Raw genomic sequence first — 72,089 nt, 5'->3', positions numbered from 1 at the left:
TTCTTACTCTGATTGGGGAGAAGTTCTGGGCCTCACAAAGTTTCTAAATGATGATGATATTGGAGATCGTATAACCTATCTGCGCACCCATCAATAAAATAGTATTGATCATCATCATCACCATATTGTTGATACATGGCTGTTATTAATGGCACATGCTAATGTCCCTTAAAGGTTCTGGTCATATGCTTTTAGTAATGTTTTATCTCATAAATTGAACTCCTACCAAAATTCTAAATTATAAGTCCCCTTTAGAAGTATTTTTTAAAGAGACTCATGATTACAAGTTCATGAAAATTTTTGGTTGTGGGCACAAGTTGCAATCCAAATCTGATCAGTGCATATTTCTTGGTTATGCTTCTCAGCATTGAGGGTACTGCTGCATGACTCTAGAAACTAGTGTGTATATATCAAGAAATATTGTATTTGATAAATAGGCTTTCCCTTTTACAAACTCATCCAGAGAAACCCAAAAAGTGTCTCAAGTTGTTCTAATTCCATCGATTGCCTTAGTCCCAAGTGACCAGCATACTCACGGTCCCAGTGATCTGAATCATATAGATCAAGACTCCAACAATGAACATAATCCATCACCCTTTCCACCGACTTTGTCCAGTTCAGCCTAGTCCCAAACCTGACCTATTGTCCCGATTTGCACTCATCCCATGATAACTAGATTTCAGGATAGAACCCTGAAACCTGAAGTTTACATGACTACTAAGTATCATATTCTAAAGACTATTCTCAGCTAACAAGACAATGAATCTATTGCTCTCAAAGAAGCCCTAAGCAACCCAAATTGGAGGGAAGTTATCAAATAGAATATGATGCCTTGATGAAAAATCACATATGGTCCTTGGATTCACCTGAAAGAATTAGACATATAGTTGAATGTAAGTGGATCTTCAAAACTAAGGGACGTGAAGATGGTACTCTCAAGCATCATAAAGCATATCTTGTTGCCAAGGGATACCATCGACAAAAAAGGTTGGATTATTTTGAAGCCTTTAGTCTTGTTAAACTTACGACCATTAAACTTGTCTTGTCTATGGCCTTAAATAATTATTGGAATATAAAACAGTTGAATATTCAGAATGTTGATAACCATGGCCATGTTTCACGGAGAACCGCATCCATTAAAGAGAGAGGAGGGTCCACTCTCTCCTTAATGAGTGAAACCGCCCTGGTTGAGGGCCTTATCCAGAATGATCTCTTCATTCTGGATAAGCTCCAAGTGAAACAGTGTTTCTGATGGCTAGGGCAAACAGCTACCTAAAGAGAGGTAAATTTCCATCGGCCCTTCTATAAATAAGATGAGGGCTTACTCACATAATATGATTGTGCGTGAGATAAACCCCCTTTGAAGAAGGCCATATACAATCAAAACTATCTCAAAATCCTCTATCGACCCCACGATCACGATCCTTCACAGAATGCTTCTTTTGCATGGATACCTGTCAAAGAAGGTATATATGCAACAGTCTTAAGTTTTCAAGACCCAAGATTTCTAAATCATGTGCAAGCTTGAGAGGTCTCTTTATGGTTTGAAACATGCTCTATAAGCTTTGTTTTCTTGCTTGAGTTCATATCTCTTGTAGATGGATTTCTTAGGATCCAAAATAGACATATCCCTGTTTATATTAAAAAATGAAAGTTTATTGTCAATATCTTGATTTATGTGAATGACAATGTAGATATGTGAACTTATCTGTTTCAGGGTTGTTGTAATTGATCATCATAAAATCTGCTCTGTCCAAGGTGCCTCTTGGTGAAAATTGCCCAGAAAACTTACGGTTACATCTAGATACCAACCAGAGCAGTGATGTTGCTGCATATGACTACTTTACTCAGCAGCTTAATAGAGGTGATTCCACAGAGGTAAGTCTTGTATGTTCATGGATTCATCGTCAGTGATCTTTCTTCAGTTTACGTTAACATTTTCTATGACCATCAACAGTGATCAGTTCCTTTTTCCTGAAGCAGCAGGAGCAAACAACCTTGGTTAATGGAAAAGATGATGCTTGTGTTGCAATGCTTCTCAAGTACATTGAAGATGTTAATCTTTGTCAATGGGAACTACCAGACAGCCGTGCATTTGATGTTGGACTTGGAACAGAGCGTCCAAAGTTGAATTGCATCACTAATCCCTACATATTTGATCAGGTATAATTTTATGCAAAGTTGCAAGATATATTTTTATGACATCTTTTTTTTTCATTTGTCTTCTATCCTGATTTTGGCCAATTGGACTATAACTGTTCACACAGGATACACTTTTGCACTTGTGGTTTTTATTCCCCTCTAATGGTTGTGTTGCTTCAGTCTCATTTTGCATATCCCTTATGTTGACGGACTTACCTTCATCTACAGTTATTGGAATTGAATCCAGCTGAATTAATTGTAAAGGCAAATTCATTTATCAAATCTCGCCAGGATGCTGCAAATAGATTGTTGGAGAAACCTTTAAAGATTCAGTTGGGAAAGGGATTCCATGGAGAGTGTTTGGTACTCTCCGTTTCTCTGCCCATAGGTTCTATTTATTCTTATGAATCAACCATGTATTGTTATTTGCTGAGTAACTTCTATGCTTTGAGTCGTTAAGAGTGCACAACACTGTTACATCACAAATTTCGATTTTGGCAATGTCTCCTTAAGGCAATTTCCCAGGATATTGCAGGATGTTCTATAAATTTAAGAAAATTACCAGCATTTAAAATTTTAAGAATACATAATTATGAAAAGCATAGTCTTTTTTTCAAAGTATAAAGAAAATGCTGAAGATTTTTTAAAATATAAAAGAAATCATGTTTAAGATATGAATTAAATTTAAAACATTTTAAAATATAGTGATGATAGAAAACTTTTATGCTCATCATGGATCCTAATAGCATGATGATTCCAATGAGACACTAAACCAGAGTTGTCAGCCGAGGAAGAAGAAGTGGAAAGTGAGGTACTTCTAAAACTTTAGGAAGCGGAAAGTGCGGGATGACTTAATAGCGAACCGAGAATCATCTTAGAAGTGAACCTGAAGCGAAGAAGAAATGAAGAGGAAAGCGACGTAGGATTCAAGTGAGAAGCCAATAAGAATCAAGTTTTTCTGGTATTGGGCAAAACAAAATTGTTAAAGGCTCGCCCCCAAAAAAAGAAAACTCACTTTCTACTATTGGAAACCGAGCAGGAAGCAAAATGGGAAGTGTGCTTGCCCATAATGGAAAATGTGCGTCCCATTTAAAAGGGCTGCTTCCCCGTGCATTTTGCGCTTCCAAAATGCATTTTGGAGAAGCATGCTTCCCCGAGTCCTATAGCATTTTTGGTAACCCTACACTAAACCTCATTGTATAAAGCCATAAATCTTACCTACCCCTGTTTCTTTACTGTCTACTTTTGGGTGCATACAGAAGTTTTACAAATGTCACTGTCATAAGCTTTTCCATTGCTTTAACTTATAAAAGATCATATCATTCTTGATTTAAATGTTTTTAGGGTATCAGGGCTGATGGAAATTCTGACTTGTTTGGTGAATTTGGCAAAAAGGAGTGTTGCAGCTGATTTGAGGTACTTTTCTATTTTTTAGTGATTTCTTATTGATTGCTTAGGAAACGTTGTATTTGACTGGTAGATACATTTAAAATGATCTAGCTGTTAAGATTTTAAGTTTTGAATAGATCTATAATGAAACATGTAGTTTTGCATAATTTAGTGTTGTGGAAATACTGTAGAAAATAACAAAATTAATGAAGAACAATAAAAAAGGATAAAATACAGAAAGGGCATAAGCATGGACTTAACATTCGGTTAGGATGCCAATACTTAAACCCAAGGTTGTAAGTATCATTTTGTTACCCATATGAGTTAGGCCCAAAAGAAAGATATGTATTGTATCATAAAAAAACATAAATTTTTAATAAAAAATTTTAAATGATTTCAAAAAAATAAAAAAAATAGCAAAAATTCTAAAAAAAGCATAACACATGAAACAATGATGAATTGCATAAAATACAACCATAAAATCAATAAGATTTTATGCCCCATTGCCATGTCGCATCTTTTCTCAAAAAACTCAATAAGAAACAAAGAATACAATGTTTTTTACCTTAACCAGCTAACCCACTTTCTTGAGTGGAAAATTGGATGAAATGCAATCTTAATTAAGCAAACTGTAAAAGTCATCTCTCTTGTGCACGGATCAGCCCCAAATCACTCTTATGGCTCTTAGGGTGCGTGAATACCCCTCTAATGACCTCTACACAAATGAGGAAGTCGATCCTCAAGAGGTCTTTAAAACCCAAAAAATAAAAAATACAATTCAACCCTTTTTAAAGTGTGCTTAAGGTGTAGCGAATGATACATTATGATACAGCATTGCTTAAACAATCCATTCTTCAAATTCTATAGTGTTGATGATCAAAAGTTGGTAAAAATATGATAGTTTTTTTAAAAACGATGATCCTTTGAGTAGGTAGAGGAATGTGGTACATTAGTCTATGAAAAAGAATGTGATTATATAACAAAGATGTTGGAGAGAGTGGAGAAGACCTTAATGACTTCAAGTAATGTCATGCTTCATTTCTAGGGCTACTAAATTCTTGTTTTGTACTGGGTAAGTAGCATTACAGTTTCTCGTAGATCAATAAAAAAAGAAAAAGATAGGCATACAAAGTAGACAAGAGAAAGGAGGGGATAGAAATACTAAGCTACAATGTGGAATGTTCTAAGTCTCGTGGGCTTTTTGTTCTATTATCATTAGTGTGTTGAAGATAATTACATCAGGCTTATTATAGTTTCTTTTGTGACATGGATTGCATGGCTAATTTTATTTAACCTTTATTACTACAACATCATGCAAATATTGGGCATAGGTTTTTGTCATTTCCTATGCTTTTACATTTTTTTTCTTTTTTAGATCAGTTAATATTTCATGCATTCTATTACTTTTGTATGTTATAAAAGAAGGCTGATGATCTACCATTCAAGAAAATTAATGTAGTTTATTTTTATCTCTCAACTTGTCCTTTTTATTTTATGCAAATGTTCTACGGTGAATAAGCATGGTGATCATGAGCAGGCCCATAGGCGCAGTTGTCTATTTGTAACCAGAAAATCTAAAGATGTACTTGAGGACTATTGACAGTAATACGAACACCTCTGAAATTGCTAAGGTATGGATATTATTGAGGCAGTGGGTGCTTTTTGTATTTTGTGTTAAGCACTTATAATTGTTGATTAGTATCATTACTTGGCCTCATTCGAATGTATAGGCATATGGTGGTGGAGGCCACTCTTGTTCAAGTTCATTTATTATAAGAATAGATGAGTACAACAAGTGGGTTTCATAATTCTTCAAAATGGACAGATGGAGGTTAGGACAAGATCATGTATGCCTTTATTTGAGCTTATGCCATTGTATGAGAAGTGTTGCTCATATATTATTCATTTTAGGAAACATTATATATTTCATTGCTAGCTCAAATCATGTAATCCGGAAGTCTTTTCATATATTCATGCTCATCAGTTTGAAATGGCTTTTCTCTGGCATCTAGCACTGAAGCACAACATCATAATTAACTGCTTGTTCTCCAAGTATATGTGATTAATACACAACTCTTATATGACATGAATATTTTTTGCAATTAAGGGTTGCACAATATGTGTAAAACATATGCAGGCCAGGTAATTTGCTATGATTTGTAAGATTTGTTTTTTGATGCCCTATAAGCAGTTTATTTAGTGTTCAAAATTGGATTTGAATTCAGAAATAAATTTTATTACACTCATGTAGGTGAAAAGTTTTCATATTTTATTAAAGTATAATGTTTTGGTGATTCATTTTTTTTATGATCCGTGTGTCTAGGTTTTTTCCTGAATCTGGTTTTTTAGAATTTCTAAGATCTGCAAGCATTGATATTTGAAAGTGTAAAATGGTATAGGTTTTCAAAGATGTAAAATATAATAAAAAATAAAGTAGAGTAACGTAAAGCACTTTTTATACATTCCTTGTTTACAGTATAATGAATTTCTGTGTACACCTTTAAGTGTACTTGTCTAAAAACCCCATGCAAATGTGGCAGTGTGGCTAGGGTCATGTCTGATTTTTCTTCAGCATTTATAAATGCAGTGTTTAATTTCATACTGATTCTTTTGCAGCAATCAATTCCATCCACCTCTAGTGTAAAACCAAAATTTTTCATGAGGCTTCCTTCTGGTTGTTTTCACTGTACTCTGTTGAGAAAATGATAGTTTAGTTGTGTGTAATACCCCTTTTTTCTCTTTTTTTCATTTTGTGCATATTATTCTAGTATAAGGGTATTATTTATAAATTTGCATGTACCCTATTATTTTATTTTTGTAATTTGTCATGTAGTGGGCTCTATGGGGGTCGACACCCCCTTTTATTGTTATAACCCTCAGTGTATTCTCTCTTAATGAGGTAGGGTTTCATTGTGCCTCACTTTGTTCTCTCTCTATCTTCTCCTGTTCCTCTTGTACCATTAACATGGTATCAGAGCCACGAAGAAGAGAATGACATTGTTCTTTGGAGGCTTCTTGAATTCATTCTCAAAGCTGAGAAGGGTTTTATCTCAGTGTTCGTGCAAGGGTAGCACCATCGTACTCGACCGTATGAACATGTTAGGTCACATAATCTAAGGTAATCAGTGGGAAGCCTTTGATTTTAGAAGTCTTTGGAATTAAGAATTGGCTTCATCAGATTTATTCTTTATTTTTTGTGATTTTTTTAAGTATTTATGGATATTGGCATGAATAGTATCCATATTTGGGATTTTTGTTTGTTGTGTTCATATCGAAAGCTTTTACCTTGTGGCATTGTGATTTGTGCAACTTGATCTATAGTTTTGGGGTTGGTTTAAAAACTTAGATATCAAAACTATGAGAATGCAATCAAGAAGTGAAAAATGAACAATGCCAAGGTTAAGTCATGGATCATTGGCTCTAGGAGGCAAGAATTGCCATGAATATCTCAGAATTTGTAGAGTCTAAAGATGTTTGGGAGAAGCAATATCAATTGATGCAGGATCTGTGAGCTTTAAGGTAGGGAAGTAAGTTAGTGACAGAATATTATTATGAGATGCAACTGATTTAAGATTCATTAACCTTGATAGATAGTAACAATAAGTCTGAGAAGTGTAAGGATTGAAAGACATGTAATCTATAGAGATAGTAAGAGTAATTGAGTTTTTTATAGGGATTGTGTTTTGAATTTGATAATGTCATAAGTGTTATTATTCATAAAACATTTCTTCCTCAGTTTACTTAGGCCCTGTCAAAATTTATTGTTGAAGAGACTAAGATGTAATCGCTTTAGTCATACTCTTCTAATGACACAGTTATAATGGCAGCCAAACTGTTCAATAATTATGGAGAGGCAATGATGGGATTTTCTAAGTATGATATGAGTAGTGTACTTTGTCACTGTTGCAAGGAAATAAGGCATATGAAAAAATCATTTTCCATACTTAAGAAGAAGGGGATGAAGATAAAAGAAGTGCAGTAGTGTCAGGGGTTGCTGGGGAGAAAAGAGTGTTGGAAAGGATGCAAATTAAGTCACAATCGCAGCTTTCACCTCTACCTCATCTTCTGATGCTCAGGCCTTTGTCACCTCCAGACTTAATCTCCAACACATTCTCTCTTTATCTATCTCTAGCTTATTTTTTTTTATTGGTACAATTGGTTTTGCATATGCATGTATTCCTAGCTTAACTTCATGTTGGTTAATAGACTCAGGAGCATCATGCCATATGATTGCAAATAAGTCTATATTAACCAATTATAAACTATGTTATGGTGTCTTTCGCACTATAAATAGCTCTGCTTGATGACTATTTCAAAAGTTAGTTTTGTTACTTTTGGGTCCAATTCGTGTGTAAAACTCAATGTCCTAGAAGTATTTATTGTTCTTTCTTTTGCCATGAATTTACTTGTCATTGGTAAAATAACTCAGTATAACTATGATGTGATTTTTACTCCTAATGGTTGTTATATCTAGAATCGATCATTAGGGTGGAGGATTGAGATTGGGCATAGGTGAGGTCATCTTTACTTTCTGGATCAGTTGGATTAGAATCAATAAGATGTTGATGGTTGTAGAGCTGGTGCTATAGGTTTGGACTCTTCGATATTGTTGCATCAACGTTTGGGTCATGTGTCTAGTTCTAGGCTTCAGTTTATGTTATTATCTAGTTTACTCAAAAATACTTGTAAACATGGTGTCTCAAGTGATGTCAAGTATTGTGAGACATAGGTTATCTAAAAGGTATACTCATTTAGTTATACGAAAATTGAGTATGTTGGTCCTTTTGAGATAATTTACTCTAATACATGGGGTCCTTCTCCTGTAGTGTTCAAAGGAGGGTTTGTATATTTTGTGACATTTATTAATGATCTTACCAGATATACATAGATATATTTTCTAAAAAATCAAAGTGAATTGTTTGATATTTTTAAAAAAAATTGTGTATGTTGAGACCCAATTTGTAGCTACAATTAAAACCTTACATTTTGACTCAAGGGAGAATACATAAGTAAAGAGATGCTTGAGTTTGCATTTAAAAAAGGGATTGTGCATCAGATGTCTTGTCCTTACACTTCAGAGTAAAATGGAGTGGCAGAAAGGAAGAATAGACACATTGAAAATCACTAGAGCTTTGTTATGCAACAGTGAAATGCTTAAGGAGTTTTAGGCAGAAGCAGTAGGAACAACTGTGCACTTGATAAATTGAATACCCTTTAAGGTGTTTGGGTGGTACAAGAGGTGTGTATTCCTCAAAATAAGAAAGAAGGCAAAGAGAGAACCTAGCTAAAAAACCCAAGGCCTAGTGACCAAGTAAAACACCCAAAGCAAGAGCCAAAGAGAAGGGCAGATAAGGAAGATAGTGAAGGATAATAGGAGGAAGGAAGACATAGATGAGACAAATCACCATTTGGGGAACATGTTTTTTTCTTCATCATCTTCATGTTTATTTTCTTTTTCATGGTTCTGCTTCAGGTGAAAGGCAGAGGCAAAGAAAAAGGGCAGTGGTTTCTATGGTCATTCAGAGATAGAATAGGCAGCATTGCAGTTGTTGTGGTTTCGCAAAAGAGAGAGAGAGAGAGAGAGAGAGAGAGACGCCAAGAGTAGGGATGGTAGTGAACCAAGGCAAGTGCGAGGGACAAGGTCTTCACCCCTGCCCCATCTCAAAATTTTGCCTTCCATCCCCGTATCAAAATAGTTGTCCCCATCCCCATCCTCGTCGCGTCTTCCTCCTCGTCTCCATATTTGTTCCCCTCTCAAAATAACTTTATTCATATTTTAAAAAGAATAAGAATAAGGAGAAGAAGGGTTTAGAGTTATGAATATATGTATATATATATATAATAGTATATTAATTATAATAGCCGATAATTTTTAGTATTCCTCATTGATTATAATATCTATGTTTTGGACAATTTTTATGACTTATTTTATGATTTTAGAATGCACGGTTGTGTTCGCATTGAAATTTTAAAGAAAACAAAGATGATTGCATTGAAATCGAAGTTCGTACAAGCTCAAAACATGCTTGACAAGTTAAGGGTATATTGATAATTTTAATAGTTTTCAGGGTTCACGATGACCTGAGGGTCATGGTCATCCATACCCAGGTTGACCATGCCCAATCAAATACATATAAACATTTATGACTTGTACAAATATCATTTTTATAAATAAAATTATTGTTTTAAATTTAATTAAAAATTAACTAAAATATAGGGACCTAGTTTATAAAAACTACAAACCAGAACTAGGTCTGGTTGGATCCCTATATTGGTCCAAACCTGGGTCTCACTCTAGACCCATATCCAAATCTCCTCTTCCTACTGCCCATGGTTTTTACTCGTGGTTTTGCAAAGAATTAACAAGTGTAAAACAATTTAACACTTGTTTGGCTTGGTGTTGTTGGCAACACCAAAGCTTTTCTCCTCCTCTATAAATAGATGGCTTTCACTCCCTCATTTTAGCCTTCTTCCCTCTCTCTTAGTTGTACCATCATTTTTGTGGTTGCCATCCCCTCTAGCATAACCTGGTTCAGTCCCCTCTAGCCTAATTCAGACTAACCTGGTTCGGTCCCCTCTAGCCTAATCCAACCCAACCCGATTCGGTCTCCTCTAGCCTAGCCTGGTTCAACCGCATAGTTGACCTGTTTGGCTCTGCCTTGGTTCACATAAATCGAATTCACCTCCGTCGACGTACTTACATAGTTGTAAGGATTGCCAGAAATTTGCATTTATAGGAAAATTCCTCTGAGATATTTTGAGATTTTTTTGTCTCTTGTCGATATGCTACAGTATAGGTTCCTATACCAAATGCTCATAGTTCAACATTAAATTCATATTCTTCTTGCACTTGTACTCGCGTATGATTTGTTTATATTTCTATAACCTCACATGTGTTCGATATGCAATATAAAATAATATATGTTTTTACATGTAATATATATATATATATATATATATATATATATATATATATATGTGTGGATTTTATTGGAAAATACCTCATATGTTCATATTTTTCAAGAAAATATGCTATCATTCATTTTTGAAGAAATGTATTGGACGTATGCTTGTGTTCTTTCACTATACATAAAATAAATAAGTTATTCACATACTTTGGTTGACGTGTATTATCTCATATATTTCGCAACGTATAAAACGATAGATTATTTGCATAACTTGTATTACAAGCTTTCAAACCTTTATTACAGACTTTTAGCATATATTATGAGTTTTTAAACTTGTATTATGGGCTTTTAACCTGTATTATGGGCTTTCAACCTGTATTATGAGCTTTTAACTAATATTATGAGTTTTCAACTTGTACTATAAGCTTTCAACCTATATTATAAGCTTTCAACATATATTACGAGCTTTTGGCATGTGCTACAAGTTTTTACCTATGTGTATGAGCTTTTACGTATGTTTACGAGCTTTTATATAACACGTGTATGAATTATATATGTATAACTTAAAATGCTTAGAAATTACATATGCTCGAGGTTTAAATGATTCATATTATAGAATACATATGTTTTGAATTATATGGTATAATTGATGTATCGAATGTGCATGCATGAAATTATTGATTTTATATACGCATGCTTTGAGGTTCAATTTACGATCATGTGAAATGCAATGATAATTGATGTGATGCATGTGGATTGATGCATACATAAAATGATTGAATTACACCATGATAGAAATAAAATATGCAACAACTATTTTGAATATGTGATCCATTGAATATTCGAGCCCAGACAAGAAACTCATGACCTTGTGATTGATCGTCTGAATTGATATGTGTTGGTGCCCAAAGAGGTGACCAATAATCTTGTGTTAATTGAATTTGTACATACTTGTGCCTGAATAGTGGCCTTTGACCTCCTGAGCGGTCCACTGTGTTTATGCATGTAAGATACCAAAATTCACTCGATGAATTTTTTAAGATCAAGTAACTCATCGAAGAACAATTTCCTAGAGGATGATCTCTGTGAAGATAAGTCCAAAACCAGGTGATGCGGTCAGTCTGGTCACTATAAGGATATACACATCCAAGACTAGGAAATGTAGTCAGTACGACCTTTGCGAGGGTGTACATGTCCAAAACCAGGTAATCCAACGCGACACTTGTTTTGAGATGCATTAAAACCCTGTAAAGATGAATAAGTTAAATAAAATAGTTTTAATGGACTGTGTAAAATACATGAACTTGTTATGATAACTCATTTGGAGAAACTGTGGATTTGACTTTCTTTCTATTGTGGTAGCATGACTATATGCTGAATTTGGATCGACTATAGATCACAGTACGATTGGAATAAATATGTTGATGCATTAGGTAAATGACACTTCACGCCTACAAATGAATATGTAGACTTATTAGGTAAATTACACTTCACGCCTATAAATGAATATATGAACTTATTAGGTGAATGATATATTATGCCTACTTAGATGTGATTATTGTAAAGCATATATTTTTCTGTGAAATAAATCTATGTAAAATTGTTACTGTATTGTGACATATGAGTTGCAGAGATAGGTATAAATTATGGCACTTGAATATATTTTTTATATCTTGAGTTACTTGGAATTGGTATATATCTACTAGACTGTTGCATGCGAAGAAATATGATATAGTTGCTGAGCGGATGCGGGATGTTGCGGTGCTGTCAATGAGCCAATCATTTTTTTTTCTCGAGCAGTGAATTCAAACACATGATATTGTATTGGTTTTGTAATATTTTAAATGAGACATTATTTTTTTTTTAATAAAAGCATTTTATTTGTGTAATGTTATCCTTTTTTAATTCAATATAATCGTTTTTAGTGTAACATAACTCACTTGAGATTTGAACCCCTCTTTGAAAAGGTTTTCACTAATGATTTTAATAAAAAAAGTAAAGTTTTTAATTTTCATATATTTTTTTTTGGAAGGTTAAAAATCTTGGGGCATTACATTAATAATTTCATTGACAGGGATAAAGGATGGAATAAGGAGGGGGCAAGAGTAAGTCCATCCCCGCCCTCATCCCCGATCCATTCTTCATTTGATGTCCTCATCCCCGATCCATTCTTCATTTTCGGATGGATTCTTATTTTTCTCCTGTCCAGTGTCATCCCTGGCCAAGAGCTCTTTTCCGTCTTAAAAAAAGAGCTATACCGATATGTCGCAGGCTTCTCAAAATATAGCGACATTATCTGATTTTCAATAAAAAACGATTTTAACGCGAGATTTTGAATAATAAAACGTGAGATATAGTATTTTAAACGGCTATGCAATTTTTCGTCCTTTTTTTTTTAAAAAAAAGTCGGATTTGTCACGCCCTAAGTAGCCACATAAAGTGGTAACCGCGTGTCTGAGTAGCATGGAATTAGATAAAGGGATGGCCGCGTGTTTGAATCGCATGCAATCGGAAGCTTTCAGAAAAAATACCTTAGATCATCAAAATAGTCATGGTAAGTAATGAAAATTACGATTTGCCCACAGTGACTGGGAGTCCTGGTTCTTAAAAAAAAACCATGCACTCGCCTTTTGTCATTTTCAAAATAGTTTTCAAAAGCTTCGAAATACACCAACCAAAACCAGTCAAAGAGTAAGCATAAATTACAACATGCCACCCACGCTACACCCCTATGTTCTGAAGAAACTATACATTGTTGAAAATGACAAACCAACCACGAAAATTTAATGTGTCATTTTAAAAAAAAATCAAACTTCAACAAATTAACACCGAGCTGCCCTCGATCTATTCTTAAGAAGTATAGAGATTTGTTACGTAGGTTCAGACCATATCTGTATCTGAAAAGAATAACAAAATTACATAGCCAGAAACGTCTTTGTATTTGAGATAACCATGGTTAAAGCTCTAAGGTTAGACTAGGTGTTGTTTAATAATTATTTTTCAACTCAGGCAGCTATTTGTAAACTATTTAGGTCGGCATTTGAAAATAGATCAAAAGGGAGGTAGGAATTTGTAAAAAAAAGTTCATTCACAAATTTTTCATAGAAACCGCCATCTCTTTTCTTTTTTTTTATGACGAGGAACACTTGCCCTTACAGAGCCCACCAGTTAATGGGCCTGCCCTACTGCCAAGTAAACGCCGGGTAAAGTCACCAACACTTAAGCCCTTACAGAGCCCACCAGTTAAAGGCACCCGCACAATCAGTGAAAGTAAAACCTGGGACAAAGGGGTCAGCACCTTCTCCACAGGCCCGCTGCCACACGGGCAACCGGGGCGGGTGTGGAAGATGTTTTCATCTATTGAAACACTAGTTTTCATGAATTACCATGCCTAAACAGGAGCTATTAATAGGAGAGAAGCAAGCTTCTACTAAATTGTTCAATATTTCCCTGCCGTTTAATCACAAGTCAACAACACCCATGCACTATTGGCCTCCATTTCTGGACCTTGTTAGCCATGAATGCTAATATGCAACCTATATAATACAAGGTTGCAGTATTGCATGTATGATGTGATAGATCATTAACATTGGAACCATACAGACGGTTGGGTCCTCCAAAGGATTTAAGCCATGTAGATCTTCCTCAACCATCCATTCAATCAACAATGTCAGTTGTTAGAATTACAGAACCACTTCAGATTCACTGGATGCCTTCTCAAGTACAGAAAATGGAAAAGACGATTTCTTCTAAGATATACAAGCCTCAAGGCCATAGCAGTAGCAAAATTGAAAAATAATTCTGACACAAGTTCCACTGCCACCCCAAATCAATTCTCAGAAAAAAAATCATTCAATTCCATCATCTCACACCATGCCGCCAAAATCTCAACATGAACACTCGCCATTCCAAAATTGGTGAAGGCGTTTACCGTCCCGGACAATGATCTCCCTTTGGGTTATCTTTGAGAAGATCTTAATAGCACTATGGCAGTCATGGCACATGCGAAGGTTCTTTACGACACGAACTGAAGCACCATTCTGCGCATTGATCAGACCAAAAGCAACAGCTAGCATTTCACTGTGGTGAGAAGTAGAAGCTTTCACACAGCTCTCTTCATTTGTAAGCGTCTGTTTGTCCTCATCCTCTGCTGTTTCTGCGCTCTCCTCTGCAGTATACCCCATTTCTTTAGCTTTCTTAAGGAAATTCTCCAGGAATTCATGTATGTGTCCAATCTGAGAATGTAACCGATCATTAGCTCTGAAGGAATGCACATTATCTTTAATGCTTATCCAGCTCCAATCCTGCAGCTTCACTAACTTCTCGTCTTTCATGATCTTCCGCACCCGTGACAAATCTTTCCATCTTCCAGCCTGGAGATACGTATTTAACAGCATGAAGTATATTTCTGTATCTTTTGGCTTCAGTTCCAGTAAGCGCTCAGCAGCCAAGAAGCCCAATTCCATATTCCCATGGCTTCTACACCCAGCAAGCAAGATAGACCAAATAAACTCGTTTGGTTCAATTTCCATTTCCCTAACAAACTCAAATGCCTTATCTAGCTGCCCAATTCGAACAAACATATCTACAACACAAGCATAATGATCCATAACAGGCTTAATCCCATATTCTCTCTTCATCATCTCAAAGTATCGAAGACATTCATCTACCAAACCAGCATGGCTGCATGCAGAAAGAACACCAACAAAAGTGATCTTGTTTGGTCTAACACCAGCCAGCCTCATCTCTTCAAAGAGGTGCAGTGCCTCACTGCATCTGCCATGCTGAGCAAAGCCCGTGATCATCGATGTCCAGGAGATCAAAGTTCTTGTTGGCATTTCCACAAATGCTCTGCTGGCCTTTTCAATGCTTCCACATTTTGAGTACATGTTGACCAGTGAACTTCCAACTACGACATCCGCTGTGAACCCAGTTTTAATAGCTTGGGCATGAATTTGCTCTCCTTGTTCTAAGGCTACCAGCTTGCTGCAAACAGTTATCACACTTGAGAAGGTGAACAGATCAGGTTTGATTGTTGATCTATTCAGCTTGAGAAAGATTCTCAAAGCCTCGAGACCACTATGATGAGCAGAGAGATCATTCCCCATCCGATCCATCATCCGGGTATGGCCTGAAATTATTTTATTCCATGTAATTAGGCTCATTGTATCCATATTATTTAGTAATTTGTGTGAATCTTCAATCTCTCCACTCTTCAGATACATGTACATGATAGAATTCCTAACTGAGACATTTGACTCTAAACCAATTTTGATGATGAAACCATGCAATTGCTTCCCTGCATCTAAGACTTGCATGGCACAGCATGCACCCAGCACGCTGGTCAGAGTGAACTCATTAGGTTCTGCACCCTCTGATAGCATTTCCCCAAATCGTCGAAGACCCATCTCCGGTTCACCATTATCATCAGCAGCTGAGATTATTATAGTCCATGAGATCACATTCTTCTCAGGCATCCTCTGAAAAATTTGCATCCCAGATTCAATGTTCCCACATTTCGAATAGAAGCTACAGAGTGAATTTGCAACGCTGGTGTCATCTTCAATACCATATTTTACAACAAAACCATGTATTTGTTTGCCCAAATTCACATCATTCAGTGAAAAGCATGCACTCAAAACAGTTCCCACCGTATAGTTTGTAGGAAAAGCACCAGACTCCAGCAGTTCTCGAAAGACCTGAGCTGTGGACTTCGGCAGAGAATTGTGCGTATAACCAGTCATCAAGGCCGTCCATGTAACAACATTTCGTTGAGGCATTTTATCAAATACTCTGCGCGCGCATTCCATCCGACCACATTTTGCATAGACATTGATCATGAAAGTGGAAAGAAAGAGATTCTCATGAAAGCCTGTCTTAATCATGTGGGCCTGCAGAGCCTGAGCTTCAGATACAGACTTCCTCTCTAGACACTCTTGCAAGAGCGGAACGTAGACACCCGACTCTACTTCTTTGCCTTCCATTAACAAAGAGAATGCTTCCCTGAGCTCTAGCCGTTGGAAAGATGGAGTCTTTTGAATTGGACTAGCCGTTGCAGAACCTTTCTGATACTTGGCAGTATGTGCCTGTGATTGGTACCCGAAATTGAGCTAGAATTTAGTTCCACAGAACACATAATGCAAGAAAATCAAAAACCATGTTGGTGCTATCGAATTAACTCAACTAAATGGGAAGGAAGATACCTTATGGGCAGGAAGGAAATTGGCGGGTATGCTTTCGTATTCGTTGTAATTGTTAACTAAAGAGATAGCGGCAGCAGGAGATGGCAGAGAGGCCATGAGAGAGAGAGGAGGGTGGGATCAATAACGTAAGGCCAAGGTTTTGGGAGGACACTTTCTCTCTCTAATCTTCCTCGCTACTAACAGACCGTCTGTGTGTGTGTGTGGAATTTGAGGCCAAAAACCAGTCCTGGCGGGCAACATCTATCCATGGAATCAACGTAAGTGGGGGCACTTCTAACTTGAAAGCATGCCGACAAAAAACGGTTATTTTAATAAAGCTGCTTGACATTTCGATTATTACATTTAGCCGTCTTCTCTTACAATTAATGTTTCAGTCCTCACATCTTTTGGTTTTCCTTTGTTTAAGGAGAAAAACAACCCCGAGCGGGGTTGGCGTAGTGAGGTGGGGGCGTTGGCTGCTAGACGGGCAGTCAAGGTTCGATTTTCATGGGCTTCACCCCTCTGTGCAAGCCACTGCATAGCATAGGCCCTGGGGCAGGGGCCCTAACCTCGGAATTTTATGCTGCACCGTAGGTATGGCAGGCCAAGCCAGCACCACCAAGTCTTTGTGCCGTGTACGGTTTCTTTGGGTTGTAAATTCGAAAAAGGAGAAAAACTGCTTGCCTTACTGTTCTTCGAAAGTAGGGATGTAAATTGCTTGGATTCGGAACAGATGGTCAATACTATATTCTACTAATGGGATGTTGTTGGCTAAATGGGTTCTAATTGGGATTCAGATTCGGATGGTGAAAAGCTCATACTAGATCCGTCTTTTTATCTGTAAACAGATTAGGATATTTGTCAGATTTGATTGAAAAAATAAAAACAATATCCACATTCAATTATAATTGGATATGTTTTTCACTTACCAAATGCAACTAAACTGAATCTAATTCAGTCGGATATTGAATAAAATCCGATTCATTGACATCCCGATTGGCTTCTTCCTTCTTCAATGATCCAGGAGAACTTGATGGGGATAACTAAGCTGATAAGACGGAGTTGGCAGATAACACAACTTAGTGGCGCCATACCGCGTGCAGACACTGGCATTTGTTTCAGAAAGAGAATTAGATGACATAAGAAATTTTTGTTGTTATTTTATACCTCATGCAGGCATTTGAAATGCCTCAAGTAGGGCAAGTCGGCATTTTTTTTTTTTAATTACTGTAACAGTCGTGAAACTCTTTCAGGAATTTTTTTTATTTCTCAGGTTTTTACTGGCAAAATTTCGATAAACTAAGTAAAAAATTGTAAAAAATGTTTTAAACAGGTTAAAAAGTAAAATTTATGTAAAAGACTAAGAACACCTTTTTCCTGAGAAGTCGATAAAAATTCAAATATCATGACAAATCGTGATGCTTACACGAAAACACAATATTTTTGATAATTTCAAATTATATTTGGTCACACACGTTCAAAGGCGCTAATGCAGTCATGACCGGATGACTTGTTATGACTTTGTGAATCAAGGACAAGGACAATCCCCCAAAAAGCCTTCTTCCCGAGTTGCTTAGGTTGTGTTGTGCTTGGATGAAAAGTCACAGGAAGGATTTGGCCTCCCATTTCCGCTGTTTGGTTAGAGAGTATTGATTGGCACTTTCCCCAGGAACTAGTACTGCACAGTTCCACCGCTTTGTTGTTTCCAACTTTCAGCAGATCATGTGAAAAATCCACCCACTTGACAGAGCTCAGGTACCACTCACTATCGTTCCATGCAGAAACCGAGTTTGATCGAGATTGCTGTAAACTGGACCAAACATGCCTCTTTTGTAGGAATGAGCTGAATTACTTGTAGTCTGTCACATGGGTGCGGGAGCGGGAGTGCGGCACTTTCAAAAAACTTGGGTGCAGGGGTGCGGCAAAAGTATAAAATTTTATATATATATATATATATATATATATATATAAAGTCCAAAAGTTAGACATAAATGACCCTAGGTGGGTTGACTGCACCTAGGGTCAGGTTGACCGCATCGGGTGCGGGTGTGGGTGCGGCACCTAGTTGAAGAGTCCCTGTGACATAGCTTGTAGTAGTTGCCTGAGCTGTATCAGGGCTTGGTGAATTGGGGTCGTTGACCATACATTCACAATCAGACTTGGGTCCGGTCTGCCTGAACCAGTCAAATGCATGGTTATTTGCAGATTTAGACCAACCTATTCTAAAGAAGTGCTAGCTTCCATGTCAGTAGATGGAATTAAGTTTCCACACTCGGTTGACTTTGTATCTTCAATGATGCAAACCGAGTCATGTTATGATTGGGTGAAGACCGACACTGTTAAGAAGACATGGGTGCTGCAGAGAGACTTGATGAAGCCTTGGTCTTGGTCTTCTTGCATGACTATGATGAATGATCAATGCAGTAGAATGGTTGGGGACCATATGGTAGTAAAAGTATTTTGCTCTCTCTCTCTCTCTCTCCAATAAAAGGAAATTAGATAAGTAACCCAATGAGATACAAGAATATTTGGCAGACAACTATCAGCTTGTTGCTCCAAAAGCAAAGTTCAGTTTGCTTTTAACAAATATGCCAGTAGAACAAGTTGTCTCCCCAAATAAATTTCCCCATTAACATTGGAAACACTCACCATCCGCATGCTCTTATTCCTGTTACACATTAAATGAACATAAAATTTCGATAAGTCGAACCTAATAAAATAAGACATCGTAACCAGCTAATTAACAATTAGAAAGACATAACGGAAACGTGGGAAATAATCAAGAATAAAGTCCACTTATCAACAAATGATAGTAGTACTATTGCTTACACAAGTTGCCTTGTCATGAAAGATGACCATGGTGCAGGAATTCCTAAGAAACTGAGTGTGGACTTTTAAGTTGGGTTTTTATAGGAAATTCCAAAATCATGACCCAATTCTGGACCCAGATATTGAAGCCTAAGTTGTCTAGCAAGATATAGGTAGCAAAACAACTTAGCAGCAGCTAGAGTGACTCCAGCTCAGTCAATTAACATTGGGTCGACAGTTGATCCCAGGATAGTTCACCAAATCAACCAGCTTCTCCAATCGGTCTCACACCTCATCCAGCAATTGATTCAGATCTCTTCTCACCCTTATGCACTGTAAAGAATTTTATTAGGACTAAAAAAGTGCTACCTTTCAGAATTTTTCTTCCCAAGAAGTGAATTACACACTTCATTTCACTGGAAACCAATAACATACGTCTTACGTGCATCAAAAACTGAAGGATGGTCTCTAGATAAGGTTGGAAAGCTAAGCAGTCATTTAACGCATTCAAATCTCAAATGAGTATTATTCCAAAAGGAGGCACGTACCATACACAAGAAGGCTCTCAATTAATCCTTGTATTTCATCGTCCCTTTTTCAAATCCAATTGTTGGAAATTGCTTTGCATACTCCTCAACATCATGGCGAAGCTTTTGAATCTCTGTTTGGAAATATGCACTTGTCTGGATAGTGGCCAAAAAGTCCTTCAACTTTGTTCCTATAAAGAAACCACAGTAAGATAACTTGCAACACTCATCCTTCACACAAAGAAACAAAGTCAAGAATTGTATTGGAATTGCTTGAAATCAAAACTTTGCATTAAAAGGTTAAAATTTTAAAAAGGATAATGGCAAACTCAACAGAGACAAAAGTACTTAGATCTCAACTAAAAACATATGGAACGGTATAGTCAGACAAACTAGAGTAGACATCAAAAAAGAGGACAAAAGACATGACAAGAATGGCCTTTTTTATAAAAAGAAAAATAAAATCAGTCCTTTATTCAATACAACAACTACGCCTTCATCCCAAAACAATTGGGGTCAGCGATATGAACCAAAAAAGAAAATCATTCTGGGTCTTCCACATGAATCCTTCTCCTCCAATCATTTCTATCCAATGGCATGTCCTCGGTGAGGTTCAAAGCATTCATATCCTTTCCTATCATCTCCATCCATGTCTTCATAGGCCTACCCCGACCTCTTTTAACTAATATATTTTCTCATTTCTCCATCCTTCTAACTGGAGCATCATTAGGCCTTCGCCGAATATGCCCAAACCACCGTAAACGATTCTCTCTCATCTTATTTTCAATGGGTGCAACGCCTACCTTCTATCGTATCTCCTCGTTCCGAATCTTATCTTTTATTGTATTTCCACACATCCATCTAAGCATACGCATCTCAGCTACACTCATTTTTTGAATATGATGTCTCTTGGCAGCCCAACAGTCCTTTATTCAATGGAAGGAAAAAAATTTATAAAAAAAAAAAACAAATTGCAGTACGTGAGGGTTTCCAGTCATTATCTGCATACAAACAAAAGCGTCCATTACTAGGAAGTCACTCATTTTTCTTATGTAGAATTGTATAGAGGAGGCCATAATGAGCTCTTGTGAACAAGATGAAAACTTCAAAGAGGAGAAAATCTATTGACAATAAAGTATTACCATCACCCAAGGTTGGATGAAATTTTATAATGCATCTAAAGAAGGTTAATGTTAGTACCCATGCACGTTACCCACATATATACAAGATCACTTCCATATATTGTGTTTGTACTTTTAACTCGTGGATATATCAGAAGGGAATATAGAGTACAAACCTTTTGCTTCTGCTCTTTACCCACATATCTACAAGATCACTGCCATATATTGTGTTTGTACTTTATCTCATGGATATATCAGAAGGGAATATAAAGTGCAAACCTTTTGCTTCTGCCTTAATCTTTAGAGCTAAATTTACTGCAGCATCAAAAAAATCTGCTACTTTGGCAAAATCCTCCTCAGTGAACCCTCTGGATGTGAGGGCTGGGGTTCCTGCTCACAAAAGAGGAGATTGTGAAGGAAGGCAATCAGGCGTCCAAAGAAAAGATGAATGCTGAATTCTTACCCATCCGGATGCCACCAGGAACCATGGCTGACACATCACCAGGCACTGTGTTTTTGTTGGTTGCAATGTGAACTAGTTCCAACACCTTTTCCACTCTAGAGCCATCAATTCCCTGTAAAACCAGAAAAAGATCTATAAACCCTTGAAATTGAAGTTTTAGACATTTATTTCACGTAGACAGATCTAACCATTATTATGCCTATCAGAGATTTCCCATGTTCACAGACCCTGCCTGATTGAAGTATGTAATCAAGCAAGAACCATAGAAGGTCCAGAGTGGGAATCATAGTCTAAAGATAAATATCTTGAAAGTACTGACTACTGAGCTATGTCACACGGACTCGGCTAAGGAGGTGCCGCACCCGAGTCGACATGCCCCAACACGGGTGCGGACTCGGGTGCGGCTTCGGACTCGGCCCGGACTCGGTCAATGCAGAGTCGGACTCGGTCAATGCAGAGTCGGACTCGGTCAACGAGTCCAGGCCGAGTCCGTCCACATTTTGGACTCGGTCAACTTTGACCGAGTCCAAAAATATTCCTAAAAAACCAATTTTTTATATTTTTTATTTAAATATATATATATATATATATATATATATATATAAAGAGGCACAGTGCTGTGACAGTGTTGCAGTCACAGACTGTGACTGTGGACTGTGCACAGTCTGTGACTGTGTGACTGTGCACAGTCACAGTGTTGTGGACCGTGCCTGTGACTGTGCACAGTCACAGTCTGTGCTGTGGCATTTTAAAAATAAAATAAAATAAAATTATATATATATATATATATATTTTTTTGCTGAGTCCCCGTGCCCAAAAATTTTAAAATTGTGCCGCACCCGTGTCGCACCTGCACCAGCACCCGCACCCATGTGACATAGCTACTGAGTAATGAGTGCTGAAAAATTACGTCAGTTTCCAAACGGAACTCGTGAAGAACCAAGTAGGCCCTGTTTGGATGACAGGGCAAAATCAGGTCTCTGAGAAACCTGATTTTGGCTTAAAACCAGGTTTTACCAAATTTTTGGTCTCAAAGCTAAAAATATATATATAAAAAGAAGCCTTGCATTTTCCGGCCAGCCATCAGATAGGCTGGTGTTGCCTTCGCTGGCAACACCGCCTGGCAGCTGGCTAGAAAATGGCCAGCCAAATAAAAAACAAACAAAAAAACTTTAAAACCAAAAAAAGGGTGGCCGGCCAGCCACTGGCCAGGAAATGGTCAGGCTGGTGCAGCCTTCGCCGGGCCACCGACCGCTCCAAAATCTAACAGAAACAGGAAAAAAAAGGATAGCATGGCCGGCCATTTCCCGGCCACCCGCCAGCTGGAAATGGATGGAATGGTGTTGCCCACACCGGACGATGTCATCCCAGCCGGTGGGTGGCCGGGAAATGGCTGGCTGTGCCTTCAAATTAAAAAATAAATAAATAATACTAACAATTCCAGCCACCTGCCAAAAAATGGCCAGAAGGGTACCGCACTGACCAGGAGATACTAGTCCGATCATTTTCCGGAAATGATCGGAAGACAGTGAGGTGGGGAGGGGGACTATTCGGGGGTGGAAAATCCCTCCTCTGACAAACCAAGTTTTCAACCTGGGGAAGAGGGGGGGTTTCAATTAACTGGGTTTTGGCAAAAACTTGGTTTTCAAACTAGGTTTTGGTGTCACCCAAACACATCAAAACCCAATTTGCACCCAAAACCAAGTTTAAGACTGGGTTTTGGGTGTCATCCAAACGGTACCCTAGTTGGGGCAGTTAAAAAAGATGATACATAGAATGCATTCAAGTGCCTGTCTACATGGAAATTTATTAATTGTTAGGGTAAAAAGGACTTTGTGAACTTGTGAAATGCCCATGAAAGCCTGACAACATGAACTTGCAGTGGCAATGAGAGGAATGACAACTCCACCTTATTTTTTAGATTCACCAAGACAAGGTGATTATCTGTTCCACCAGAAACCAGCTCATATCCTTTGTTCTTTAGGCACTGTGAAAGCAACAAGCTTTAGAAGTTAAAATACCTCTAGCAAAACCAGTTTAAAGACTTTTACAGGTTACAACAATCACACAGAAAATACAGTAGAAAAGCACATTTCTATCTGTGAACCCAAGTTCAGATGCCAGGGACAGGAAAAAGAATCAATGAATCATGTATGTGATACCTGCGCAAATTTTGAGCAATTGCTGAGAACTTGCTCTTGGTAGGCTTTGTATTCTGGAGTGGTGGCCTGAAGTTACAAATAACAAGTGATGAGTCAGCATAGATCTCTTATTGACCATTGTGCATAGAGAACTTAAATAATTGAGACATGAAGCAACTTTCATCTTTTACAAGAAACAATCATTGTAATAGTTCCACACTTTTTAATTTTGAACCTCCTACTGCAAGTGTCAACATTTTAGCTCATTCTAAATGATGGAGAAATTGATGGAGATGTAAACCATAGGATAAAGGTGTTAAATTGTAATTTATAAGACAATGTATTTTCTATATATATTTTATATATATAAAATAAGATACATATACATATATATATATATATATCATATATGTATATGTATTCATCTACTTGTATATATAAAATATATATTTCTTTATTGTATTGGCTGTAGGGGTATTTTAGTCATTTCAACATTTTACGCATATTCATGTTTTTTAATATGATTGTAATTCCTCCTTTATATTTTTATTTTTTGTAATTTTTTTCATTTCTTATTTTTGTTTATTTTATATAATGTTTTTGTACACAGTCAGTGGCTGACTGTGTACAGTGTACAACAGTCAGCCATTGACTGTGTACACAGTTTTAAAAATATAGACATTGGGACTGATTCCCAACGTCTCTAATAAGAGCTGTTGGGAATAGCCCAACGTCTCTTAAGTTTGCCTATAAATAAGGGCTATGTGAGCCCATTGTATGCATGTATTAGAGTAACCTGTTGTCTCCTTAAGCTTATAAATACTGTGCATTTATTGCACTTTCTTTGGTGTAAAGCTTATAAACGCTGTGCAATTATTGCACTTCTTTTGTGGTGTAAAGCTTATAAACACTGTGCATTTATTTTGTGTATTGAGTATTTGAAGTATCAAGTTATTTGAAAACGTGATTGTTTGCAAGGATTCTTCACATGGTATCAGAGCAAGGTTGGAGAAAAAAAAAAGGATTGTGTGGATTCTCACTTTTTCGGGTGCCACGAAAAATGTGCCCTCAATTTTTTTGGTGATTGAAGTGGATTCACTTGTTCATCCAGTATTTTAGAAGACTCTTCTATCAAAAAAGGTCTAAAAATCCTTTGTGGTACGTATTCTTTTTCATCATCTCTCCTCTCTAATGGGTGAAAAAGACTCAGTTTTCTCTCGGTTTCAAACTCAATGAGTCCAACTATCACGTCTGGGCCGGAAATATGAAGGCTCATATTAAAGGAAAAGGGCTTTGGGGTTATGTTCAAGGCTCGATTCCCGAACCGGAGCCAAAGATAACCTTGACGGAGAAAGGAGAAATAAAAATCCTTGAAGGCGAAGAAAGAGCCAAGGCTCTTGAAGACTACACCAAAAAACATGAAGAATGGGAGATGAAGAATTTTAAAATCCTCTCATGGATTTTCTCATCCGTAGAAACAAGAATTAACACCAATATTATCAAGTTTAAGAAGGTTTCTCAAGCGTAGGAGTACCTTGAGAAGATGTACACCTCTAGGAACCTGTCTCATAAATATTACCTCTAAAAGAGAGGCTCTAACTCTTCGTCAAGGAGAGATGACTATAAGGGAGTATTTTGCCGAACTCTCTTCTATTTAGGATGAGCTTGCTATGCTCGAACCCAAGTGGAGTAGAGAAACCATAGAGCTTCGTTATAAACAATTGGAAGAAGATAGATTTTTTAATTTTTTGAATGGGCTTAAGTCTGAATTCGAACAAATCTGATCTTCTCTTTTATCCGCCTTCACTTCCCCCTCTCTTGAAGATGTAATTACTAAACTAAGTGGGGAAGAGACTCGTATGGGTATAAGCAAGAACAACCCAAGTGTTCTAGCTACACCTTCCTATAATGAAGAAAATAAAGGAGTTAATGTCGTCTCAAGACCGAGGAGCAACTTAAGAACCTACAAGCCTCCTCACATCAAGAATCAAAACTCAAGTGGTCAAGGAGGGAAGAAGGATTATAGCAAGCTTTTATGTTATTTTTGTAAGGAACCGGGGCATATCAAGCCTATTTGCCCAAAGTGGAAAAGGTTACTTGCCATGGCTACTACATCCCAACCTCAAAAGGAAGAGTGCTCGTCATCTTCAAATGGAGCTCTTTCATTGCAACAAATCGTGGATGCACTTCAACCTCTTTTAAAAGGGGTTGTTTCCGAAGCCGTCATGTCAACCTCTTCTCCTCCCGGTAAGACCTCTTGGCTTTTAGAGTCGGGTGCTTCTTTTCACATGACACCAAGTTTTAGTTCTTTTTCCGAATACTCAAAAAATCTCTCTCCACCTTTTGTTTCAACTGCGGATGGAACATCTCTTGAAGTAAAAGGAATAGGAAATTTTAAAAAACAAGGGTTCTTTATTCCAAAAATTAGATTTATACCCAAATTAAACTTAAATTTGCTTTCTATTTCTCAACTCTCGGATCATGGGTGTGATATAAAGTTCTCATCTAACAAATGTTGGATACAGGATCGTCGGTCCGGGAGATTGATTGGGGAAGGCTCTAGGAAGGGTGATCTATACTATGTCGATTCCCTTCAAATTCCAAAGAACCTGTTTTGTAATGTTGTCCAACAAAAGGATTTTAATGTGTGGCACAAGAGACTTGGACATCCAAATATTGCAAAAATTTCTCATTTACCTTTTGTTAAAAGTCTATGTAAAAGTGATTTAACTTGTAATGACTGTATTTTTTGGAAAATGAAAAAATTGCCTTTTTGTGAAAGATCTATGTTTACAACAAGACCTTTTGAAATTATCCATTCGGATGTATGGGAACCGGCACCCGTCCTATCAAAAGGAGGTTTTGCATATTATGTCATTTTTGTTGACGACTACACGAGATATTGTTGGATTTATTTTCTTAAACACAAATATGAAGTTTTCTCAATTTTTAAAACCTATCATATGATGATTAAAAATCAATTTAATGAGAATCTAAAAATTTTTAGAACTGACTCTGGTGGAGAATACCTTTCAAGTGAATTCAAAAATTATCTTGAAAGTCATGGTATTCTTCACCAAAGATCTTGTCCCAAAGCCCCTCAACAAAATGGATTAGCCGAAAGGAAGCATAGACATATAATAGAGACAACTCGAACATTACTTGTTTCTCAAAACATCCCAAAAGGTTTTTGGGCTGAAGCGGCTTTAACATCTGTCTATCTGATAAATCGGCTACCTTCTAAAAACTTGAACAATATCTCGCCTTTTGAAAAATTGTATACCAAAGAACCCGACTATAGTCAGTTGAGAATTTTTGGTTGCAAATGTTTTGTTCTTACTGACAAGAATGACAAGCTTTCGCCAAAAGTCATTGCCTGTGCTTTTCTTGGATATTCTGAAACCCAAAAAGGGTTTCGTTGTTATGATATTGAGAATGACAAGCTATATGTTTCCAGAAATGTGAGTTTTCTGGAAAATGTTAATGGTTTTGAAATGAGTGAACCCTTTGAAGAAAACATGGATTACTCCTCTTTATTTGAAATGTTAGCACATGATGATGATAGTGATGAAGATTTCATTCATAATGACGTCAATGATAAAGAAGATGGCTTTTCCCATCCACCTATCTCCCAACATAGAAGTGAAGGAGCATTGAGAGATCCTCTAACATATACTCATAGAGATAAAAACAGTTTTAGGAGTGCAATTGAAAAATTCAGTGAACCTAGTGGGTCCAATTCAACAAATGATGAAAACCTACGAAGAACTGAGAGAAGTAGAAAGATGTCTTCTAGGTTTATTTCATATGATTCATTTACTCCTAAACATAGAGTCTGCCTTAGCGTCATTCATTCCTATATAGAACCCAAAAACTTCGAAGAAGCCAAAAAGAACGATGAATGGTTGAAAGCAATGGAATGTGAGTTTTAAGCTCTCAACAGGGCAAAGACTTGGGAGTTCCAAGATCTTCCTAAGGGTAAGAAAGCAATAGGGTGTAGATGGGTATTTAAGGTAAAAACTAAGAGCGATGGATCTCTTGAGAGATATAAGGCTTGATTAGTTGCAAAGGGATATAGTCAAGAATACGGGATTGACTATGAAGAAACTTTTGCCCCTTTGGCCCGAATGGTCACTGTCCGATGTCTCATTATCGTTGTCTCAATCAACAAATGGAACATCTATCAAATGGATGTTAAAAACGCATTCTTAAATGGTGATCTGAATGAAGAGATATATATGAATGCTCCACCAGGAATGGAGACTCCCAAAGGGAAAGTGCTTCATCTTCGAAAAGCACTTTATGGTTTAAAACAAGCCCCTAAGGCTTGGTATGATAGATTTAACTCCGTAATGTTAGAAAATGGTTTTTCTTCCTGTTTCACTAACACTGCCTTATTTGTTAGAAAAACCAATGCAGGGATTGTCATTCTGCTCTTATATGTGGATGATATGCTTATAACCGGAAGTGATTCTAAAGGGGTTAAAAGCATAAAATCAATTTTGAAGGATAGGTTCGAAATGTCTGATTTGGGATTTCCAACTTATTTTTGGGGTATTGAAGTAGCTTACTCTCATAGAGGGTATTTTTTATTTCAAACTAAGCTTGCCTCTGAGATTATTGACCGGTCAGGTATTACAGATGATAAGGTTTGTGAAACTCCTGCTATAGTAGGAGCCAAAATGAAGATTGATGATGGTATTCCTCTCTCCGATCCCACCCCCTACAGACAGCTTGTGGGATCTTTGATCTATCTGAGTATTACTAGACCAGATATCTCTCATGCAGTTCATACTGCAAGTTAGTTCCAACATGCACCAACATCAGTTCATATGAGTGTCATCTTGCGGATTGTGAGATATATAAAATGCACACTAAACAAGGGAGTATTCTTATCCTCTTCTTCTGAATTAAAATTAATTGCTTATACTGACTCTGACTGGGGAGGTGACCCAAATAACCGTCGCTCTACCACTGGTTTTTGTGTGTTTTTAGGAGACTCGCTGATTTCATGGAGATGTAAGAAGCAGCAAAAAATGTCGCTATCCTCAACAGAAGTTGAATATCGTGTCATGGCGACTACTACCATGAAAATTGTATTGATTCATCAGCTATTAGAAGACATGGGGATCTCAATAGAAGGGCCCACCAAGCTATGCTGTGATAACAAGAGTACAATATACATTGTCAAAAATCATACTTTTCATGAGCGGACTAAACACATTAAGATAGACTATCACTATGTTCGAGAAGCGTATCTGAAAGGAGTTATAGATCTTCCATATGTAACTTCAGAATATCAGTTGGCAGATTTCTTCACCAAAGCTTTGTGTGCTTCGCGGTTCAATTTCCTCCTTGGCAAACTTTCGGTCATCTTGCCCTAAGTTTGAGGGGGGGTGTTAAATTGTAATTTATAAGACAATATATTTTCTATATATATTTTATATATATAAAAGAAGATACATATACATATATATATATATATTTCATATATGTATATGTATTCATCTACTTGTATATATAAAATATATATTTCTTTATTGTATTGGTTGTAGGGGTATTTTAGTCATTTCTACATTTTACGCATATTCATGTTTTTTAATATGATTGTAATTCCTTCTTTTTATTTTTATTTTTTTGTAATTTTTTTCATTTCTTATTTTTGTTTTTTTTTATATAATGTTTTTGTACACAGTCAGTGGCTGACTGTGTACAGTGTACAACAGTCAGCCATTGACTGTGTATACAGTTTTAAAAATATAGACGTTGGGTTGATTCCCAACGTCTCTAATAAGAGCTGTTGGGAATAGCCCAACGTCTCTTAAGTTTGCCTATAAATAAGGGCTATGTGAGCCCATTGTATGCATGTATTAGAGTAACCTGTTGTCTCCTTAAGCTTATAAATACTGTGCATTTATTGCACTTTCTTTGGTGTAAAGCTTATAAACGCTGTGCAATTATTGCACTTCTTTTGTGGTGTAAAGCTTATAAACACTGTGCATTTATTTTGTGTATTGAGTATTTGAAGTATCAAGTTATTTGAAAACTTGATTGTTTGCAAGGATTCTTCACAAAAGGTTGGGTGGATGAAATGGAAAAGTGCAACTGGAGTGTTATGCGATCATAGAATGCCATTGCGGTTGAAGGGAAAGTTTTATAGGGAGACAATTAGGCCCGCTTTATTATGTGGTACGGAATGTTGGGCTGCCAAGAGACATCATATTCAAAAAAGGAGTGTAGCTGAGATGTGTATGAGCTGAGATGTGTATGCTTCGATGGATGTGTGGAAATACAATAAAAAAGGAGATACGTAAGAAGGTAGGAATTGCATCCATTGAAAATAAGATGAGAGAAAATCGTTTACGGTGGTTTGGACATATTCGGCGAAGGCCTAATGATGCTCCAGTTAGAAGGATGGACAAATAAAAAAATATATTAGTCAAAAGAGGTCGAGGTAGGCCTAAGAAGACTTGGATGGAGATGATAGGAAAGGATATGAATGCTTTGAACCTCACCGAGGACATGGCATTGGATAGAAATGATTGGAGGAGAAGGATTCATGTGGAGGACCCAGAATGATTTTCTTTTTTGGTTCATATCGCCGACCCCAATTGTTTTGGGATGAAGGTGTAGTTGTTGTTGTTGTTGTTGCTCCAATGGACTTCCAAAAGTAGAAGGCCCAGCCCAGGATATCCAACTCTTTGACACATCAATATTTTAATTCAACCGAATGTTAGTTACTATTCAAAAGAGAATATGTGCATTTGTTTATGCAGGACCAGCTGCACCAGCCTTTTACACAATAACCATCTTTAGCATTATACTTATCAGGAAAACTCGAGAATTGAAATGCACTATTCCTAGATATACTTTTCTTTCATTAGTACCCAAAACAACCTTTATTTCTTGTCATCTACATAAACATACTTATAAAAAATACAATAAGACAGAGAATCTGTCCTTGAAATAGCTTCTTATTGTTTGTATCACACTATTTTACATGAAATTAGAGTTGTGACATTCAGATGATACTGCCTAGGATCCCACGTCTAAGAAACTCCTATAAAAAATAATAAGAGAAAAGGATACCAAAGGCAACATACTTCATCACTAATGGAAGTTATCTATCTGTTTGTAGTCCAAAGGATAAAAAATACATACACACCCCATAAAGATCAATTTGTCTAGACTTCTCAACATTCCATTGGACTAACCTCTCAAAGACCAAAAGTTCATCAACCTGATTGAATCCAAACTTTGTCTATATATCATATCTAAATGAACAATTGGTTGAAGAATAACACCACAAATATCTTAACAATAAAAATATTAATAAATCCATAGTTATCGGAAGCAGTGTTGTAAGTATACACTACGATACGTAATCATATCTAATAGGGTTTTCCAATATGATACACATTCGTATCTCGATACGGGTGTATATCTTACAATACACCTTTGTATCTTACGATAACCCTTGTATCTTACGATACACCCTTGTATCTTACGATACACTCTGATACAGGGTGTATCTTAAGATACGCTATAAATGCATTTTAAGCAAAGTTACCGAAAGCGCCTATGCCTTAGGGAAAGCGTGCTTCCCCAATACGCGCTTCGGAAGCACGAAACGCAGCGCTTCCGAAACGTACGAGGAAGCGCACATTTATACCAGGAAGCGCGTACCCCTTTAAAGGAGTACGCGTACCCCTTTAAAGGGGTACGATTTACTTGATGGACAAGTTTGCCCCTTTTGTTAACTTTTTTTACCAAAGAAATTAAAAGAAAGAGTTTTTTTAATAAGGGCAAAATGGAGATTTTGAAAAAACTCGTGAAAAACAAAACGCAAAAGAGGGCTTTAGGGTTTCTTTTTCAAGCTTCATCCGAGTCTCCTCCTCCCTCTTTCTCTCAAGATTTGGCCACCGACCGGCGACCTCCAGAACTTCCGGCGACTTTCACCAACGTCCGGCGACCTCCACCAACCGGCGATGAGGATGTTCAGGTACGTTCTCTCCTCTCTCCATCTCTTCTCTCCACCAACCGGCGATTCACGATTTTTTCTCATGACATTCTTACGAAAACAAGCATGAAAGCCGACACCCATCAAAGCCCACCGCTTCCCTTGTCTGATGCATCAAAACATTGTAGTTGCTTCAGTTCAGAGCTTCAGTGTTTTTCCATCAATCCTTAAGTCTAGTAACAACAACCTTCGACTCCATGCTCAAATGGGGTCAATGGAAATTGGTACATCAACGGGGTTGAACTTTGAAGTATATCAAGTAACAGCCAATGTGTGAGCAATGCCTTCCAAGAGCTCTGCGCATAATGCTCTTATCCTGTTATCTGCAACCAATGAAAGTGCACCAACTGCACATCAAAAGGCCACTTTGTAGACAATAACCCCAACCCAGCTCTTATCTTGTTATCGATTAAGATGTGGATTTGTTAGCCCTCATTTTTAGAAGATTTTCTAATAAAAAATGTTGGCAATCAGTTGAGTGGTTGATCTTTTATCGATTTTCTGGTGATTTTTGGATATTGAGGTTTCTTATGTCCAGATTTGGTTTTTTGTTTAATGTAATCCAATCGGTGAGTGTTTGGGTCTCGGATGGATAGTATTTTGGTCATTTTGATGTATACCATCAGTCAGACAGACGTGATATGGGTTGATATTATTCATGTTTGGCTGAGTTCTCGTGATGCTTATGAAGTGGTACTAGAGGCGATAACCTAGATTTGGCTTGATGCTCTTATCGGCATTGTGAGATAAGTTCATCTCATTGTATTGATGGCTTGGATATCATCATGTATGATATTTGTGGTAGTATGGATGTGATATAGTCAGTTTGGATGTGAACTTATTGTTAGTTCTCGCTTACTTTTGATGCCTATAGTTGAGTATTCGTATTCATATTCATATGAAGCTAGTTGTGTGATATTTTATTGGTGTTATCGTGCCGAGTTTTAGACATATTCTGCATATTTTTTCTTGGTGTTCTATTTGTGTGCAGGGACATTAACAACAAATACAATATCTCGAATCTCCAATGCTCAGTCAATTTTACAATGCTGAACACTAAATTCATGTATATGATCTGGCAATGCACATCAACATAAAATAAATAAAAAAACAATAAAAATTGGGAATCATATCCCAAAATTTCTTCCAAGCCCATGACAGACGATTTGGCAACAAAATTATGGATATCAATGCGTTAGCAAATTGCAACCTGTTACCAATATCACTTGCTTTTAGAAATTGGTTTACGTGCACTTAATTCTTAACATCAAAATTGTCCTTATGCAAATGGCCGAATTTATATTTATCTCATATATGCAATAATGCAAAAATATTGTTCAACTTTTCATTGATTCTTATACTTTTATGATGGATGTATATTTGTTTGTTCTTTGCTTTACTAATGACCATCACAAACTACGATCATGACAATTATGATGACGATGATGATTATTTTTGCAATTTGGAGCATGAATCGTCTAGTGGTGTTGGGAATGACAATGCAAGAAAAGGCAAGGGGTCTTCTGATTGTCCATATCAGTTTGAGGACAGAAAAGAAAATTGTTTTGATGAGGAAGATGAAGAAGAATATAACTTGGATGACTACTATTCCGAAGATGACCAAAATGATGAACCACCTAGCATGCATAAAACAACTGTCTTATGACGCCATGTATTGAAACAAAAGAAGAGTATGCAAGGAAAGCAAGGTGAAACCCAGATTTTTATGTGCAGGTACTGCAAAAATGTTTATCATGGGTCATATACTCGAGTTTTTGCACATCTCATGAGATCTTCAAAGGGACAAGGTGTTGGGATTGTCTTTTGTCCTGTAGTTGCAAAAAATGCAGAATTCGCAAGAAAAATTAAGAGGCAAGTTCGAGGAGTGCAGGTTCCATCAAGTGCATTTGAGTTGAGGAGATCAAAAATTGATAAACCGAAGAAGCCTATTAGTATGACTACGTCATCTAGTGGAAGCCGAAACACAGTTGATATTCGTGATACCTTTAAAAAGATAGAAAGATTATATAGATCATAAAATTATCAGATTTTTGTGTGCAAATAGCATACCTTTCAATGTGCTTCGAAAACCATATTGAGAAGAGATGATATCTGCAGTTAGTAAAGTGCCTAGATATAAACTAAAAACGCGAACAATGTTGCTTGATAGTGAAAAAGAGTGTGTGCACAAGGAGTTAAATGAATTTCGAGAAAAGTTTGAGTTTGGAGTTTCCATTGTCTCAGACAGTTGGACAAATTTCAAGAACAAACACTTGATAAATATACTTGCATCAAACTATTTTGGCTTGATGTTCTTATATGCAAGCGATTTTTCTAATGTGCAACAGTCAGCTACAAACATTGTCGAGTTTTTGAAGATGGGATTTAAACTTGTAGGGCCTTCTAATGCAGTGCAAGTGATTACAGACAATGCAACAAATTGCAAGTTAGCAGGTGAAAAATTAAAACAAACGTATAAGTATATTTTTTGGTCACCTTGTGTTGTGCACACACTTAATTTGATCTTTAAGGATTTGGCACATGAGTTTCATTGGTTGAGAAAAACATATTTGCAGAGTAAATAAATTGTGAAGTATATCACAAATCATTCAAAAGCACTAGCAATATTTAAAAGCAATGAAAAATTAGAGCTAATAAAGATTGCAAAAACAAGGTTTGCTTCACATTATACTACTTTGAAGCGCTTGCCTGATGTGAGGGAGAGCTTGAAGCTCACAATAATTTCAGATAGATGAAGCGAGTGAAAGCAATCATGCACGGATAAAACTATGAAAAAAAAGGGTTGTTACAACATAAACAATTGTTCTTGATGAAGAATATTAGGATTATGTACGTTTAGCATTATTGATTACAAAACCCATATATAAGATGATTAAATTTTGTTATCAGGAAGGCCCTATAATTGGTGAAGTGTATGAAAGCATGGACAACATGTTGGGGAAAATCAAAGACAATCTAAAAGAACAACCAAATTTGTATAAAAAAATTCATAAGATTGTCTCAAATAGATGGGATAGAATGAATGCACCTCTCCATAGTTTAGCCCACATGCTTACTCCAAAATATTACGAGTCAGAGTATCTCAAGATCCCAGTAGCAGGAGGGGTCAAACGAGTTTCTCCTGGTAAAAATTTTATTCTATCTATTTAATAAAGTTTAAAGTTTAATCATTTAATTATTTTATTATTTTATTTCATTTTTTTGTTATAGTTATTAAACATTTTTTTATAGAAAAAGATAATGATATCTTAAACGGTGCAATGCTCACGCTTGAAGTCATATCTGCTGGAAATGAAGAGCTCTCTACACTTTATAGGTCACAACTTGTGGTTTTTGCATCAAGAAGTGAAGGATTTAGCTGAAATGCAGCAAGAATAGATGCATTGAATCCTACAATGTTGGTGCTTAATTGGTGGCGTTTTTATGGTGGTGATACACCTGAGTTGAGAGCATTAGCCATTAAGATTTTATTTCAACCTATTAGCATATCTTCTGCAGAAAGAGTGTGGAGCACCTATAGTTATATTCACAATGTTAAAAGAAATAGGCTCAATGAAGATCATGTTGATACGTTGGTGTATATTCATTCCAATCTTCGATTGATTGACAGGTATAATTAAATTGTGTTGTACTTTTGTTTTGGTATTTTTTCTCTTTTTCTATCATTAATTGTTTATTAGCATTCATATTGTATATTCTTATTATAAAAAGGTACAACAATCGCTACAAAGGACATAGTCGAAAATGGGATATCAACCCAGAACTTCTTATTGTATAAGAAAATACGTTGAGATTAGAGGACATGTGTTGGAGAGATTTGGATGATAGTGCACAACAAGCACTATTTTCAAATCTAAACCCAAAGATGCACAACTAAGAGCTTCATTACCTCCAATAATCATACGTACAAATGAAGTTGAAGAGGATACAAATCAATCCAACAGATCTAGTAGAACTGCAAATATACAAGAATGATCATCAGTTCCTCAAGGCTGGATTGATTGTTTCTTTAGCAGGAGACCTAGACAAGGTATGTTGATATTGTATTTTTTATTTTTACTTTTTTCTATATAAATATTTTTTATATTTTAAATTAAGGTTTTTGAACATTTTTATTTTTTAACATATTCATTATAGGAAATGAAGGAAGGAGCAGAAGGCATGGTCGTGGAGGACAAGAAACACGTGATGATGCAAAAAGTTCTTGATTTATTGTTGACCTGAAGGGGAAGAGAAAGATGACAGATTAATGAACTCTTAAATTCTTAATTATTCTTTTGATGATGTAGTTGGAGTAGTCCAACTTAGAAACTTTTATGTTATTTTTTTGTCATGGTCTTCTAATATTTTGTTGGTTTAATATGTACTTTTATTTTAAACCTTGCATGATAAAGTGAAGTAGTGGATTATGTTAATTTTAAGTTTATAGTTTAGAACTTTATAGCTTATAATTTACAGTTTAAAACTTTATAGCTTAAAAATTTAACCATATCTCTATGTAATCTTTGAATTTATTGATTTCTCATTTTCTATATTGTAGAGATCACAAGATTTACAACAATCAAGTCATTTGATTCTTTCATTGAAAAAGATACGTTTTTTAAGCAAATTTATTAGTTTTCTTAATACATTATTTAGTGCTTGCATGCATTTGTTAAATGGTTGCAACATGAATGTGAATTATTATCTTCTCCTGATGTATTATTTTTTAAATGCTTGAAAGTTGCAAATGATGCATTTGTTAGATAATAGCAATTTATATTATTCATTGTCTTAGATACATGTTTTATTTTGTCAATGATGACATAAATCTTATTTTTTGATAAAATAAAAATATATAATTACATTTTTGTTTCTCTTTCGATTCTTATTTGCTTCTCTTTCGCTTCTCATTTGAATCCTATGTCGCTTCCTTTTTCGCTTCTTAGGTCGCTTTCGGTTTTCTTCTTAGGTCGCTTCCCGGTTCGCTCCTAAGTCGTCCTGCGCTTTTCGCTTCTTAAAATTTTAGAAGTGCCTCGCTTCCCGCTTCCCGTATCGCTTTCTGCTCCCACTTCCTCGATTGGCAACTCCGATTTTAAGTGCACTCATTTCAAAAAAAAATCAAAAACATATAAGACCCCTTCGGCCTAGTTCATATTCACCCCTAAAGAGCTTAAGAGTGATTTAGGAAGATTTTTTGAAAAAAAAATGAAGAGAATGATGATACTCATGATTGACGTTGTCTAATTCATTTTTGTTTGAATTTTGAATAAATTTGGCTATATAAAAATTTTAAATATTGAAAAAAACAATTTATGATTTTTTTTTGTTTATATAAACACAAATTATTATGAATATTGTGACTTATTAGCTTTGATTCAATATTTAATATGCATATTATTTCATGGTTTGGATTTTTCTTGTGAGATATGCATGCCATTTATAGCATATTATCTTACTCTTGTTCATTTCTTATTGTTTAAATGTATCATATAATAGTTGATTATATTGTTAGGCTTAGTTGAAGTTTCTTAGAATTGTAATACAGGTGATGAGTTATTGCTGCACAAATTTTTTATTATTTCAGTGCTTTGTATCCAAACTCCGAAATAAACTTATGAACTTGTAATTGTTAAAGGTTTTGCATTATTTATTGATTGTATGTGTTATTTAGTTATTCTATTAAATGATTTTAGGTAGTTTTTCTAATAAGATGATATAATTGTCAATTGTGGACGTTATTTCTTAATTATTCATTTTGACATCTTATTTTTTCTTCAAAGAACTTTATTCTTTAAAAGTTGTCTTCTTATATTATCATATAATGGTTGATTATATTGTTAGGCTTAGACAAAGTTTCTTAGAATTGTAATATGGGTGATGAGTTACACATCAATATCTGCACAAATTTTTTATTATTTCAATGCTTTGTATCCACACTCTAAAATAAACTTATGAACTTGGAAGTTTTTAAAGGTTTTGCATTTTTATTGATTGTATGTGCTATTTAGTTATTTTATTAAATGATCTTAGGTAGTTTTCTTAATAAGATGATATAATTATCAATTATGGACGTTATTTCCTAATTATTCATTTTGACATGCTTCTTTTTTCTTCAAAGAATTTCATTCTTTAAAAGTTGTCTTTTTACATCCATCATTTTATCGTTATTTCTCATAATTTCTTATACCGCTTCTTGAACTATTCCCCTTCCTGCTTCCCGCTTCCCGAATCTTCCAAAAATTTGGATTGAGCGCTTCTGATTCTGATTCCCGTATCGCTTTCCGTTTTTTATTCCCATTCTAGCAGCTATGAATAAAACTAATACTGGGATTCAAATCCGAGACAATCTGGTGAGGTAGTACAACTCAAACAGCTATATTATCCAATGTGAATCTTGAGGATTTACTTCTAGGAACCATGTTTGATAACTGTAAAACCTTATTCAAAGAAAGAACCAATTTGAAAGAACTCTGTAAATTATAAGGATATGTGCAAACAACCATGAAAAACAGGATACACAATCAGAAATCCAAGTTGTAGAATATATCTACATCAAATTAATGAATGCATGAAATTGAACTGTCTGATCAAGAAAAATGGTTTCCATGTTCCTTGTAGTAGCTGCAGCAGGATAAGAAAGTAAGATTCTTATGTTATAAGCCATAAAAGGAAATGGAGTTTGCCATTGAGCAATTATGTATATACCTGTTTGAGGGCAACCGCTAAGCCAGCAATAGTATGGTTATGTGGACCACCTTGAAGTCCAGGAAAGACTGCTGCATTAATTTTCTCTTCAAAATCGTACAACACCTTCATGAGGAGAATTGCATGAGAAAAGGGATTAATTTACAAGACATGATTAAACTATCAAGGCCATTTTTCAAAAGGTAGAAGGACAAAATTAATTGTTGAAACTAATAAAAGATGAAAAGTAGGGAAAACAATGTGTCATTCACCTCCTGTCCATGTTTGTTCACCTCTTTAACGCCCTTCCTGAAAAATATCATGGCACCACGTGGCCCACGAAGTGACTTGTGTGTAGTTGTGGTCACCACATCTGCATAATCAAAAGGAGATGGGATAACACCTGCAGCAACCAGCCCACTGATGTGTGCCATGTCAGCCAAGAGAACGGCCTTTTGCTTGTCACAAACCTGCAGATATGCATTAACTTTAGCTTTAAAATTTTACAAGAATATACTTAAGAATTTTGATGTTAAGGATGATCATGTTGATGAAGTCTAAGAAACAGGATGCAGTATCCTTACTTTCCGAATGTGTTCATAGTCGTAAAGGCGTGCATATGCACTTGCACCAGCAACTATAAGTTTTGGCCTAAAAAGTGTTGCACTTTTTTCTAGCTGCAAAAATAAAATCAAGGTTCAGGTATTCACACGCCAATGGTACAGCTATTCACATGACTTGGACAAAACTTCCAATAAGTGACTAAGCAATACAAATTATAAAAATGCTCCATTCAAATTAGATATGCATAATCAATCTGATGCCAAACATTTTAGGGAATAGGCAATGACCCAACTGCTAGGAAGCAACACTATAACTAACTAGAACTTCTGAAGGGAAAACCACAATTGGGTACCTGGTCATAATCAATGTAGCCAGTAGTCTCATTCAACCGATAGGGCATTGTCTCAAAAAATATGGACACAGCAGATATCTTCTTCGTGTCGGTCTGCCAACGTAATAGATATATTAGAATGTGCAACATAAATCACATTAAAATACACAACGAATTCAATATGAATGTACTTCCAAATTTTCAATATTCAAAGTAAAACAAATAACTAAAATTAAGATCACACTTTGTGTCATACATTCCATGCCACAATAACTCATCTTCCACTTATTCTATCCACCTTCAATAGAGAAAGCACAAAAAATAAACAGGAAAATCCATGTCTTATTACTAGCAGAATAAGCACAATATGCTGTACAGCACTCACGAAGTTATGTTTGAACTTCAGTTAATTAAAAACAAAACTGGTAGGTTGAATAATATGTAACAGATCCAGATGAATCACACACTGAATGCACTGGATCTATAAATTCAAGATTGGCCCCCCAGGTGGTAATTTTAAGTGAACCATAAACAGGGAAAGATCTTATAATTCCCTAGCTGCTAATTGATAGTTTAACCATATAACAGTTGCCAAAGCACAAAACAGCTTTGGGAATCGACATGTGAAGCATGGATCCTCAAAAAGAAAAGTTAAAGCAGAGAGCATAAATAGAAGGAAGTGTTTATGCAAAGAAGATAAAATTCAGTGAGGGATTTTCTGTTTCATTTTTTTCTCCTCTATCTAGCGGTCATATTCCAGATATTTGACATACGTGAATTTAGAAATTGTGTATCCCTAAAACACCAGACACAGTAAGCACTGGGATAAATATGACTAAAGGGAAGGATTTTGATACTTTTAGGCACATCTTATATATATTGATGAGTGCATTCCAAAGTTTAACATACATGTTATATACACTGAAATTTAAAAAAGAATGCTTGAAATCTAACAACTCACCATCTTGCAGTCTCAAACAGTAAACATTTGGGCCATGATGTAATTTTGGATAATAATAATTACCAATGCATCACAAATCAGATCGAAAGGATGGCAAAAAAAATTAAAAACTCTGAGCACCTGATAACCATGTGAAAGATGACCACCATGAGGAAGATCGAGTGACATAATTCTTTCATGGGGTTTAAGCAGTGCAGTGTAAACTTGAAAGTTGGCAGGAGATCCAGACAAAGACTGCACGTTTACTGCAAAATATACAGGAAAAGCGTTATGAAATTGAGGAGGTCACTAAATAAACCCAAGATTAGCTAGTTAGTTAATAAAGAAGACGGGAACCAAGAAATATTCTAGCAAAAGATTAGAAGCTAACGTTCAGTTCGAATGGAAAAGCTTCACAAAATCCTTCAGTGTAATTAAACAGAAGCCAAACAAATAACTTATCGCATAGGTTGCAGTCCATAGAATGAATGTATTGTTTCATGAACGTAATACATGTAAACTTCATCCCCAAAATAATTGCAAAAAACAAGCCTAAAGGATCCTTCAATGCTTTCACTGTTTCACATGAAAATTCTGAAAGAATAAATGAACACATCACATTCAGAAACAATCATCTGTTGTGTCTTGACATGTCACATGAAATGCTTAGGTCATCTCAACTGAAGCAATTTTTAAGCACAGTACTGGATGCCAATTTAAAAATTAATAACAATAGAGAGAAAGGGAGAGGGATCATAGGATTAACCTCCCCATTTTTGTGGATCCAACCGGAATGCTTCCAAAGCACGCTTTTGACATAACGATTCTGCCATATCAATATACCTATAAGGAAAAAAAATATGCAAAATATCAAAACCATCCTAAAAGGCACCATATTCTCCACATATACAGAAAAAATCATTAGATATTATTAGAGAACAAATAATAGGTATAAGAGAGGAACACAAGTCTTTGAAACATATCTCATTGCAAAACTTCATAAAAAGAGAAGAAATTTTTCAGGCTTCTTACTCATTGCCACCATAATAACGTGCACCAGGATAGCCTTCACTATACTTGTTGGTCATAACAGACCCTACTGCTTGCATGACTGATACCGAAGTGAAATTCTCAGAAGGAATAAGTTCAAGCCCCTGAAAAGACAGACAATATCAAGGATATAAATCACCAATGATGCAATATTATAGATTTATACTTTGTATTCTTACTATCTTCAGTTAACAATACAGAGTAAATTCGCATCACAATTAAGTCCTAACAGAATGAAAGAAAAAATTTAAAAGCACACACACAGCCAGGAATCCTTTGTATGTCCAAAGTAAAAATTTTCTTACATCAACTGCATATGAGCATCGCAAGTATGAAACGAACTTCCAAACAAAATTCTTATATAATGCACTGTCAAAATGGCATATGCACAAGCATGTCTTGATTACAAATTCAAAACATAGTATCATCAATAATATAATTTTTAAGAGCAATCTGACAGGTCTTCTCAAGAATATGCTTCCTGAAATTGCTGCACTCTTGGAATTTTTAATTAAAAATAAAAAGTTAACAGAAAAAAACTAATTAAACGCCAATAATATGAGTTATGAAGAGGGCCCTTCTCGTATTTGTAATGGAAAAACTGCATCGAAGAAGATGCTAAATTATCTGATATATAGGAAATATGAAAAAAGAAATTTAATAAGCAATAACAGCAAGAAGATAAACGGAAACGAGAACTAATCTCAAGAGTGTCCCAGTCGGAAAAGCAGAAACATACAAGGGAGGAGAAACTTTGATGACGATAATGGTGATAAAGAAAAATCTTCAGTAAAACCCAATCTTTAAATTTCAACTACTACTGCATCAAGACCAACAGAGATTTACAACAGCCAACGTCTACAGATCCACAGAGAGCAAGAGGCATCAATCATGCAGATGGAGGATTTATACCAACCAAATTAGCTAACGAGCGCACGTCGAGTAAAACGAAACAACACAGACGCTAGATCAACCAAACCAAACAACAAATTATCGAGGCTCACAGAATTCAAGTGCTCACAATGCATTGCGATTCAACAGCGAGAAGCAACAAAATTGGAATCAGATAACAAGCAGAACAGCAGCAAGACGGCAGGCACAATCACCTTCCATTGCCTTGCTTTCTCGAGCTCGATAATATCCGCAATCTCCGGATCCACCACCTCAAGCGGAGCATTGAGTTGCTTGGGCCACTGACATTCAATTCAAAAAAACGCAAAGATTAAAAAAGTTAAAACTGCAAGAGATTAAAAACAAACTTTCCGTGATGCAATCAACTTTCACGAATCAACGAAGGCCGCGTCGAAAAGTAACAGATTGAATGGAAATTAAATCATTCCGGATCTAAACAATCTTGAAGAAAGGAAAGCACGCTCACCGCGATACGAGATTTTTCCTTGTCACACACAGCCTCGTTCGGAAAAGATGACTGAAACAAACAGCAAACATTTACCGTAACCAAACATAAAAGATGGGAATCAAAATAACATAAATAAAATGAAGAGAGATCTTTATAACACGCATGGAACGAGTCAATCTACAAGTTTCAGGCTTCTCTGTTCCGAGGAAAATTCCGAAAAAAAACAGGATGGTGGGGATGAAACAAACATGATTTGACATGTAAAGAATCATAAGCAACAAACATCTTAATTTGGGTTCTCTTGTGACATTGAGTAAGAGAAAACCCCAACAAATTCAGATGGGTATGGTGGGGAGTGAGGAGGGATACCATATAGTAAACGGGCCCTCCGTTAAAGGGTGGTCGGCAGGACTTAACCGAAGTAGAGAACCTAAGGAGAGCGGCCATTGCCATCGCCATTCTCTCTCTCTCTCTCTCTCTCTCTCTCTCTCTCTCTCTCTCTCTCTCTCTCTCCTGTGTGTTATTTGTTTCTACTCAAATCTCAGATTCAATGGTGGGCCTCGGTGGGAAGAAAGGGACAATAAAACAAATAGAGGAAATTGTTTGGTCCCTCGGAGTTCCCAACGCCACCGAAAGGGTTGGGGTTTGTTTGTCTTGTGAAATTCGCATGCGAAAGAGTGTGAGCGAATTGCCCATAATGCCTTCCATTTTCTAACGTGATTTCATGTCCCCTCTTTTCGGAAGTGGCAATCGGAGAATTTGTCGATGTGGAAATGAAAGACAACACTCCGTAGATTTGGCAAGCTGCTGCCTTTAGATGGGATAGTTGACAATTCCAATTTTGAGTGCAAATACAAATGACGGAATGGATATCTCTCGCCTTGTTTATCAATTTCGTCGTCAACGAATTTCTCCCAAACAAACAAGCTCAGCTCAGCTGCTACCTTTATATATTTTACATGCATCTTTTTTGTAATATTATTTCTTCCAGCTCTAAACATTGTATTTTTTTAAGCAAACCAGGAGCTCGATTCCTTTAACTCTGGTTAATTATAATCTCGAACTCAGCTTGGCTGGCCACAAGAATAAACCAAGCTTGAACACTTCAATCTCAGCTCATTCAGCGTATTTACCAGCCTTACCCATGTCTCATGTTCAAACCCAACCATGAGTGTCTTTTGTGCACACACCTAAAAAGTAGCAGGCTCTTTGAGGCCAGAGAGGCGGCCTGGGAACTCTGCATTGTTGGCAGGGCAATTTTAACTCGGCAGCATCATGACAAATATCGTGAGATTTATGAAAATCTTGCAATAATTTCACAAGAAATTACTCGAAAGTTAAAAACAGAAATTTCTCATGATGTTTTCAAAATATCATGATTTTTTCATCAAAACATAAATATCGTTATTTAAAGGCTATTTATCATGAAAAATCATGTGGTTTTTATTTTTAAGTATTTTTATTTATATTTTTTATTTTAAATTTTATTTTTTTTACTGTCAATTTTTCCAAAAAAAATGCAAGAATTTCAAAAAAATAAATAAAATTCTCACGAGTTTTTTGACAGCCAATATTTTGCCATTTTAACTTTTGTCACTGCATGGCCCTAACAAGGCTGGTTTCCAAGATGGCCAAAAGGGTTGTCGATGAGTTGGGTTCTTGCCAGATACCAAACTCAACCCGTACTTAAATCAGACGAAAAAACATTTACAATCCGGTTTCCCCGGTATGTAGCCACCGTAGAAGTATGATATGGTGCATGTGCAGGTACTCTGCAATACAGGAACTCACACTATGGGCATTGGTTTTATGCCCGGCAAAGACCCCAATCACAGCCGTCTTGTCTTCTTTCTTTGTTGCGAAACTAATCTGCCTGCTAGCATGAGCATGACATACATTTTTTTACGCAAGCTTTACCCAAACGGTGAACGTTTATTATGCCAAGCTTTGTCAGCTTCTCAACATTCAAGCATGCCAAAGATTTCAGGACCAATGTTTTTTCCATCACCCAAGCAAAGACAGATACACAGACAAATTAGAATTCAGGTCTACTCGAACCTAACTCTAGTGACATGTGGGCTGGGTCTGTGGATATGTAACTAACCTGGGTAATAATTTTGTATTCTTATTTATTAAGTATAAATATATATTGTAAATACCCTTTTAAGTTACATGGGTCAGGTGTGTGATTCCATTTCTTAACCCCACAGAAGCCATATCAAATACCGGAACCGACTGGTTGTTATTTTGGTGAGTTCCCGTGAATATTGATGGGTCGTGTGTAGAGTAATGAAGATAACAAAAATATTCGCGGAAGCAATTATAGGATCTAACAAACTCACAATCAAAGCACAACACAAGGGTTTACGTGGTTCGGTAAACACAACCTACATCCATGGGAGCACGGAGAGAATAATTCACTATAATAAGAGTGGAGAGTACAAAGTCCAATAGCTTGCCAAAAGCTAAAGAGAACAACAAAAGAATCACAAGAAAAGAGAGATACAAGATTACCTCCCGGGTACACAACCCGGGTCAAAACCCACACCACAACCAACACCTCTCTCTGAGGATCAATGTGTGGTGATGAACCTTCTTCCCTCCTCTTTTTCTCTCCACTCTCTCTCTCTCTTACTTTTTTTCTCTCTGCACACTGTCACTCTGCTCACAGCACCCCTCCACTTGCTCATAGTCACTGCACCCTCTTTTATATATGGCATAAAGCCTTCTAGACTCATTCCAGAAATTGAAGGAATTTTGACCCTTCAACTTCTTCTACATTAATGGGAAGCAGTAGGTGGCTATTCCACTTCCTCACATCATTAATGGAGGGATAGGCTTGGCCCTTCAACTTCTCCTGAGTTAATAGGAAGCAGTGGGTAGCAATTTCACTTTCCCACATCATTAATAAGGGATAGGGCTGGACCCAACAATCTTCCCCTTCAGCCCAAGCGGATACTCCTATTCAACTAATCAACTGGAGTTCATGTCGGCCAGCTGTCGACATGTATTTTGTTTTTCCATCGATAAGGCCTTTGTCAGCATATCAGCACCATTATCATTTGTGAAGATCTTTGCAAGATGAAGTAAATTTTTCTCAAACACATCTCGAATCCAATGGTACCTGATATCTATATACTTTGACTTTGAGTGAAAACTCAGATTCTTGGCGAGATGAATGGCACTTTGACTATCGCAGTACACCAAGTACTTGTTTTGCTCTAAACCCAACTCCTTCAAGAATCTTTTCATCCATAACATCTCTTTTCAAGCTTCTGTAAGAGAAATGTACTATGCCTCAATAGTAGACAAAGCAATACACATTTGCAATTTTGACTGACATGATACAGCTCTCCCTGCAAAAGTGAGTACAAAACCTGGTGTGGACTTTTTTGTATCAATATCTCCAGCCATATATGCATCTGTGTAACCTGTCAAGACAGGTGGTCCACCCCCAAAGCTTAAACAAACTTTAGAGCTCCCTCTGAGATATCTAAAGAACCACTTTACTGCTGCCCAATGCTCTTTTTTTGGATTTGCAAGAAATCTGCTAGCAATACCTATTATATATGTGATGTCTGGTCTCGTACATACAATCGCGTACATCAAGCTTCCGACTGCTAAAGCATAAGAAACTTTCTTCATTTTCTCCTTCTCCTCATCATTTGATAGACTCTGCTTTGAGTTCAGCTTAAAGTGACCTACAAAAGAAGAATCAACTGGCTTTGCATTGTTCATACTGAACATGTCCAACACCTTCTTGATGTATTTCTCCTGTGATAACCATATCTTCTTGGTTTTTCTATCACAAGAGATCTGCATGTCCAATATTTTCTTTGTTGGCCCCATGTCCTTCATTGTAAAAGTCTTATTCAGTTCCTTCTCGAGTCTGACAATTATAGACATATTTTTTCCAAGGATAAAACATATCATCAACATATAACAAGAGAATAACAAAATTCTCACTGAACCATTTTATATAGACACAATGATCTGAAGTCGAACTTTTATATCCATTTTCAACCATAAATAAATCAAATTTCTTGTACCACTGTCTTGGAGCTTGCTTCAGCCCATACAAGCTCATTTTCAACTTGCAGACAAGGTTTTTTTATCTTTGACTTTGAAGCCTTATGGTTGCTCCATGTATATCTCCTCCTCCAAATCACCATAGAGGAAAGCAGTATTCACATCTAGTTGCTCAATCTCCAAGTCCAAGCTAGCAACAATACCTAGAGCAACACGAATAGAAGACATTTTAATAACAGGAGAGAAACTTTCTTCAACGTCAATACCTTTCTTTTGACCAAAGCCTTTCACAAGCAATCTAGCTTTGCACTTTGGTTGAGAACATTGTTCTTGAGTCTTCAACCTGAAAACCCACTTGTTCTTCAAGGCCTTTCTACCTTCTGGTAGTTCCATCAAGTCATAAGTGTGGTTCTTCTTCAAATTCATCTCATCATGCATAGTCATTAGTCGCTGCTCTTTCTGCTCACACTTCTGTACTTCCTAGTAACTCTCTGGTTCACCTGCATCAGTAAGCATCACATACTCATGTGGAGAATACCTTCTGGAAGGTTATGACTCTCTGAAGATCTTCTCAGTTGGGGTTCTGGAGGAGGTTGTTCTCCAACTTCTTCCTGCTCAACATGGCATGTAGGTAAATCAACACCAACATCTCCATCATCTTCCTGCACTGCTCTTCCTTCAACTTGTGTCACTGAAGGAGTAACTGGATCCAAATGGATAGATCCACCTGCAGAAGTCTGAATTGGTACCTCTTTCTTGATATCTTCAAGTGTCTGGTCTTCAAAGAATACCCCGCCTTTGGATCTGAATATCTTCTACTTCTCTAGATCTCATAGCCTGTAGCCGAATTTAGCATCACCATATCCCAAAAAAATGCATTGTCTCATCTTATCATCAAGTTTAGACCTTTTCTCCTTAGGGATATGTACAAATGTCTTGCATTCAAATTAATACCCTCAGGTGCTTGTAGGACACATTATTTCTTGACCACACCCTATTTGCAACATCATTTGTTAAGGCATGAGCAGGAGACAAGTTGATCATATCAATTGTTGTCCTTAAAGCCTCGCCCCAGAATTTCTTTGGTAGCTTGGATTGTGCAAGCATACACCTTATTCTTTCTGCAATTGTACGGTTCAGTCTTTCTGCAACTGCATTGTGTTGAGGGGTATCTGGAACTGTCAACTCATGGCAAATTCCATGAATTTTATAATATTCATGGAATGGACCTGTGTACTCACCACTATTATCTGACCTAATGCATTTCAGTTGTTTTCTTATTTTTCTCTCAACCATAGCATGGAATTGCTTGAATACATCAAGAACATGATCATTGGTTTTCAGAGGGTATGCCCAAACCTTCTTGGAGAAGTCATCTATAAAAGTAACAAAATAAAGTGCATCACTGAAAGTTTTCACATCAGTAAAATCATTAATAGTTTTTGTTCTCAGAGGACCACAAACATCAGTATAAACTCGCTCCAGAATAAGAGATTTTCTATGAAAGGCATTTTTAACAAAAGATACTCTATGTTGCTTACCAGCTAAGCAATAAACACACGAGTTTAGATGTGTACCTTTTAACTCTGTAAGTTGTTCCTCCTTAGCAAGAATCTGCAAGCCCTTCTCACTCATGTGGCCTAATCGACTGTGCCACAAATCAAAAGAAGAGTCTCTAGCTGTATTCAATTGTCCCTTGCATACCTTGTCTTGCATCTTGTAAAAAGTATAACACATATTTCCTCTGGCCTGAACCAATGACCCGCTACTGAGTTTTCACTGTCCTTGGCTGAAAATATTGCTTCTGCCCTCTTCATCAAGCTTTTTTCAACAACAACAACAACAACTACGCTTTCATCCCAAAACAATTGGGGTCAGCGATATGAACCAAAAAAGAAATTCATTTTGGGTCTTCCACATGAATCATTTTTCTCCAATCATTCCTATCCAATGCCATGTCCTCGGTGAGGTTCAAAGCATTCATATCCTTTCCTATCATCACCATCCAAGTCTTCCTAGGCCTACCCCGACCTCTTTTAACTAATATATTTTCCCATTTCTCCAACCTTCTAACTGGAGCATCATTAGGCCTTCGCCGAATATGTTCATCAAGCTTTTTTAATGAAAGCAAATTCAACCTTAAGTTTGGAACATGTCTGACATCCTTGAGCATCAACATGTACCCAAGACTGGTCTCGAGATGAATATCTCCAATCCCTATAATTTCTGATGTTCTTGTGTTTCTCATTCGAACAACACCAAAATTACTGGTCTTTTATGTATTGAAATACTCTCTTCGTGGTGTATCATGGTACGAGGCTCCTGTGTCTATGACCCAATTTGTATCCTGACACACACAGATACATGGATCATAAATAGTAGACAAAATCACAAGCTCACCTTCAACTGTGGTTGCAGTATCTTCTTTGGTTTCTGATGATTCTGCCTCTTTTCTTTTTTTCTGATTTTTATTTGGCTATTTGCACTAATTCTGGAAGTGTCTTTTATTTTCACAATTACAGCAAGTGATGTCCTTCTTTAACCTGGACTTGCTTCTATATCTACGGTCATTTTTTCTGTCATTTGACCGACCCCTGCCTTCGGATGAACTCACCATCAATCCTTCACTAGAATCCTCATTTGGTGATGGTTTTCTCCTAATTTCATTTGAAAATGAGGGTACTTATGACCTCTTCCATATCCAATATTTTTTTCCATAAATTATGGTTGTCACAAGATGCTCATAGGATGTGGGGACAATGAGGTTAGTAACAACAAAGCTTTATCATCATCTTCAAGTTTAACATCTAAACTAAACAAACCAGCAATAATCTTATTAAACACACTAAGATGGTCAATAATGGGAGTATTTTGCTTCATACGAAGACTATAAAGTTTTTTCTTGAGGTGTAACTTGTTGGACAAGTTCTTTGTCATATAGAGGCTCTCTAGCCGCAACCACAATCACACCAGCGGCCTTCAAGTCAATATCAACCCATTCATCATCGATCATGGTCTTCGACTTATTCGCTTTCCCGACAAGGGCCTTGTGAAACCCTTGTTGTACAAATAGAGCTTTCACCTTTTTTTGTCATAAGGAAAAGTTTTCTTTGCCATCAAATCTCTACGCCTCAAACTTGAAGCTAACTGACTTAGAAGACATAACTTTCCATGACTCTCTCTCTCTCTCTCTCTCTCTCTCTCTATATATATATATATATATATATACATATATATATATATATATATATATATATGTGTGTGTGTGTGTGTGTGTGTGTGCAGCAACCGACGGTGAGCTCTCCCCCCCCCCCCCAACTTCTTCTTCTTAAGGCTTTCTTTGATTTGATTTTCTTTTATTAGTTTTTTTATTAATTATTGTTTTTAATTGATTAGGGGTTTTCCTTTGGTTTTTATTTATTGAAACTTTTCCTTTGATTTTCATTGATTAGGGCTTTAGATATTTAATTTGATTAGGATATTTTTCATTGATTTTCTTTTATTAGGGCTTTGAATCAAGATTATTTAATTAGGGCTTCTTAAACTTAATTTGATTAGAGTTTTTCTTGTATTTGATTATGGTTGATTTTCTTTATTCTTCTTTCATTAGGGTTTGAATTAAGGCTTTTATATTTAATTAATTTTATGGTTTATTTATGGTTTCTTTGATTTTGTGGTTTATTTTTCTTGTAGTTTGCGCTTTTTTGGTTTATTTATCTTCTTTGTTTTTTGCATTTTAGGGTTTTATGATTTATTTATGCTTTTTGCATTTGTATATAAAAAAATATGAATTCTTATTTTTTCTAAAATTATCCAAAGTTAAACATTTTGTTCGCACTTGGATCCTATTTGAGATCCATATTTGGGGCTAAAATACATAATTTTTTGATAAACTTTTATAATTAGATCCAATATGACACCGATTAAAGCATTTATATATAAAAAAATATCAATTCTTATTTGTTTTAAATTACCCAAATATTAAACATTTGTTCATTTTTATATCAAATTTGAAATCCACATTTAAAGTTAAAATTTATGATAAACATGTTAAAACACTCATGTGGTTGAAAAAATCAACTTGTATGATTCAAAACGAAGATATCCGACCCATTGTCCATATATGTCGAAGATGTCTACGCAAAATAAAAATTAAATGTTGAACATAAGGAACTTAACAGACAAAACAAATGTTGAATGTTGTTACATAACAGACAAAACATAGGTTGTCTATTATGTTCGTTCAATCTTAGACTAGCCATCAAACATACCCTCAAAGAGTTGGAAACCAAGACCTCTTGGTTATGATAGTGCAACTCCAACAATCTAGGTGTCTCATTAGACCTCACATTCTGATTAAGCTTGAGTTAAGATATCTGCAAGGAGATATGAACTGCCACAAGTCTTAAATATTTTAAACAAAAGATGTGTAATTTTTTAATATTATTCAAAAAAAATATAAAAAACCTAACTCTCAATACAAGACTAACCTTTGAAATATTACAAATACATACCTAGTTAACAAAGCAATTCTCAAATTCTTAACAAAAAAAACAAAGCAATTCTCAAAGTTAGGCATGTATTTATAATATTTCAAAAACTAAGCCATGTTAAACGTGTCTTTGTAATGATTTCATTGGGGGAAGCCGAGCGAGGACACAAGGACACCGATACAGTGAGGAAGAAAAGTGACCGAGCGGTATAGATTAAACTAATAAGGCAAGCATTCCTTGAACTTGTTAGGGTGAGAGACATAAGATGAGTTATTATAAGCATCTCAACTCAAGCCAAGAAGGCGAGAGTCTCCGAAGGCTAAAAATCCAATTTCAAATTCATATTCAAAGCAAAAAATCATGATTTTAGATATAATTTCGTAATTGGATCCATATCCGGGCAAAAAACCATAATAAACTTGTTAAAATATGTAAAATGGTAGACTGATAGGGTCATACAATCCAAAATGAAGTAATTTGACCCATTATCCATGACTGTCTAAATTGTCCGCACATCGTCATCAAACATGGGACATTTTGGAACATAGCATTTGAGTACCGTCTAAACAAATGTTAGACTTGGAACAGTTGTTATTCTTTTTGTTCATTTCATCCAACCCTAGACAAGCCATCAAACATACCCTAAAGATACTGTAAGAACGTCGCCCCTAAGTTGTTCGATATGCTAATGATAAATCTTCTAATGAAAGAAAATTTCTATTATCTAATTGTCTATCAATAGGAGATGTACGAATATCTACATAACCTAACACCGAACCCAGTTAAAAACTTGTTATTTTAGCATATTCTGATGTATTCAAATGGATCGGATATCCAAACCAATAAGCAATATCCATAATCCAGGCCTGCTTTGGAAATTCCCTAAGCTACCTGTAGGTTTAGCATGGGTGAGGGAAGGGGTAAGGTTAGTGTGGAAAATGATATTTTTAATCTTAAGGATGATGACACCCTACTGGATTGAAGAAAGGGATCCTCAAAGGTTAGAACTCTACACAACCAAATCCATAATCACTTTCATGAGGGGCATTCTAGCTTGGAGTGGCTCGGATATACTCAAGCTAGTCGGCTATCGTATTCTAGAGATGGTGTGAGTTGGGGTGTAAGCAGGTTGGATACACAATGATAAACAAAAATCTTGAATCTGAATCCCAACTCCCAAATAGGAATGTCAATGAATCAAACCTGATAGAGTATTCAATCAGATTCGTCTTCATTTAGTTGAATTTGTGATGCAGGAGTAGAGCAGCATGTAGTCTGCGTCCAAGAGCAACTTGTAATCCGGGTCAAAGAGATCCATTTAGATCTAGTTCCAGGTTTTTATTTAAGTTTCATTTAGTTTTAAATATTTTTAATGTAATAGGTACATCTCAAATCCAAAATAGACTTAGGGTTTCCCGTCTTCCCCATAAATACTCATTATAGGGGATTGTTCTGGAGGTTGGTTGAATTGAAATTTATTATTTTCTTCATTTTTATGCAGTAAAATTTCTTCATTTTTATGCAGTAAAATTTCTTTATTTTTTATTAAATCGTTTTTTTTAGTATAGATCGGTATTATTTTTTCGCTAATTTGGCAACCGATTTGCATTGGTCGCTATCAGAGCAAAGATCATCGTCGATGGACGATCTTATTGGTTTCTTAGTTGCATTCATTTCCAGGAGCGTCGTCAAACGATCAGCTACCGGCAGTGTCATGTGGTCATCGGCAATGTCATGTGGTTATCAAATTCTTCATGAACTCGACAAATGACAGAAGAATATAGTAGGAAGATTAGGATGATCGTGCAAGTAAAAAGCGAAAATTGGAGAAATGTCGAAGATTTCTAAGACTGAAAAAGTTGTTTAAAAAATATGCGGCGTTCAAATGCTCAGAGGAAGAACACATGACAACGAGGACCCAAATCAAGAGTGGATCTATGGCATCAACGTTTGATCGTGCACATTGACCACCTTCCACGAGTGGTGTACGGGTGACCATGAACCTCCCACCAGCAGATCTTGATCAGAAGGTGAACCAACAACCACCCCACATGCCTTCGTTGCAGGTCCTTGCATTGTGTCGGTGAGCCACAACTCGTCGGCCTCCTTTCTTCCTCCTCTTATCAATCTCAGCCTAAGAAGGACAGAACCACCAGGTCTGTTTCGTCTGGCAATTTGTTGCTACATGGGACAATCCGGTAGGATCCTCGCCTACCAGCGAGGCCCTCTCCATCGTCAACATCCGGGGAGACCAAAAGGGTGCTCATCGCCCCTCCATCCTCTTCTTCCCATCCTTTTTTGACGAGGTTAGGCCAGACCATGAGCGGTTTCCCGCCCGGAGATCTGCCACCAGGCCAGGCATACCGGCGAGATCCAAGCCCACCGGCGGTGAGCCCTCCTCTGGTTTATCCTCCTTCCCCAATTTTCTCACCCCTGACCTTTTCCCTTTCTCCCTACCACCCACGATGGACCGTCGGCCGGCCAGTGGCCGTCGATCACTTCCACCGACGACTCCCCAAGGTGGGTTGGTGCATGAGGGTGTTCAGTGGTAGGGTTGAACGAACGGGTTTCCTCGAAACCCGATTCGTTTCATCTCACCCACCTCCCATACACCTTTACCTCCATGAAACAATGTTAGGAACCGGTTTTGAAAACCAGAACCAATTCCATCCTAATTCTAACCCATATAACAGTCATTTGGACCCATTTTTATCCATAACCAATTTAGGCCCTATTACCTTATTAAATCCTCCCAAGTCCATTCAACCCAACCCATCTATAAAACTAACCCACATTCAAAGTCTAACCTTCCCATTTGACTCAAGTCCTACTATAAAACCCATTAAAGACTTGGATCTAGTTATACAAAATCTAGACCAACTTAAACTTAATTGGACCCAAAAGCATTTTCAAATGGATTTTTCTTGCTTGACCCAAATATCATGTGTGGATCCATTTGAGAACTTTCTATATCCAATCTGTCCCACCTAGTTTACTTGAAGCGGATCCACATCTTCAAGGAGCTGTTTCTATTCATTATTTGTTAAAAATTGAACGCCATTGAAAAAAGCATAAATGGGATCTAGACTTGAGGACAAGTCTTCTCCAACCCAAGGCCAATGATATAGGAGTGAAGCAATGTGCAATCCAAGATCAATAGATCTATTTGGATCTAGTTTCACTTTAGGTTTTTATTTAAGTTCTATTTATTTTTTGGATCTTTTTAATGTAATGGATGTATCTCGAATTCAAATTAGATTTAGGGTTTCTCGTCTTCTCCTTTGCTGCCAAATCCGACAAATATCCAAATTTGACATATATCCAAACTTGTTTACATGTGAAAAAGTGGATCTGGTATTTGCTTTTCACTGTCCGAATTTGAATCCCTTTAGTCAACATCCGTTTAGTTGGATATGATATTAGTCACATCGGATCTAAATCCGAACCTTTTACATCCTTAATCCCAAGACTTTTTTGTTTTTAAGTGGGCTGGATTGATTCAGATCTGAACATATATCCAACAGAAAACATTGATCCAAATTCAGATCCTGATATATCCTAATCCAATCCAATCACACATTTAGATCTTATTTTAAATATCCATGTGACCATGTCTGAAGAATAGCGCTTCATATTTGGATCAGATCTCCAAGCGAACCTGATCCTTTTTCACCAGCAGGTATGAGACAAGTTGATCTGGACGACTCAAAGCCGCTGCATAAACTCAGCAACTGATAGCAACTGATAGAGGCTAATACAGACTCAATCTAGTCACCTGGGTCATTTCTTCCAATTAGGGACGATTAGGGGTGGACATCGGGTCGAGAAATTGATATGGGTAATTGGATACTCAACCCGAGATGGTCCAGGTTTGGGCTGGGGGCTGACCATCCTGAGTAGTAAATGAATTGGGTTCGGATAAGATTAAAGATTGTCTCAGTGGAACCTGACGTAGACAGCCCATTGGGCTTAAAATGGCCCTGCCCAACTGATGCCAAATCCAGCCCGCGAAGACCATGGACGAAGACGGTTTCGACCCACCTCCTCCATAAAAGACCAACACCTTATTCTGGGAATTATATTACGCAAACCGAGCTTGATTGCTGGCTCATTTATCTACCCAAAAGAATTCGAGCCGCGCCAAACCTGAGTTAGCTCTGCTAGTTGTGCATCCCTATCTGAGATAAACATTGAATTTGATTTACCTGCCACATCCCCCAACTGTAATCCAAACTTTGAGGTTTATATACAGCTCACAACCCAAGCAAGACACGTGTACTTTCAGCTTCAAACAGCCTCTCTCTCTCTCTCTCTCTCTCTCTCTCTCTCTCTCTCTCTCTCTCTCTCTCTCTGTGTGTGTGTGTGTGTGTGTGTGTGTGTGTGTGTGTGTGTGTGCGCGCAGAGTCAGCTTACATTCAATCATCTACTACCACCATCACCATAAAGTTTCAGATTAGGATCTGGCTAATCTAGAGAGTGTATCATCCCATCACCATTTACCATATCCTCAAAAACATTCACCACCATATCTTCCATACCATCAAAACACTGGTGAAAAGATATAGGCAACTCTCCAGCATCATAGCAGGACATATTTTCAAATTCTGTGTAACTTTTCTAATTTTGATACCCATTACATCTGTTTCATCTGCCATGTAATTTAGAATGCAATCAAACCTGTTAATAAATGAAAAAATCATCATTCATTTACAAATTCAGTGTTGGCATATGCAAGCAAGATGTTGGTCCTGCACTCTATCAAGTACAAGCAATCTGTCAGCCTCTGCTGCACCAACCATCACAGCCTCAGTGCACCAGAAAAAAATTAGAAATATGTTAAGCAATTTCGCTTTAATGATATCAGCAATCTTTGGTTTCTCCTACTATGCAACAGTCCCCAAAGTTTTCTGCAGAAAGACCCAGCAACTATGAACTACATTCTGTTTGGGGACACAACAGGATTTTCATGGTTATCCAGAGAGATGATCAGAAGCTGCTTGAGAGCTGATGTAGGTCATGCTTCCAAACAGAAAAAAAAACTGATTGAATAAAAAAAATCAGTCAATGTTAAATAATCCAACTGCAGATGCAACATCAGTACCAGCGGCTAAAAGTTGCAAGACGTGCAAATAAACCAATCATGCTAATGTACATCAAGAATAAATCAGAGGTTACAGGCAGAAACTCAACTCTGAAATTGCCATAATGCAAAAAGAGATGTATTGAATGAGCCATCCAAGTGACAATTGTGTACATGTTGCTAGCTATGAAACAGAGGAGAGGCTGAAACCATTAAATTCAAAGCCTTCTACAAGCTGACAATAAACCCATTCCGTGTCAATTTCATGATACTCAAAAAGACATTTTTATCTGGGCATATCTGTCCTTGAAAAATAACATTGTCTTATAAAATTGTAAAATACATAGCTATTAAATTTCAACATTTTATTGCATTTCCATTTTGCTTAAATGTACACATTCATGCTTTCTCCATAGCATAATTATATAAAGAAGACAATTATAGTACTCCTGATGGAAGCTTGAAGAGCATAAATCTCTGAGGGTCAAGCTCAAGCAATTGATTTACAGCAAATCTTATGTGTGCACGTGCAGGTTGCAGACTATGAAATTCATAGTAATATATATATATATATATATATATATATATATATGTGTGTGTGTGTGCATACATATGTATATTGTATACATGCATAAAGACACCTGTGCGTGTGATGTGCAGCTTGTGCACGCCTCCATATCCACTCACTGACACATCCGGTTTTCAAATAATAATTGACGTTGAAGTAAAAGTTCAACTTACAATTTCAATATTTGGTTTTTTTACTGCAACGTGGCATCAATAAACAATATTACATACAGCTTGAAAGTAGATGCAACTTTGAACAGATTTTGGTTGATCACCGTACCTTAAAATGTTATTCACAAATAACCGCATCAAATACCAACATGCAGCATAAGATGACAGGATCAGACATGATTCATAACATGAGAGAGAGAGAGAGAGACCTTCAAAAAGCCTTAAAGACGAACATAACCGCCTGCCTGGTACCCACTACCAAGAATGTTTCTCCTTGAGAAAGATTTCCAGTTCATAGACAAGGTCCTTTTTAATGTGCCCTGTCGTCTCCAAGCAGATATGCGGGTATAGAGATATGGTGTGCTGAAGCACAAAAGTAGAAGCAGAACCAACACAAAGCAAAGTAACAAAACATTGCGAAACCCGTCTTTCGTAGCAGGGTCTCTTTGTGTTGTCCATGGTACACCTCCAACATTCATCCCAAAGACTACAAGTATATCAGAAGATAACTATCAGGATAGTGGATATTAGACTCACTTTCTGAATAATTTAACCAGACACTAGTCCTATGAATTTCTTTGACACAGTTATACCCACCTCCAGTAACAACTGATAAAGGAAGAAATATGAGTGAGAGAAAAGAAAGATAGTAAAGTTTCCGGTTGATTTGTTCTGCTTGCCAACTATCTAGACCAGCCTGAATAGCTGTAACACGATTCGCTATAAAGCCCACGTTTTCTTTTAGCCTCCTCAGGCGGCTAATCAGTTCTTCAAGGGCAACAACATCTTCACTAGCAAACCAACTCTTTGAAGCACACTTCTCTCTGACACGAGGGAAAACTTGCTCACCATGAGCAATTACCTATTTTATCATCAAGGATATTCATCAACAATCCAGAATAAATTTAAGATAGAACACCACACGCGTAGTTGTTGTATATATATATATATATATATATATATATATATATATATATATATATATATATATATATATATATATCTGTGTGTGTGTGTGTGTGCGCGTGTGTGTAGATATATAGTAATGAAATACCTGTAAGAGGCGCTGCAAGTTTAAATGCATTTTAGGAAATCTTCTGTCATCCAGCATTTGTTTCTTCAGTGCAAAACCACCTACAGTGAAGATATTCCTTCCATGTTAGTATCTTAGTCTAAATATGCACTATTAACCACAGTTAGCAAAGTATAATATTCATAATAGAAAAGAATGAGCACTTGAAGAAACAAAGCAAAGGGTGTGTTCAGATTTGAAGAAATGCACTTTCATAGAATTATAGGGATATTGAGAACTCACTAGAAAATGGAGAAAGAAAAAGTACTGAACTGAACAACCAAATGGAGAAAAAAAAATATGATAAGCTAAAACAAAAGATCATAATGATTTCTCAAGTCATACAACAACCCAAGAAGAGGTCATGACATTGCCCTATGAAAGTTTGTGATTGTCCAATGTATTAAGAAAACATGTGGGATGCCGGACATAACCCAATGTATGAGGAAAACATGCACACCTATGTCAAATAGATACAGGTGCTGGTATGGGGTATGGCACAAATTCCTAAGATAATGGGTATGAGGAGTATAAAAAAATATACTACTATACTACATTTTACAAAATGCTACATATGGCGCTGTAGACTCTCAATTATGAAGTGAAAATCTAACATGTCAAAGATATCTAATTCACTAACAATTAATAATCAGAAACTATATAGGCAACACTGGAAGCTTTTGATTCCGAGTTTCGTCTGCATGCTGATTGGATCAAAAGATGGGTAAAATAGGTCACGACCAAAGTATCCAAGTATCAATGCAGGTATGGCACAATCACAGGTATAACACATATCTTCAACCAAAATCATTTTATTCTAGCAACTCCATATAGCTGAGGAGCTTTAGAGCAAGAACAAAGGTGAAAGTTATCATTATCAGTAAAAAACTTGAGAAAAGCATGAAAAAAGCAGTCCTGCAGAATTTGATCATAATGCCTCGGCATACAACTTAATCATGAAAAATATGTAACTATAATGAGAAAAGACACCAAGAAATGGCAATATACTAATTGCACTTCCTTCAAATGAAAATGGAAATAGTCGCTGTATATCAGAAGATACTAATGAAAATAATGCAAAATGAAAATTATGACCTACATCAAAACTGACTTTTATTGCATAACATGCAATAAAATGAATTCCCTACAACTACTATATGCAAAAGAACCACGCCATGGTAGCATGAGGCACCCATGGCCTTACCTGAATACAAAGGCGTAGCTAGGGGGAGGCAGGACTGGGCTGTAGCCCAGTCCTGCCTCCCGAAACAGTTAATTTTTTTTTTTTTAAAAGCCCAGCCCTAGCCCAGCCCTGATTCCATATGAAATAGGTTTTTATCCATTTTTGTAGCCCATCCCTGACTGCAGCAAATAGTTTGATTCGTCCATATGAAATAGATTTTTATTAATAATTATAGCCATTTTTTTATCTCAAAAAAATTTTTTTTCCGGGGGCGCTGCCCCCGAACCCCCGACCATCACAGCTTTTTTTTTTTTTGCTACACCCCTGTTTGCCCCCCCCCCCCCCCCCCCCTCACATGAATCCTAGCTACGCCACTGCCTGAATAATCATCCTCTAAAAAACCACAACTATCAATCACCTAAAACATTAAAGCAACAACTATGATGCACTGACATTTTGGTGAAGAAATATAATCTTTCTAGAAAGTATAAGATAGATCTTAGAATTATCAACCAAAATCTACTCAATAAATCATGCTAGCTAGAAAGCTGCTTTATCCTAATGCAATATGGCTTGGATTATCCTAGAACAAGTAATCCATGTGGTAAGAAACGAGAACTGCCCATAGGGCATAACGAGATACACCAAGAATGTTAAAATGTACCTCTTTATATATATATATATATATATATATATATATATATATATATATACACACACACACACATATGTATATATATATATTACATCAATACCCGATAGGGGTATTTTTGTAATTTCACATAGTTGTTTTAGAAAACAGCTATTTTCGAGTTTTGATAAAATGTAATTTTCTTTTTTTTATTTTTTGTATTTTTTGAGGACAAAAAGGGGCTCCAACCATAGAGTCGTTGGAGCCCCCAATGGTCACAAATGTGACCGTTGGGGGCTCCCAACGACTCTATGGGAGCCCCCTTTTGGGCTCTCCTTTTGAGGCCTTTGGCCTTCCTTTCTCTCCTCTCCCTCTTGTATAAATAGGGGTGAACCCCTTGTATATTTTCCATTCTTGAGAGCTCTCTCTCTTTTCAATAAGAGGTTTTTTATATTGTTGCCTTCTTAAAGGCTTGTGCTTGTATTGTCCCTTAGTGGACTTGTGATATTGTCTCTTTTATTCATTGTTGTAAGTGCTCATAAGCACTTTTTATATTTCCGCAATATCTCGTTACAAAGAATTGGTTTGGCTTGTCAACACTCAGATATTACCAGCTCAAGGTTCACTAGCTAAACCTCTGCCACATGAGACAGAGGGAACTACAGAAGCTACATAATCAGCATTATTGTGCGCTCAAATGCTGATTCATTGTTTCCAAGAAACTAAGAAACTAACATAACTTCTACAAAAAATTCATATCAAAGTTCCATATATAAATCATGTGGTCAAGGTACTAGGTCGCAAAAAGTTCTGAACCACTAATCAGCAGGCTGATTTGCATCATGCTCAACAATGAGCTTACTCCTGAACTTGTAAATCAATTCAGGAGCTATTGGTTGGTTGATTCATTTTTTTCCGAACTCAAGATTTGTGGCATTTTGTAACACTATTCGAATGATTACCATGTCCTTATGGAGAATATTTTTAGGTTAACTAACAGAAGGGTGCAACCTGTCAAGTTAGGGTCATTCTGACCAATAGCCCAATGGGCCAACTTTGCAACTCATTGCACCATCCTCTGCGACAATTATGATAAGGCATAGTACACTTACAAAGATACAGATTGCAGTCTTAAGAAAGTATTCTTCAAGACAAGCCTGATTTTAACAACTCAGTGGTTCTGAGCAGCAGTAAGGGGTAAGACAAAAAAAAATCATGGTAATGGGGAATTCGTGGTCATATGGATGATAAAATATATCTAACATAATTAAAGGGTATGCACCACAAAATATTGTAACGTTAACCTCAAAGGAAATGTGAAGCATGCATGCATTAATCTGACATGAATCAAACGCAAGCTTTATTGAGAAGAAGCTTATACTTCTCCGTTAGGAATAAGAGAACCTTAATCATATTAATAATTTCTTTAACTCAAATGGATTGACAAGATTCTATAGGATTTGGTTGTTGTAAATCAAATGAAAGTATCCTTCCAACAAAAACAAACAACAACAACAATAATAAGAAAATTCTTCTCACAATTCAACTAGGCTATAATCTTCTGGCATAAAAGGCCTAAGAGACACGTTTAGGGATCTGCTTCCCACCTTGGAATCTTACAAGGAAAAAGTTAAGCTATTAAAACAACCATAGAAACAACTAATATAACAAATTGAGAGGATTTTGGGTTGTAACAAATCAATGAATGAGATCCGTGTGACCTCAGAGGGGCAACTAGACCATAGGTTTATGTTGCATTCCACACTTTTTATTTGATAAAACAACATATGGAATCTCTGTCTCACAGTAAAAATCAAATTGTTGTCCAAAACAGCAATGAATCGCATGATCAAGAGAAGAAATTGCAGGAATTACTTCCAATTGCGCGAGAGACTCACCTTTATCCAATTCGAGCTCGACTGTATCCAATTCCAACTCAAGTGTAGTCACTATATCCTGCAGCTGATCCATGTGGGTATCAACAATATGAACAAGAAGGTTCGAAACTGTCCTGGGCACCGGATTATCGGCTTCCTCGGAGTGGTTCATCGTCAGTAGAAACTCAAGCACGTGCTCCTTGATAACAGTCACGCTGGGCTCTGATTCAAGCCCATTCTCAGATATCACAGTGACGCTCGATCCGGCCCTCGCCTCGTCGTACCTCAAATTGTGATTCTCCACTCTGGGAATCTCATAAAGCAGGGATTTCTCAGTCCGTTTGAATCCCAATCTAGGAACCCGGCCAAGGGAAACGGTGATGACCGAATTCTTGGTCACCCTTGCAGCAAGCCGATGCGTGAACTTGCTAGTTGCAGGACCGGCGGAATTAACGCGAAAAACCAACGCGCCGTCAACGTAGCCGCAGAAGGGTCCATTGCTAACCAACGCAAGAATGTCTTGGAGTTTCAATGGCGGGCAGAGGACGTCGATCAGATCCCGAGCGGACAATGAGAGTTTCTGGTTCTCTTTGGGAAGCTCCACATGGTACCAACAGAATTCCTTCCCCCGACCTTCAACGAGATCCCACTCTTTGGTGAAGTAGCTGCCCAACCCGTCGAAATAGTAAGCCGTCTGCCTCACTGCGCCCGGGAAGCTGGTGCGGTAGATGCGCCCTCCCTTCATAGGGGAAGAGACGGAATCCTCTCTGTCCATTTCTGCATCTGCATTTGTATCTTCTCTGATGAGCTCCTCCATCTCCTCTGTATCTGCATTCGTATCCTCTCTGACGAGCTCCATCGGCGTGAAACTCGAACCCCAAACGAGAAATTTTCAAAATCTCAATCTCTCTTTGATTCAATTCAAGAATCTATCGATAACCCATCAATCTATATCGAGAATAGAACGCCCAAACACCAACCTTTTGTTTCTTCCCATTGAACCAATGAAACAAACGGCATTCAACGTCCCAAAATCGATGTTTCTCGAATCACCAAAATAGAAAACCTCTTTAATTCCGGGAGAGAAACTTGGCCAATGAAACAAACGGTATGCACAGTACGAAAATCTATATTTTTCGAATCGCCAACAACAAAAAACTATCTAATTCAGAGGGGGAAACTTCACACAATGAAACTAACGGCATTCAACATCCAAAAATCGACGTTTTTCGAATGACCAACATCAAAAATCCCTCTGATTCAAATAAATAAATCTTCAAAACTCCCTAATTAGACTGGATTACAAAAGACCCTTGTCCAATCGGTCAAAAACAACGACACCCACCTCACAGCGAAGCAAAAAAAAACACGGGTACTTCGCTTCCTCTCGCGGAAAGACAACGAGAAAATACCAATGATTCAGACTCCAAGAATCGTTCAAAATAATGATTAAAAATTTGTAGATAATGGAAACAATGAACAAGTAAAACGATAGAAAATACAACAAGAAAACAAGAGAACACGACACCGAAATCGACGTGAAGAGTTTTGTTGCGAGTAATTTTTTCGAATGACGATTCCCGTTCGAGACAAAACTGCACGCCCGTTCTGCCACCCGCACTTTCCTCGTTATTTCCTCAACAAGAGACCCCACAAACAACGAACCACTCCCAATCCTAATCTGAATATCTTTCCAATAGGGAATGGTAAATACCAGAAATGACTTAAATACCCCGACCACATGCCAAAAAAAGAATTTCTTTTTTTATTTAATCCTGATGTCCTGCTAAGTGCTAAATGACTGAAGGAACCTTGATGAGTTATGGCAAAAAAAAAAAATCAGCAGATCTTTGATCTTGAAGCGGTTTCTCTCAGCAAAAATTATTTTCTTTTACCAAAGGTTCTAGTTGTTTGGTAAGAGCAGTGCACCTTGTGTCTGGACGTTGCAAGTTCAAATCTAAATGGTATGATTGTATAACTGATGGGGTCGGACTAACTCCAACTTGCCTACCTAAAAAAGGTTTTTTTTTTAAACTATTAGGTGTTTTATTCGTAATAGGAGCCACCTATGTCAGAAGGACATTTCAATGGTTCCCTCGCATTGTGTCCCCTTGTCTATGTCACAAATATCGCTAGATTTATAAAAATCTCGTGATAATATTACGAGAAATTGCCTGAAAGTTTAAAACGGCTATTTCTCATGAGATTTTCAAACTGTGACAAATATCAATATTTATGGTTTTAACATATATTTATCGTGAAAACTCTTAAGTTTTTTATTTTTAAATATGTTTTATTTATATTTTATTATAAAAAATATTTATTTGTATTTTTTATTATTTTTTATTGCTGATATTTTGCAAAAAAAGCAAGATTTATGAACATTTTCAAAATCTCCCGGGTTTTTTGACCCCAGAGATTTTGCCATTTTTTAACTTTTATCACTATGCCCCTTGTATGCTAATCTTAAGAAAAAATCTCAAAACTGGTGTGTCTCGTGCAGTGTTGTGAGAGGCGTACGCCTCAATACCTGAAGCGTATGCCTCATAGGCGAAGCGCACGCTCAAGGTATTGAGGCGTTTCAGGCTTGAAACGCACGCTTCACTCATGTGAAGCGCACGCCTCAAGTCGAAACGCGCTTCGCTTTAGAGCGTACGCATCTGTGTAGACCACCCCTTTCCTGCCAAAATCCGCCGCCGGGGACACCCCTGGGCAACCCCTAGGTACCCTCCGAATCCCCGCTGCCTTTCTCTCTCGTTGTTTGCCTGAACCCCTCACTCTCGAGCCCACCTTGCCTCGAGCCCTCGCCGGAGCCCCGTCTCGCCGGTAGGCTCAATCCGACGAGCACTTCCCTGAGTCCCTGCTTCCACCTCCCTCGCCCGACAAACCATCCGTCCCTGGGCTCTCCCTCGCCGGTCACCTCGCAGGTAACCCCCTCTTCCTGTGTTGTCTTTTCTTCTTCTTCTCGTTCTTCCTCTCCTTCATCCCCTTCTTCTGTTTGCTGGGATCGACGCAGGCAACCTCGTCGACGACCCTCGCCAAAGAACCCTGCGCATCCATCCCTCTCAGGTGACCTCTCCCCCTCTCTCACTCTGTGTTAGGCTCGCAGGGGAGGGGCGCTGCCCCCTTCCCTGCTCCGTCTCTCTCTGGTTCGCCCTGCTTTTTCGGAAGATCGGCTGGCAGGGGGCAGAGCTCCTTGCCACCCCTGCTCTATCCGTAACCCCCCTCTCCCCCATGGATGTCCTCTTCTTCTTCTTTATCCTTGTCTTCTTCGTCTCCGTTTCTTTTTCAGCAGACCGGCAGGGGCGACGCCCCCTGCCACCTGTGTTCGATCGATTCAGCATACTGTCCTATTTCTAATTAAATTAGTTAACATTCTTGGAGGAATCTGTAAACATCAAAATTTGAAAGACTCTTTGATTTCCACAAACTAAGTTTAACTTCATAGGAGGTTTCCCATGCTAGTCATATATTGTTTTCTGAGCTTGGGTACTTGCACCTTATGCGCTACATGATAAAAATAGACATAAATCTATTATGTGTTATTGATGTAAATGGTACTGGCTCATAATCCCGATATTTGAACTGAATATCTAAACTTGGTACTCAAAGTTCTAGGTCGTGAAGACTCTAAACTCTGACTGAATCAGGTTGCAGTTTGAGAACCTAGACTATGTATAAAGCTCTGAGACATCAGCCCAGTACTCAAGTTTAAAAAATTAGATGGCCTATAAAATGCAACTTAAATGAAGTCCAAATTAAAGTCCTTAAATATGCCTTTTGGTTTCTATTGATATGCACTACAAGAAAATTGTTAATTAGCGACGAAAAATTGCGACAGATTTTTTTCGTCGCTAATTAGCGACAGATTAGCTAAAGAAACCTTTCTTCATGAATTTGTCGCTAATTCGCGACGGATTAGCGATTAAACAACTTTCATCGCTAATTAGTGACAGATTAATGACATCAATTTTTTGTCGCTAATTCTTAATACAAGAAAAGCATTTTAGCGAAGGATTTAGAGAGGGAATTTTGTCGTCGCTAATCTGTCGCGAATTAGCGATGGCTTAGCGACAGAATATATTTCGTCGCTATTTTGGTATTTTGATTTACAACGGCTTAGCGACGGAAGTATTCCGTCGCTAAATGTCGCGTAAATCCCTAATCCCATCCCTCTTTCTCTTTTCCTGTTTCGCTGTCTTGTTCCCGCCCGCCGCCCTCTCCCTCCCGCCGCCCGTCGGCCTCTATCCGTCCCCCACCGTCCACCGCTCGTCAGTCGCTGCTCCTCGTCAGCCTCCCGCCACCGCCCGGCGACGCGCAGGTAATCGCTTCCATCGGCAGGGGGTCGACCCCCCCCCCTTGCTTTTCCGGAAGGGGGTCGACCCCCTTACATTTCCGGCAGGCAGGGGGTCGACCCCCCTGCATTTCTGGCAACAGGGGGACGATCCCCTGCATTTCCGGCAGCAGGGGGACGACCCCCCTGCATTTCCGGCAGCAGGGGGTCGACCCCCCTGCGTTTCCGGCAGCAGGGGGCCGCCCCCTGCATTTTCGATAGGGGGTCGACCCCTTGCGTTTCCGGCAGCAGGGCGCAGGGGGTCGCTCCCCCTGCGTTTCCGGCAGCACGTCGCAGGGGGTTGGCCCCCCTGCATTTTCGGCAGGCAGGGGGTTGCCCCCCCCTGCATTTCCGGCAGGGGGTTGCCCCCTACGTTTTCGGCAAAGGGGTCGCCCCCTGCATCTGCCTCTTGTTTTTTTTTCGGCAGGTGGTGACTTCATTTTAACACAGTGGTTTTTGCAGATTTCTAAACGGAACTCGCTTGTGCCCCGCCACCCGTGGTAAGTAAGTGACAAAAACAATGCAAATCGGGTAAATACCCGTGGTGAGTAAGTGATGCAAGCGCATCACATGTTATTTAATTTATTGGATGTAACACTTTATTGTTCACACACTCACTTAGTTGTTGATATCTATGACTGCTTTGTTGGAGTTTGGAGATCATGCTGAGCATGATTTTAATGTATGAGAATAGAAGTGTTCTTATTTTTGGAGTACGGATTCCATGCTAGGCATGGTAGTAGTTAGCAGGATATTGAAGTGTGTTTGCTGCAGGTACATGTTTGACATTTGTTTGATATGAATGATTTCGATGCATTGCAATGTTTGATGTGATTGTCTCCATGCTTGCATGTAGTTACTTTCAATTTGATTATGTCTTCCATGTAAAATTATATAATGAAAGCATGCTTCAAATGAATGTATCGTGTCATGAATAGTTTGCACATGAAAATATTAAGTTATCAATGCATGCATCATAATTCTTGTGATTATATAACATCATATATTGCATCATAAATTTGATATTTTCTTCATCATAGCATTCTGATGGTTCTCTTTTAACTGGTTAGGATACTATTCGTAACATCATATGACAAAATGACTGCAAACCGTGAATGGATGTATCGTAGGATAGTGGACAATGAGTTATCGCATGAATATATGGATGGTGTTGACAGTTTTATTGAATTTGCAATGACAAGTGTCAGTACAGTGGATCCCACAGGTTGGATTAGGTGTCCCTGCAAGATTTATAAGAATAATCGATTTGTAGAACCTCATGCGTTAGACATCACCTATACAAGAAGGGTTTTGTGAGTGATTATCAGAACTGGACGTTTCATGGAGAAGAATTTAGAAACGATTTTGATGCACGGGTGAATGTGGTGCACGATAATCCATATACGAATTTGATATTTGATGCCGCAGGAACAGAACTGGGTTCTGCTATGAGTTCTAGTGATGTAATAACTGTCGTAGATGAAGAATCACCAAACGACGCAGCTAGTAGATTTTGTGATTTACTTAAAGATGCTGATGAGCCACTTTGGAACGGTTGTGAGAGTCACACTATCTTGTCTGCAGTTCTTCAACTAATGAATTTGAAATCCGAGTATAATTTGAGTTAATCATGTTTTGACCGTTTGTGCATGATTGTTAACAGTATGTTGCCCAAAGATAAGAAATTGCCACAAAATTTCTATCGTGTGAAAGTTATGGTCAACGCTTTAGGTATGGGTTACAAAAAGATTGATGCTTGTCCAAATCACTACACGTATTTCAAGGAGCAGGAAAATAATATTTCATGTCTGTCATGTGGGCATCCTCGGTTCAAGCCAAAGACAAGAGGCAATGGTAGCACGAGATCAAAGAAAGTTTCATAAAAGTCGCTCCGCTACTTTCCTATCACTCTTAGATTGCAGCGATTGTATATGTCTTCAAGGACAGTTAAACACATGAGATGGCATGCAAATAAAGTTTGACACGATGAAAACAAGATCACGCATCCTGTTGACGCTGAAGCTTGGAAGCACTTTGATCGTACTCATCAGAACTTCGCAATTGAAGTGCGAAATGTTAGACTCGGTCTATGTACAAATGGATTTAATCCATTTGGGGGTAGATCAACTCCATACTCATGTTGGCCAGTATTTGTAACTCCATACAACCTTCCACCAAGCTTGTGTATGAAACGTCCAAATCTTTTCTTGTCTCTGTTGATCCCTGGTCCGACCTCACCTGGCCAAAATCTTGATGTATATCTAAGGCCATTGATTGATGAACTAAAAATTTTGTGGGATGACGGTGTTACCACGTATGATGCCCACAAAAAACCAAATTTCAACATGAAGGCCACTGTTCTATGGACAATCAGTGACTTCCTTGCATATGGTATGTTATCTGGTTGGAGCACACATGGGAGGTTGGCTTGTCCGTACTGCATAGAGGATTCCAAAGCTTTTAGATTGAGGAATGGAAGGAAGCCTTGCTGGTTTGAGTGTCATCGTCGATTTTTACCCAACGATCATCCGTTCCGACGACAAAAGAATGTGTTTAAAGCAGACACAACTGAAACGGAAGGTCCATCCTCAAGATTGTCTGGCATAGAGATTATAAGAAGATTGTGATACTTTCCAGATGTATTAACAGATGCCTGCAGCCCTACACCCTTCCGTGGATTTGGGATGGATCACAATTGAACGAAGAAATCTATTTTTTGAAAACTACCGTATTGGCCGACCCTATTGATACGACATAATTTGGATGTGATGCATGTAGAGAAAAATGTGTTTGATAATGTATTCAATACAGTAATGAATATTAAGAGAAAAGGAAGGATAATCCAAAGGCCCGTATGGATTTAAAATTAATATGTAAAAGACCAAAATTGGAACTCAAAGAGTATAATGACAAAGTACTGAAACCAAAGGCAAAGTACGTGCTTGGACCTGATCAAATAAAACATGTATGTCAATGGTTGAGACAACTGAGATTTTCAGATGGATATGTCTCTAACATTGCTCGGGCTGTGAAGATTGACGATGGACAGTTATATGGGTTGAAGAGCCATGATTGTCATATCTTTATGCAATGATTGATACCCATAGCATTCCATGATATGTTAGACAAACCTATATGGGGGGTATTGTTTGAGTTGAGCGGATTTTTCAGAACATTGTGCGCATCGGAGGTCGTAGTATCAGATGTAAAGAATCTCGAGGACTCTGTCATCACCACTGTTTGTCTGCTAGAAAAGATATTTCTGCCAACATTTTTCGATGTTATGGAACATTTGATCATACATCTGTCATATGAACTAAGGGTTGGTGGCCCTATGCAATATCGATGGATGTACCCATTTGAAAGGTATATGTTTTTTTATATTTGTCTCTTTAATGACAAATATTTAAAATTTGAAATGTATATTCTTGTCAGATGCATGTTCGACCTAAAAAAAAGGTTCGTAATAAAGCAAGAGTAGAAGACTCTATTTGTGAGGCGTGCACTTTAGAAGAGATTTCAAATTTCTCATCTGTGTACTTCGAACCTCATATTCCAACACGTTACACATGCCCGCCCCGTAACGATGATGGAGAACAAGTAATTGTAGCTGACAAGCTGTCGATATTTCAACCACTTGGGCATGCATTTGGTAGTTGTCGATCAAGGCTATTGACAGATCGAGAGCAAGATGCAACACACATCTATATTCTTTTTAATTGCTCAGCGATCGACCCATACATCGAGTAAGTATATGTATATGCAACTCAATTATAAATCCTTTTATGTTCTATATGTGGATACATGGCTCGGTAATATAAGTATTTGTGGTTTGCAGACGATTTGATATGAAGTTGCAAATCGAAGTTTCACATCTCACTGATGCAGAAATACAAAAAGAACGTGAAACTAAGTTTGTGGAGTGGTTGAAACAGTTGGTAAAGAAGCTAACATAAATTTTGTACTTATAAACAACACTAAGTTACTTAATTAATCGTGATCACAATCATTGTTTATGTCTGTGCGTAGGTTCACCATGGTGATGTTAAAGATCAAGGAATATGTGATTTAGAAAATGGTTCGACCAAAGTTGTGCAATGCTACAACGGGTATATCATAAATGGTTATCGATTCCATACAAAAGATTACGGTATAAACAAATCAACGATAAATAGTGGCGTGTGTGTCAAGGGTAGCAGCTACGGTGAAAATGAACATGATTACTACGATGTTATAGAGGAAATAATGGAGTTGACTTACTTAGGCATGAATAACAGGGTTACTTTATTCAAGTGTCATTGGTTTGATCCAACTGCAACAAGACTCGACAAAGCTTCAGGCATTGTGGAGGTGAATCATAAATCCAGGTTTGGAACATATGAACCATTCATATTAGCCTCGCAAGCTCAACAAGTTTATTATACTTCATATCCGGGTATAAAAAAGTCAGATAGAAATGAATGGTGGGTAGTTTGCAAGGTAAAGTCCAAACTATACCCCGAGTATGATCAGTTACAGGAAGATGAGTTAGCTGAAGACAACGATTACTATCAATCAGATGATGTCTATGACTTCGCTTATGGTCACGATGTTGCGCATGATATGCATGTCATATCTTCATTGGCCGATGAAACATTCATAGAGGAATGTGATCCAAATGATGTACCAAGTGGATGGGCAAACAATGAAGAAGAAGAAGAAAGAAAGTCAAACTAGTGACGAGAAAGAATTCTCAAGCTAGTGAGCAAAATCTTATACTACAAACCTTTATTTAAATGCATTGCAGTACTTGATGTGAGTTGTATAGCAATACTTGGTGTGAATGATTAAAAAAAAAATTGAATGTATTGTAATACTTGATACGAATGATTCGAATGCATTGCAATACTTGATGTGAATGATTTAAATTATTTGAATGTATTGTAATACTTTATGCAAATGCATGAGTTGTATTGCAACACTTGATGTGAATGATTAAAATTTTTATTTGAATGTATTGTGATACTTGATATGAATTATTTGAATGCATTGCTATACTTTGTGTGAATGATTAAAAATTTTATTTGAATGTATTGTAATACTTGATACGAATGATTCGAATGCATTACAATACTTGATGTGAATTATTTGAATTATTTGAATGTATTATAATACTTGACGCAAATGCATGAGTTGTATTGCAACACTTGATGTGAATGATTAAAAAATGTATTTGAATGTATTGTGATACTTGATACGAATTATTTGAATGCATTGTAATACTTGATGTGAATGATTTGAATTATTTGAATGCATTGCAATACTTGATTGATTTGAATTATTTGAATATATTATAATTTATGCAACGAATGATTTGAATTATTACAATACTTGATGTGAATGATTTAAATTATTTGAATGCATTGTAATACCTGATGCGAATGATTTGAATGCATTGCAATTCTTGATGTGAATGACTTGAATGCATTGCAATACCTGATATGAATGATTTGAATTATTGTAATACTTGATGCGAATGACTTGAATGCATTGTAATACTTGATGTGAATTATTTGAATGTATTGTATGACATATGTTATTTGTTAGAATATGGTTCGTGGAGGTTATAGTGGTCGTTCATCCAGTAGTAGTCAGGCTCAGCCTTCATCTTCACGGGCTCCTGTGATAGGTATATCATATAACTAATTGGATGCTTGATTAGTTCAAATGCGCATTCTGAGAATTTCTAACATATTTTTTTACAGATGATGTTGCGCCTGTACACGACCCACCTACACCAGTTGATCACACAAGTCAGGAGCCAACACAGGAAACAGGGTCTTCTCAGGCTGGTACAAGAAGACTCATTCGAATAGTGTATATCGATAATCGACCGTAAGTATTTTGTTTTCAATTATTGCATATCTTATAAATATTTTATATTGATATTTACTGTGTAACAATTCATGTGCAGCACGAGATTTGAGCCACAAGAAGTAGTACAGGAGATTAGGAATTCACTTCTTCAACATCTACCAGGA

General features: G+C 37.2%; 3 protein-coding genes across 6 annotated transcripts; all 3 read right to left on the bottom strand.

Moving 5' to 3' along the window:
• Positions 1 to 14,113: 14,113 nt before the first annotated feature.
• Positions 14,114 to 16,873, bottom strand: LOC149847704 (pentatricopeptide repeat-containing protein At4g14850-like). Its single transcript, XM_090009315.1, has 2 exons — positions 16,643 to 16,873; positions 14,114 to 16,525 (listed from the first exon to the last, which is right to left on the bottom strand). Exons 1-2 carry the CDS (start codon positions 16,736 to 16,738, stop codon positions 14,327 to 14,329), a joined length of 2,295 nt encoding a protein of 764 aa, XP_089865441.1. The 5' UTR covers positions 16,739 to 16,873; the 3' UTR covers positions 14,114 to 14,326.
• A 2,224-nt stretch (positions 16,874 to 19,097) lies between these two features.
• On the bottom strand, positions 19,098 to 43,195 carry LOC149847703 (serine hydroxymethyltransferase, mitochondrial). Its single transcript, XM_089995883.1, has 16 exons — positions 43,003 to 43,195; positions 42,652 to 42,702; positions 42,380 to 42,466; positions 41,256 to 41,377; positions 40,990 to 41,066; positions 40,365 to 40,489; positions 39,305 to 39,397; positions 38,973 to 39,065; positions 38,661 to 38,858; positions 38,410 to 38,514; positions 23,703 to 23,768; positions 23,450 to 23,527; positions 21,541 to 21,652; positions 21,357 to 21,467; positions 19,978 to 20,147; positions 19,098 to 19,289 (listed from the first exon to the last, which is right to left on the bottom strand). The coding sequence occupies exons 1-15, from the start codon at positions 43,090 to 43,092 to the stop codon at positions 19,999 to 20,001; spliced, it is 1,557 nt and encodes a 518-aa protein (XP_089852009.1). The 5' UTR covers positions 43,093 to 43,195; the 3' UTR covers positions 19,098 to 19,289; positions 19,978 to 19,998.
• Positions 43,196 to 55,760: 12,565 nt separating this feature from the next.
• LOC149847702 (uncharacterized) lies at positions 55,761 to 63,415 on the bottom strand. Of its 4 annotated transcripts, none has more exons than XM_090009294.1 (5): positions 61,758 to 63,402; positions 58,028 to 58,107; positions 57,571 to 57,835; positions 57,183 to 57,460; positions 55,761 to 56,194 (listed from the first exon to the last, which is right to left on the bottom strand). In XM_090009294.1, exons 1-4 carry the CDS (start codon positions 62,593 to 62,595, stop codon positions 57,195 to 57,197), a joined length of 1,449 nt encoding a protein of 482 aa, XP_089865420.1. In that variant the 5' UTR covers positions 62,596 to 63,402; the 3' UTR covers positions 55,761 to 56,194; positions 57,183 to 57,194. The 4 variants fall into 4 exon arrangements, with proteins under 4 accessions (XP_089865420.1, XP_089865425.1, XP_089865431.1 ...); XM_090009299.1 differs by having other exon boundaries at positions 55,761 to 56,174; XM_090009305.1 differs by having other exon boundaries at positions 55,761 to 56,062.
• Positions 63,416 to 72,089: the final 8,674 nt, after the last annotated feature.

Source organism: Nuphar pumila, chromosome 1, assembly GCF_984573655.1.
Source record: "Nuphar pumila chromosome 1, dmNupPumi1.hap1.1, whole genome shotgun sequence".
NCBI lineage: Eukaryota > Viridiplantae > Streptophyta > Magnoliopsida > Nymphaeales > Nymphaeaceae > Nuphar > Nuphar pumila.
This window is presented reverse-complemented; position numbering and strand designations above follow the sequence as displayed.

Bases quoted from the DNA above. Each gene is read 5' to 3' on its own strand.
- LOC149847704 (XM_090009315.1), bottom strand. From the start codon at position 16,738: ATGGCCTCTCTGCCATCTCCTGCTGCCGCTATCTCTTTAGTTAACAAT. The intron at 16,526-16,642 runs GTATCTTCCTTC...TACCAATCACAG, and splicing joins ATTTCCTTCCTGCCCATAAG to GCACATACTGCCAAGTATCA.
- LOC149847703 (XM_089995883.1), bottom strand. From the start codon at position 43,092: ATGGCGATGGCAATGGCCGCTCTCCTTAGGTTCTCTACTTCGGTTAAG. The intron at 42,703-43,002 runs GTATCCCTCCTC...TGTTTGTTTCAG, and splicing joins GAGGGCCCGTTTACTATATG to TCATCTTTTCCGAACGAGGC. The intron at 38,515-38,660 runs GTGAATGACACA...CTCCTCATGAAG, and splicing joins TGAACAAACATGGACAGGAG to GTGTTGTACGATTTTGAAGA.
- LOC149847702 (XM_090009288.1), bottom strand. From the start codon at position 62,595: ATGGAGCTCGTCAGAGAGGATACGAATGCAGATACAGAGGAGATGGAG. The intron at 57,836-58,027 runs GTATTTCATTAC...ATGATAAAATAG, and splicing joins ACTTGCAGCGCCTCTTACAG to GTAATTGCTCATGGTGAGCA. The intron at 57,461-57,570 runs GTGGGTATAACT...ATATACTTGTAG, and splicing joins TTTATCAGTTGTTACTGGAG to TCTTTGGGATGAATGTTGGA.